Genomic DNA, 72,089 nt, shown 5'->3' with positions numbered 1-72,089 from the left:
TTTTGGATAAAACCCCTATATCTGCTGCTATCTGGACAAGTAAAATGATACCTCCTAAAGTGGTGGTTCTCTTATATTTAGTGCTGGGGTGGTGACAATTGTCCTTATTCAGGCCAGCAAAGTATCTTTCCAGTGATTGTTGCTGGTATTTCTCTTTAGATTGGTAGGCTCTTTAGGGCAGGGAACCACTTTCTCATACTTGTTGCTATGTAAACTGCTTTGAGAACTTTTTTGTTGAAAAGGAAAAAGTTTCAGCTAATCATTAATGAATAATAATATGAAGTGTCTATTACTGTAAATGTTGGAAAGTATGCAGCTCAAGGTAATATATGCATTCAAGTGTTTGCAAGCATATTTAAGATAAGAGAACTTGCTTAAACATATGCATATCAACAGGGGCGTAGAGAGCTTGACAAAGTCCTCAGGTGGCTCCTCCACCGCCTAGACATTACCATCATGCGCACTTCACACCATGGGTGCCCCAAGCCACAAACCCACATCTGGCATCATATGTAAGGGGGTGGGGCCAGTGCTGAGAACAGGACCCATCAACCACAGCAGAACATCCCTTCCCCAGTCAGCAGTTTGTGGACTGGGGCTCCTTTCCCTGTCTTCTCAAGAAGAACATCAAGGAAAGGAGCTCCCTTTCAGCGATGCCATGAACCACTGACTGGGGAAGGGAAGCTCTGCTAGGGCTGGTGGGCCCTGTCCTCATCATTGGCCCTGCCCCCTTGCATCTGACATCAGACACAGGGGTGGGGCCAATACCATTTGAACCCTCTCCCATCCCTCCCAAGTCAGTGTTACACTGAAATGCTGGCTGGCTGTGCTTCCCCACCCCCCGGCCACCCCAGCATAGCCAGCATTTCAGTGAAACAGTGGCTGGAGAGGAGAGGGGTGTGCCTCGTGCTCCCAGTCGGCAATTGCTTAATTCACCAGTTGGGTGTGGGAGGGAGCGAGGGGGCACCCTTGCTAAGGGTGAAGGGGAGCCTTGGTGGCTCCTCCGGACCGTGGCGGCCAGGGGACAATTGTCCCCCCTTGTTCCATGATCTCTACTGTCGTGTTTTTAGTTAATCCATTACTTGATCCAGGCCAGCTGTGCTTTAGTTACTTTTATTCAAGTCCTGGAATAGAGACGGGGCTAACAAACAGCCAACAGCAAGAGCACTGAAGGCAGACTGCACTTGCCTCTCTGTAAATAATATCTGTATCATTAAACCATTAATCTTTCTGGTTCAGCTCCATTGTCTTGTCCTTGCCTACCACAACTCTTTCTGCTGGATTCTACACCTATGCCACTGCATATCAATATACCTTCTTCTGATTCAGACCATTGGTCCATCCAGATAATATTATCCATATTAACTATCAATAGTTCTTCAGTGTTTCAAACAGGGGTATTTCTCCACCTTATCCGGAGATTCCAGGGACTGAACTAGGGACCTTCCGGACATAGAGAACATGCTCTATGATGACTGAGCTACAGGCCCTCCCCAAATATTTCACATTTGTTTCTTCACATTTGTTTGCAATCCATTGTCTTAGACGTCCAAAGGGACATCTATAAAAGAAAACATGATGCTTAGTCATCTTGCCTCAGATAATAAGGTTTGTATGTCTGCAGGACAATATACCTGTACCATCATACCATAAAGTTATAGTTGTGGGGCTGGAGAGGGAGAAGCCTGTAACTCAACAACAGCGCTGTATACCTAAAGCAACCAATTTTCCACAAATAGTGGTGGAGTTAGAAGTGCAAGCATAGAGCAAACATATACAACTATATTGATTATCCAGAACATTTTTGCATAAATTGGTAAAATATTTACTCTCGGTAAATAAAATTTACTCTCAATAAATATCTGCCTGAGTAATAACTGTATATATAGTTACTTGTAGATGTGTGTATTGGCATAATTAACTGTTCTGTTGCATTGCTTTACTCATTTCTCCATGTCCAATCTTTTGTTAGGGAGGGGAATGTTTTATCCAGGATAGCAGATGGTCCTGAGTAGCCTACTTCAATCTGTCATGGTACACACATTTTCTCCTGCATGCAAATGCTTAGCACCCACAAGCTACAATCGAAAATTGTAGGTAGCCATGGTCCATTATGGGGGAAGTCCAAAATCCAAAGTAGGATAATGCCTTTTTTATTATAACTAAAGACCCAGGGTGCGGATCTAAAGAAGGTGATTTCTTTGTAATATTTTAGTCTGTCCTAGTAAAGGTATTTCCTAATAGAAGTACTTCTGACTAAAATATCACAAAGTAGCCACCTTTTTTAGATCCCTGTCCTGGATTTTTAAATTAGGAAGCTACCTGGGAAGCTGCAGTCCAGTGGCTGGTGCTTGGTGTCTGCATCACAAGACATAACAGTGGAGTTTCCTAAAATGCCTTGTGCTTGTGTGTAATTATTAGTCACTATTTGTGTATATTAGTTATAGTTGTTATTCTGATTTTTATCTCTTGGTTGGCCAGCAGCTGTAATAAAAACTGACTGACTACAATGCCTTGTGCAATGCCACAAACAATTCTCCTTTCATTGGCTGGAAGAAGAAGACGTGAAATGTTCCCTATAAAAGAGCATGAGCATTATGATCCAAAGTGAACTTCATTCTTCTTCTCCAGACAAAGGAAGTGTACACCAGCAAGCTAGGAAGTCTAGAACTGCCTATTGCTCTACAACTCTGGATATTGACTCTGGGTGCCCCTGGTGCCCTGGAAATGAAGAGATCCTGAGAGAACAGCAGACACATTGCTGTGTTCTCCCTGTGGCCCAGCCTGCTGCTGCTTTCATTCTGCCACCTTATCTGCTCATGCTTTTTGCTTTGAGCTGTTACCTGGAGACACATCCGAAGCCACTCTCTGTCTGGCCCCATGGTGAAGTGATAATGGAATTGAGCTGCCTGTATGACCCAGCTGCAGGCTGGATGATTATTTAGATAGCACTGAGAGCTTTCATACTGTTGGGTTAAGTGTGCTGAAGCAAATAGCAACCTGTGGAGCAGAGTCTCCGTTTCCTTAATTAGGAACTGGGTGGCAAAACAGGGAAGTGAACCTAAATTCCTGGGTCAGGGTTGTTTGTTCTGCTAACAGTGCCGGTGCAGGAACAGATTATTTATTGGGAATGAACATAAAACCTACACAGATCATGCTGTTCAAATCTAGCAACATCTTTTCTGAATGAGTGGCTTAAGAGGTTAGCTCCCAATCAGTCCCACAAACTCAGGAAGTGGCATCGCTGTTCATAGCTCCCCGCGAGAGACATTTGCACAGATTGCTTGTTCGGCCATGAGAAGTGGTCTGTAGCTTGGAAAGTATCAGCACTCATGTGGCAGGGCGAATGGTGAACCTTGAGCATGTGGTTCCATGTGTACCCTGCCATAAGTTTTTTGTTTTGTTTTTTAAGAGAATGGGGTAGCTTTTGGTCAATGGTAGATTGAAGAAACTCCCTTCAACATAGGTCTCAGGACCAGTGTTCCCTATAACAGGGATTCCCAGATGGTGTTGACTACAATTCCCAGAATCCTCAGCCAGAGGACATTGCAGCTGGGGATTTTGGGAGCTATAGTCAGGGACGTATACGCTGATGGGCTCTGAGCTGTCAGTGACTGACCAGGAGAGGGATCTTGGGGTCGTGGTGGACAGCTCGTTGAAAGTGTCGACTCAATGTGCGGCAGCTGTAAAAAAGGCAAATTCCATGCTAGGGATCATTAGGAAGGGAATTGGCGGGAGGGGGATGGCTAATATTATAATGCCCTTATACCAAACTATGATGCAGCCACACCTGGAGTACTACATACAATTTTGGTCACCACATCTAAAAAAGGACATTGTAGAACTGGAAAAGGTGCAGAAGAGGGCAACCAAGATGATCAGGGGCCTAGAGCACCTTTCTTATGAGGCAAGGCTACAACACCTGGGGCTTTTTAGTTTAGAAAAAAGATAACTGTGGGGAGACATGATAGAGGTCTATAAAATCATGCATGGTGCGGAGAAAGTGGATAGAGAGAAATTATTCTCGCTCTCACATAACACTAGAACCGGGGTCATCCCATGAAATTGATTGCCAGGAAATCTAGGACCAACAAACGAAAGTACTTTTTCACACAGTGCATAATCCATTTGTGGAATTCTCTGCCACAAGATGTGGTGACAGCCAACAACCTGGATGGCTTTAAGAGGGGTTTGGATAACTTCATGGAGGAGAGGTCTATCATCAGCTACAAGTTGGAGGGCTATAGGCCACTTCCAGCCTCAGAGGCAGGATGCTTCTGAATACCAGTTACAGGGGAGTAACATCAGGAGAGAGGGCATGCCCTCAACTCCTGCCTGTAGGCTTCCAGCAGCACCTGGTGGGCCACTGTGTGAAACAGAATGCTGGACTAGATGGGCTTGATCCAGCAGGGCTGTTCTTATGTAGCAGTTCATTTCTTATCTGCACCATGCATTTGAGGGGCCTGTACTCAGGTTTGCTTTTAACATGAACACAGGTACAATCATTCAAATAAAAACATGTATGTGTTTACAGACATCTGTACACATATAACATCATGTCTGAACGAAGCTTCCGACGGTGCCAAAACCCAACTGTCAATTTTGTACAGTCTCCTTTAAATGGCCCTGCATGATCACCAACCTTATTCTGAGCACCTAAGATTATTCTGCAGCCTGTTACTCCACAAGCAGAGCCTTTTCATTTCCCACATTCCTGTTCCAGCCCCTCCCATTAAAGTTTTATTGTTTACATTCTTCATGTACACCTTACTTTACTCCTTGTGCTATGTGCTGGAGCTATGACTCACACTCAGCCCTGACTTCTCTGTCATTCCTGGCTCGGCCTTTGTTAGTCTCATGCTGCCTCCCTCCTTCCCAGCATCCTTCCTACTACATCATATGTTTTACAGAACCCTAAAGCCTAACATTGTAGTTCCCTTAAGCCAAACTCATAGGTGTGCCCCTACCTGCCTTCCCTGTCAGGAATCTCAACTGACAAGTAAGCTTCCTGCACTATTCAGCTTTGTATTTCTCTAGTGAGAGGAGACAAAGTTCCTGTGGTTGGGGGACATACTACCCCCACACACCCCAAATCATTTCCTAAAGCAGTTAGATGACCCTCCTGCTGTGTGCCTGAGGCTTCTTGCTTTTGAAACTACTTTGATTTCTGTTTCCGGCAAAGAAGCAATGCATGTGCTTTTTACAGTATATCTATTTCCACCATTAGCCGGTCTGTCCATCATTTAACTTGTTGGTCTTTATTATTTGCTTCAGCTCAGCATTTATCCATCTGTCTTGCAGACCATGGTAACTGTATGTCTGGCCATATGTTTGTCTTTGTGCTTCTAAACAGCATCCATCATCTTGTCAGTCCATTCCTATCTATCATATTACTGGGCTGGCTTCACTGTTCCTTAGCTTTTTCCCTTTGACATCTATCCATCTCACTTTCCATCTGCCTAGTGAGCTGTAGCTGGATGTCTCTCTCAGCACATACATTGCTTTCTTGCTCAAGTGCTTCAGTTCGCTGTTTTGCTGCCACCCAGTTCAAATTCTTTCTGGGGCTTTAGAAAAAAGTAACAACCATCTCCTGTGCAATTTCCCAGTGAAAGGAACAGAAGTTCTATTCCTTCCATTTATTTTAGTGAATTCTGCACAGGCTAAATTACCAATGGATTTTGCTCCAACTATAAGCACTTTCTGGCTGGCCTTGTGTGTGTGTGTGTGTGTGTGTGTGTGTGTGGTACTCAGCACCATTACTAATGCTACAAATATTTATATACCACTTTTCAAAAAGTTAAAATAATAATAATAAATAAGATGGTTCCCTGTCTGCAAAGTGCTCACAATCTAAAACAAAACATAAGGTAGACACCAGCAACAGTCACTGCAGAGATGTGGTGCTAGGGTTGGTAGGGACAGTTGCTTTCTCCCTACAAATACAAGAGAATCACCAAAAGTCATCATTGTAGACCTAAGTAGTTTAGGAGACATACCACCTGTCAAAATCCATGTGCTTTTGTGTACAAACAGAAGCACGTGGCTGAAGAATGACATCAAGGTGATCACATGAGTGGTGACATCATGGGAGCTGACAGGAAATGGTCAAAGGAGATATTTACATCATAGAAAATGGTCAGAACCAAGGGTACACCCTCACCCCCCGCCAAACTACTACGCCACCCTAAAATATGCCCAGGCATGTCCTGAAGGTGGGCATGTGAACCCTCTACAAACACGCCACACCTACCCTGGACCACAAGGAACAGGTTTAAGAGCCCAGAAAGGCCTGACTGCGCAGGCGCGATAATAAGCTGGTGGCCATTTTGTATAACATTATTGGTCAAAGCTGGGTCAAGTGACTCCTCTATGAACAAGTTCCACCACCCTGGGTCAGCAGGAAAAGCCCTGTCTCTCTGAGCCATCTTGTTTTTGCAGACTCACTGTTTGTGTGATCATGGGGTCCCCTGAGAGATCTTTGGAGTCAGTTGTACCACTGTCAGTTGTAAAACTTAGCCCAAGAAAGCGTTATATTAGCACAAGTTCTGACGATGAGAAGTCTCCACCAGCCAAATGCCCAGAAGAGGAAGATCAAGAAATTTATGAAATCTGGCAGGAAATCATACAAGCTATAGCAGCAGAACTTCCTGGAATGCAGGTAATTGTTGTCAACTGTGTCCATGAAAAGAGAGTACAAAAAATCTCTGAAAGTGGCATCAACAGTATAAATTCCCTCGCAAAATATAAATGTAGTATTGTACATTCCTACCATCTTGTGGTGTCTTTCCATCAATACATGCTATACATCTTTTCTTTACAGAAGGATTCCTAGGTTGCTTACTGATGAGATAATTTCAACTATCCTTGCAAAGGAAAATACTCTCTTCAGCATAAAAGTGAACCAAACTGTTTTTAAATATACAAAGGGATATTTTTTCCCCAGAAACACAGCTTCAAAATGCTTCTGTTTGTTCATGTGGTTTTTCTATTAAATGCCAATTTATTGTGTGTCTATCATTTCATTTTTAAAAAAATTCCTTCACTCCAAATAAAAGGACTCTATTTTATTTTTTGAGGGAAAGTGTATTTCTATCTTATTTAGAGTGAAGAGTGGGGTCGCCTAGAAGCTCAGACTAGAGGGTGATGAGTTCGCCACTGAATTCCATCAAGGTGTAGAAGAGGCTTCCATTAGCATAAAAAGTGACCATGCCGGTTCTTACCAGCAAGTATGACAACCGATCAGAAAACTTAAGCATGGCCATGTGGAGAATGAACTCAAAATGAGAACAGTGTAAGGCAGGAAGTCTTCCTCTTTCTACTTCTTGAGAGTTCCCCAGAAGTCAGCATTCAGCAGCCGCCACCTGGGCCTCTAACTATCAGCAAACCTCCTATTCTTAGTAACAATCCCTAAAGTATTAATTGAAAATTGTCCCCTTTTGTAGTTTAAATGAGATTTCTGGTGGGTGTGGGTTTAAAAATTAAGCCCCCTCCCCCTCCGCAGGGGTTGGGGAGGTTGAATCCTGTATTGAGATTTTCTGGTGGTACTGGGGATGGCTTTTGAAGACAGTAATGTGGTGTGTGTGTGTTTTGCTGTAAGGTGTTTTTTTTTTAAAAAATTCTGCTTTTTTTTCTTGCTGTAGAGATCTGGCCAAGTGTCTGGAGGATGGGGAGAATCAATCCTGTACTGAGATTTTTTTGGTGGTTGTTTGGATGTAATGTGTTTTTTCTTGCTGTAGGGGGCTTTTTTAGATTGTGTGTGTTCAAGGCCTGATGCTTTTTTAGATTCTATCTATGTATGTGTGTGAGGCCTGATCAATTTATTTTTTATATTTAATATTGTAGAATAAGGGTGAGAGGACTAGTTTGTTTAGACAGTAATTGTGTTTTCATGCTGTAAGAGGGTTTTTTAAGCGGTATTCTTTCAGTGGCTGTAAAAGGAAATTGGGCCATATGCTCGCTTTCTATGTAGAATTGTACTTTGCCACCATCTTGTGGGCTTGTGTGCAGCCATTTTGCAGGGAGTGGAGGGAAGGCCCTATTTTTCACATGAATCCAGTATTGAGGGTTTTTCCCCCTTTCTTTTCTTTCTCTCCCCCCCCCCGCCTTTTCTTTTTCTTTTTCTTTTTTGGTGCTTCCTGGGGAATGTGCTTAGACAGTAATCATGTTTTACTTGCTGTAAGAGGTTTTAAAAATAGGGATTCTTTAAAGAGGCATTCTGACCAGATGCTCTGTCTGTGTGTGTGTGTGTGTGTGTGTGTGTGTAAAGTAGAGAGGTAGTGTTGTATAATAGTGCCATTTTGTGGGCCTTTTTCTTTTTCTTTCTTTCTTTCTTTCTTTCTTTCTTTCTTTCTTTCTTTCTTTCTTTTCTTTTTAGTTGGAAGACATCTTGAGGGGTTTCTCCATTACACAGCTCTTGCTAGGTAATCAGGCAAGGGGAGCTGGGTGGATAAGGTGAAGGAGTGCTATTCCTTTGTGCTATACAGGCATGTGTTCAAACCATACTTGTCAGTCATTTAAAAATACTCAAGCATTTTTATTCTTAAAATACATATTTACACTGGAAATAGAAGGTAACACATTTTCAATTGTTGCTTGAAGATCTGCAGAATTCTAACCTTCATGGGATGAAGCCAGCTCTCTGCAATGCAGTCCTCCAATCAATCAATCAATCAATGTAGGATTTCTGTATGCACAGGTCACAATTATGTCTCTGTAAATTAAATAGATTTACCCAGCCCTCATGCTCAAGGATCCAATCAGCTGTAGTTCTCACATTGTTATCTGTAATAAAATGTGCTATTCTGCTCCTGTTTCCTTTGGTCACACGGGTCTGTAACGGTCTTGTAATCAGAGCCCCAAACAAAAATATTGTTAAGATCCTCCCTCTATTGATTTTTCCATCTTCAAATTTGGCTTTTAATCTAACCAGAGACCTGAAGATGGTAAGACCCATACCTAATATTAAAACAAGAGGTCAAGGCCACCCCACACCCCAGCCCCTCTGTGCAGGGTTGCATACAGGGTAATTTTAATAAAGTTGCAAGAAAAAGTCAGCGTGGAGGCTTGCTGGACAATCCTGAGAATTTCACGGTGAGTCATGAGCTGCAGACTTTGTCCAGTTGATCACTAGCAACATACATTTTAAGAATTGTACCCTGGTGACACAGAATAGCAAAGGATACGACGGAATCCTGATCCTCTGTGAAATTATAAAACAGAGGTTGGATGTTGAATTGATCACTCAGGGTGGAAAACTATTGTGTATCACAGTCAAAGACTTAAATATAAAATTTATAGATTCCCTCTCTCATTTGCCTATAGCCCTAGTGAAACTACCTAAAGCCTTGGGATTTCAAGGCTCCAAAGGGTATTTTCCCCATTCTTTAATACCAAAGAAAATGAGAATTATGTGGAGGAGATGCCTGGTGTAAAATACTGTTGTGCTGAAAATACTGTTGTGCTGTTTTGCTGGATGCCTTTTGAAAGATTAGAGTTCCTAAAGTGGTACAAAGAGAACAAGGCAAAACACTTTTTACATGCAGAAAGAACTGGAACATTATTGCATGCAAGATGTTTACATCTTGAAGCAAGCCTGTACAAGATATAGACATGAGATTCTTGAAATAACCTGGCAGATAGCTTCGGTGCCCAAGGGTGACAGGTTTGTCACAATGGCTGTTGGCATTGACCCTTTTCAATACCTCACACTGGCCAGTGTATGCTTAAAGATGTTTCATTACCAGTTTTTAAAGTGATGTCAGATTGCAATACCTGCTCCTGATAATTATCACAAACAGTGTAAAAGGTTCTCCACTTCTGCTATTCAGTGGTTGGCATACATAGAGCACAAAGAAAAGATCCATATTCAGCATGCCCTGAAAGGTGGTGAATTTAAGTTTGAGATTCCCACAGACTTACATGGGGTAGAATCGGAAGGCCAAGAATATTATCTGGACAGCTATTCTGTCATTGGTAAAAGGAAAATAGCCTTTGAATTCAATGGCTGTTTCTGGTACAGTTGTCCTAGGTGGTGTTCTTGGCATACATGCCATCCCACATTGGACAAAACAAATGAATTTCTTCACAATGCCCTCAAGAAAAAAGGAGCAGTTCTACCAAAAAACAACAACCTAGGCTATGCAGTAAAATCTATATTTGAGCATGAGCGGAGAGAAAAGGGAAAACTAAACCTGTTTCTACCATGGCCTGAGAAGACCTCTGGTGAAGTTACCCAAAATTCTGAGGCCCTCTTCCAAGAGGTCTTGGACAGTCTGGCTGTGCGATCTAAGAACTCTGCAAAGATTTTGTTAAACAAGTTGAAGCAGAATGCAGTGGTTTCATTGTGGGATGCAAAGAGCACCTTTGCATATAAGGGTGAGACTGTTGTTGGTTCCAACATGTTGGATCTGATCAAAGCAATCACCCACATTCACAGTCTACCACCCAACCACTTCTCTAAAGGCTAGGATGTGTTTATGAGGGCCCTGGCTGAACTAAAAGTTCCAACATCTGTAGCAGGGAATCATACCACCAGGGTTGCTTTAGAATATCTAAAAAAATCCAAGTGCTGTGTCTGTGTCCCCTGCTGCCTCTCGCAGGATTTCTAAAAAAACCAGAGGAAATAATCTATGTGGCTAAAATATTAAAGTCATTATGTTTTTCAGATGTAAAATAAAATTGATTGCATGAATTTACAGGCTGATAGTTGCTGCTTTGTGGGTAAGAAACACACACACACACACACACACACACACACACACACACACACACACTTTTAAAGCCCTCTAGGGGTACTTTATTGCTCTATGAAAATCATCAATATCCACATGCTTGTGTGTTTTGAAAACAATCTGGGTCATGTTTGGGCAACATTTCTTTCTTTTTTTTAACATACTGCTCAAACATTTGGTCATTTCTTTCTAAATCCTCAGAATACAATTCTTGAATCTGCTTAAATATTAACCCCCTACCCCTCTGCTGTAGTGAAAACATACAATGGTAGCCATAGGCCACAGAATCAAGAGCTTGTAGCTGGAGGGGTTGAAAGAGTGTCTTAGAAACATTTTTTCTTAAAGTCATTATAGTTTTAGGTAAATTCACATTATAGTGTGAATTTAACAAACCCACAATAAAGTCACAATAAAAATGAAGCAATATATTTAACGACCTTGAAATCCCTGGCTTTATAGCTGAGCCAGCCACACCCCCACTCCTCTCACCAGTAGGGCCCAGCTGGCGACAATGGCACACAGCCAGGGAAAAGAGCCACCTGCAGGCTTCAGGTAGGAAGGAGGTAGCAAGGCCTAAGAGGCTCAGCTTCTGCAGTCCCAGAAGGATTATTCAGTCCAAGTCTCTCAGGCCACACAGCAGGCAGGAGGGAGGCAGATCTTCAAAGCCCTCCAGCAGCTCCTACAACCTCCCCCAGATCTTCCTCATTTTCCTTATCATATCAGTTATCAAAGAAATACAACAAAAGCATTGGCAGAGAGAGAGAAACCAGAAACAAAAAACCATACAAGCCCAGGGCTGGCCTGTCTGCCCTTGACTGGAGAACTGCCCTCCAAACTCTTCGTGGCAAGACCTCCTGGGGTGCAGCTTGCAGGGGTCCTTTGGGCAGTCTGAGGCCATTGCCTTGAAACAGCCTTGAGGAGGTTCTTGCATTCCTCCTCCTCACCATGCTTGTGATGGGTGCCAAGCAGTAAGGCAGTAGTGGCTCATCCCAACAAGCCAGGGAGGCACCAAAGGAGGCAGCCTGGATCACCCAACTCCCGCTCTGTCTGAGAGCTGTGCTGCCTGAAGGCTGGCCACCCACCAGTCAAAGCCATGCAGTTAACCACACAGCAATACCTGATGAACGACCAGCCCGCAGGCAGCACAGAGCGGGAGAGAGAAGAGCAACCTGGACCGCCCTACCCCGCCCCCCGCCCCGGCGCCCCAGGATGAGCAGTGGCTGCAGCAAGGGCACTGCTTTCAATTGAGCTTCTGATCAGCCTCTCTGCTGGCAGAGTACAAGTAAGCTTTTCCCAGCACCAGTTGGTCTCACAGTAGCTTGAAGAAGGCGCAGGAGTTGCTGAAGAGGATGAAGGAGAGTGAGATGGTCTAGTGCCACTTCTCCGACACAACCAGTGAGTAGAGCTGATAGAAGATGACGGCTCCTTCGAGGAGGATCAGGATGTTCAAGATCCGCATGGACTTGCTGAAAAAGAAGTGGAAGTGGGAGCCATCCAAAGGAACAGCAACGTTGTAGTGGCCCATGGCTTTGTACACATTTTTGCTGTGCTTCACCAGCACCCCTTGTGGCCACATGCATTCCTCAGTCCACTGATGCTGCAGCACATTGGAGCAGAGGGCCAGGTCCACCTTTATATCCCACTTTTCCTCCAAGGAGCCCAGAGCAATGTACATGGTTATGTTTGTCCTCACAACAACCCTGTGAGGTAAGTTAGGCTGAGAGATAAGCGATTGGCCCAGAGTCACCCAGTGAGTTTCATGGCTGAATGGGGATTTTCATTATTTTAATACTACAGGGTAAAAAACATACAAAGTAAATAAATTAAAACACATACAACCTACCAGCCTGCCAGGCTCCTCAGTGGGGGATTCCTCTTCAGGTTTTGTAGGAATGCTGCCATCCATGGTTTCTGTCTCCTCCCCACTTTCAGATGATGACATGAAGCATATAGCCCTGCAGTAAGAGGATCTTGGGCTGCCTGTCAAGCAATCTTATGTCAGGCAATCACAAGATGACCAATCTTCACTAGACATGCAGCACTTATTCTCACACTGTAGGCGCCAGCAAAAAAGATTTGCAGCCACACTCCTCATCAGAATAGTTCCCATCTGAATTTTGGCAACAGTCATAATCACACCAATAAAACTGAGGCCTTTGCTGCACCCATTTTTCCTTCCTATGCAACTTTCATTTCATAGGAGCTTCTGTTTCAGAATCTTATGAACCCACGTTTCCCTTTTTGGAGCCAGTAGATGGAGGCTTTCTGGAGTCAGCTTCCATGACAGATGCAAGTTTGGTGTCACAGTGCCGAAAATCACGTTCTAGTTTATCATCATCATCCTTGTTTGCTGCGAAGTTAGTTTCTGGAACCAGAACCTCGCCAGCAATAAGGTCAGCCATCTGGTGGGTTTCCAGGCCTGTGGGAGGGTAGGACAGACTCTTCGGTGTCATAGGCCTAATGTCCAGTGGGGCAGGGGCTGTGACAATGATAGGTCCATAGGACGCAGTGGAGTCCTAGCATCAGCCATGGTCTCTGTACAACAGTAAAATGGACACCTCTACACACACAGCCACCAGAGCTGTTTGTAGAGGGGTCACTTGACCCCTGTTTTGTCCAATAATGTTACACAAAATGGCCACCAGCCCATTATCATGCCTGCACAGTCAGACATTTATGGGCTCTGAAACCTGTTCCTATTGGTCCAGGTTGGTGAGGTGTGTTCATAGAGGGGTCACATGCCCACCTTCAGGTCATGCCTGGACATATTCCAGAGTGGGGTGGAAGGTTGGGGGGCTGAACTTCCGGGGTGAGGGCCTACACCTGGTTCTGACCTTTAACAGTCATGTAGGGACCTCCTCTGGCCATTTCCTATGATGTAAGCACCTCCTTTGAACATTTCCAGTGATGTTTTGGCAGTTCCCATTACATGAGCACCCACGTGCTTGCCATGACATCATTCCTCAGCCACGTGCTTCTGTTTGTACACAAAAGTACATGGATTTTGACAGGCGGTATGTCTCCTAAACTACTGACCTAAGTCGTAGTATATTCTAAAAGGTGCCTCGTTGCTCTGTCAGCAGGGGTAATAATTCCTCATTTCTGGATCTTACATCAACTTCAGCCTTTCTCAGATGTGAATCTTGCATACAATGCGTGCATGTAAGTTCAGGTGATGGCATCAGAGCAGCAGAATCTCCCTCTGATTCAATAGCTTTGTGGGCTTGCTGGTGGCCCAGGGACAGCTTGCCACCCCCCACCACTGCACTTTCTTTCACTCACCCACATCAGCCACACCATTGTCAGATGCACACCAGCACAGGAGGCATGGTCCAGCACTGAATGGGGGGGGGGGCATATGATCCTTTGGTCCTTCCCAGCCAGCTGGAGCTTTGTTTGCCAGCTGGGTTTTCTCTCTCTCTCTTGTTCCTAAAGTGCCTACCACTGGGAGTAGGCGAGGGGCCGTATGTTGCATTCCCAGCTGGCAAGCCCATTGTTCGCTGACTGGGTGCGGGGCGGGGGGCAAGGGGGTGTGGTGGACGCCAAACCCAGGCAGCCCAGGAACATTTGTCCCCCTCACCCCTGTCCTTACTCTTGTGCTTATGTTGTATGTGCTATTCACATCTATAGAGCATTCTAGTCTAAAATTTGGCAAGTTCTTGCATTCTACGCCTTTGCATCATATGCCATCTTATAGTCCAGTCACACAAAAAGTAGAGGACTAATGTGAGCTCACTGGCTAGCCGTGTCCTCCATGCCAGCATGTGCCATGTCCACCCAACCCCATTATATGCAAGTACAGTGTTTGTCCACAGTGGCAAATGTACCCAGGGAGAATTTCCTTGTGATCAGGAATTCTACATACCCATCATTCCCAATCACAGAGAGAAATGATCTCAGACAAACACTATACTTGGGGAGAGTGGGGTGTGTAGAGGTGAGGGATGGATCTAGCCAGCATGCTCATGTTAGCCCTGTATTCACACTCCAAATGGCAAATTTGGAAAGCCCCTGTTCAGGAGCTTATGCATCATCCCAAAATAATCTCAGAGACTATACCACTATCAACCGTGCAGTACGTGGAGTAGTTAGTGGGTCCAGGGATCCTTAGGAGTGAGACTTGGGGAGAGAATATTCTTAACACATGCAGTACTTCATTTCAGATTTATTTCAGATTCCCTCTCTGCATACAGCAACAGACTGCTATTCTTCCTTCGAGAATTTCTCTTGCCCTTCCAGTCCAACCTAGGTCCCAGGATGGAATACCCTATGATTAACCCAGGGCATTCTAAAATACTGGCCCAGATCATGAATTGGATTTGTCACAAACAATATGGATAAGAATAGGATTTCTGGTCCATTAGGGTCTTGATCCAACTTGAGTTGTAAGTAATAAATAAATTCAGTCCCTTTGCTTTTAGTTAGACTTAGTCGCACTAATCTTTGCCTAGGTGTTTAGTTTAAACCACATAACTGATGGCAATTTAAGACAAAGGAAATTGCATAGGGTTTCAGTGTTATTCCTCTTATTCCTAGACGAATGGTCAAACTGAAATGCTTATAGAATTGCAAACTGAAACAAACTCATAAATCAATATTGTTCTGCGTGCTGAAAATGCAGCATCAAGGTTTTGATGCCTTTTGGCATCTTGGTTTATCTTCTGTACATGGAAAGACTAACAAAGAAGGAGGGAAAAGGAGGGCGGGCAGGCAACAAACTTTGGCAAACTTGTCACTAGGCATCTCATCAGCCTTACCAAATGACTACAATGAGCAGACTTACAGAATAGTGTATGCCAGACTAGATCAAACCACTGGCCTATCTTGGAAAAGTAACTTGCCTCCAGGACTTTTGCCTCTGGAATGTACAAATGTTGTTCATTTTGTGTTGCACAACTTCAGCTCTTCAAAGCTAAGAAGCCTAGGGAACAAACCAAAAGAAATGTAATTTATAGGAAATCCTGAAGAAAACAAACTGGATTCTCAGATAAATATTTGTATGTGTGACTTTTTAGCTGGATTGAAAATGAAAATAGTGTTTCCATAGAACAGATGCAGCATGGGCAGCATGTCATGGTACAGAGAATTACAATCTGTCTTAAACAGGAGGTGTTTGTTAAATAAGATGGAGACAAATGCTGTCAAACAAGCTTCCATGCAGCTTGGGCTTCAGTCTTGTCTTTTGTGTTCAGTAGGAAGGAACTACACCCAGAGGCGTATCTAGGGAAAATAGCGCCTAGGGCAAACACTGAAATTGCTCCCCCTGTCCAAGCATCTGACACCCATCTTTCAGATAACTTTACCATAATATCAGCTGAAAAATACAAGTCAGGCTCGTTAATCTTTTAATCTTTCAAAAACTATTTTAGCAGTGGACTTAGCCAGATCAAAAAATGCTGGAAAACTGCAAATTTCAGTATGCTGGGGCTCATGAAATACCCAAATACTATGTGGAGGTGTACTTGGAAAACTAAACAGACGTGCCTGTCTAATTCTCTACTATGTATTGTAGCATCACCATTACATAAGTTTTAAAAATCAATGGAGAATTTGACTTTTCCCAGATACTCTGTAAATAATTAAAGGATATGCAGAGTAAACTGTGTCACTGCTTGGAATATATTCTAGTCTTTCAGAAAGACAGTTAAAATGAGAGAAAGAGAGCAAGAAACTCCCAGTGGGCCTTAATATTAAGGATTTACAAAAGACAAATTCACCATTAATAGCCATTTTAGCAAGACATCACATTTAACTCACTTATCACAAGAAGCAAAGTAAGAGCAAATGAATACAATCCTAGCTCATAAGCATCAGCTCAGTATTCACAAGCCCTGATTCTCTGTACATAGTGCCAATCTGAATATGTGTACAGTGACTTATATTGTATATTATTATTTTTTTACCTGTAGCCCCTTCAGGGGGCTTCCTAAAGGCTGGGGGGTTTGCAAAGGTTCCTCCTCCCCCCACTGGCCTCTAGGGCCTCGCAGGGACCATTTGAGCATGTGCAGTGGCCATTTTTAAAAATCTTTTTTTAAAATGGCCACTGAAAACAAAATGGCCACCGCGCATGCTCAAATGGCCTCTGCAAGGCCTGGCATGACCTAGGGCCTCACAGAGGCCATTTGAGCATGCACGGTGGCCATTTTGTTTTTGGCAGCCATTTTAAAAAAATAATTAATTTTACAAAATAGCACCCCCCTTCAAGTGGCACCCAGGGCATGTGCCCTGCCTGCCCTACCCCTAGATACGCCCCTGACTACACCAGCCCAGGAAGTTTACAAACCATGCAGAACAAGAGACACAGAGAGAGAATATGTTGGAGTAGAACAAATTAATAAGGTATTAATGGGTAGCATTCACATTTCTGAGTACTGTGCCTTGGTTTCATGACACTGCAAGGCTACTGTAAAACAGCTCCTTGAAACCATCTGTCTGTCTCTTACTCACCTTGATTCTATCCTAGAGACATGCCAGAACTGCCTCTTCTGGTAACAACAAAGCATGGCTGTAAGGTCTGGCCTATCTCCCTGTCACATTTTGATTCTATCCACCACTTACAATTTGGTCTTCCTGTGGCCAGTTTTATCCAGCGTGTGTGTGTGTTTGTTCGTTTTCCCCATATAAGTTTCTAAAGCAATTGCATTAGCTGTTAAGGTAAATTTTTCAGGCATCATACTACATGGTTAAAGCCCACCTTCATAAAAGACTCAGTGGCTTCCCTGCAAGTTAATTAAAACAAGCAAGGAAAGCTTTCAAAACTTTTTAGCAGAATTACCCCCACCTCCACCCATACCCACCCCTACTCTACACACACACACACACACACACACACACACTTTACCTTCTTTTAAAAACATTTTGAAGTTTGCTGGTGGGTGTTGTTATTGTTGTTCCTTTTAACATAGCTTAGGAATGTTAAAAGAAATGCTATCCACAAATTACAAGTACTTTCAAGTCATGCTAACTGACCAGAAGGAGTGAGGAGCTAGTCTGGAATTGGTTTGGAGCTTTAGAGAAGTTTGTGTAAAGCAGATACGTTTGTTACATGCTCAAGGACAAGAATGCCCAAGATTAAATGTGCACACACTCAAAATCTAACACATTCACAGGTGTTGTGGTGTCGATACACAAATCATATATTTTTATTAATAATAATAAAATTACAATTAATAATAACAGCACCATTAACGTGCCTTTACAGAACAATCCAAAATTGTTGTTGATCTGAAATTTGACAGTGTGCGGTAATAAATTGGGAGTATTGGGAAGAGTCAATGGTTACAGCAGAAAATTTTTTAAGAGGGGACACAGAAGGGGCAAAATGCATACCTGGGAGGGCAAACTGTGTCCCACATGTTAAATTTTTGTAATATTTTTGAAATATTTCACATTAACACTCTCATCCTGGACATATTTTCACTGGTAAAAAATCCTGTTCCTAAATCATATCAAAAATCATTTTTAAAATCATAAATGGGAGGCAAAGGGCTTGTTGAGGGGAAGGGTTGCCCCCACATTCCCTCTGGAGCTGCCGTTTGATTCAGCCCTTAGACTCAGTTTCAATAGAGAATGAGGACAAAGGGGTTAAGCCAAAGGTTTCACAGAAGAAGTGGGTTTTTTTCTGAAGAAGGATTTGAGAGGAGAGAGACGGAAGCATATAATCTAGATGCTCTTTTTGACCAGGTCTTCTGTGTGAATTCAAAGTGGCAACACGCACCCCCCCCCCCCGCACACACACCAAAAAAAGTCTAAGGGGGATTATGATGATGATGATGATTCCTATAATGGTTTCAGTCCATTGCAGCAAAAACAACAGTCTTGTGACTCCTTTAAAAATAGCATATTTATTGTAGCCAAAGCTTTCATGGACTATAGTCCACTGCATCAGATGCTTGAAGTGTTATCTTGTGTTGGTGCACATACTCATGGGCTTACAGATACAGTATAGGGAAAATAAATGATTACCTAAATATGTAATTTAGCCTTACTGTCTTTATTCAAGTGTGTATTTTGAGATTCAAGTGTGCAAGTGTGGGAAAAAGCACAGAAATGGGTATCTAGCACACAATTCCCTGTTAAAGGTGTGTGGCCTTTGTTAAGAACAGAGGTGGCAGCTGAAGTCCACATCCTTTGTGAAACTGAAGGCTTTGACACCCATGGCTCATGATCTCCCACTACATGACCCCAATAACTCCCACTCTCTTAAAATAAAGGTTGTTACATTTCCCCCCTTTATGTCTTTAACAATTACATGGGCAGATATCCAGTAGGAGCAGCTTTTCTAGGCATCGTGATGCACAGGTAGAAAACGCTGTCAAGCAGTTGCTAAAGGAACAGAACCTCAGTGGGTTGGGGAGGTGGCAGTGGTGCTCTTATTCCTGGACTTCGGGGCCAAAGTCCAGGGCCTCCACATCCGCTGGGGCCCCCCAAATCCTCTTTAGTCTGTCCTGTGTGGCGTGGTTGCCGCTGACCTGCACTGCGCCAGGCAGCCAAGTGTGATTATGATCTGTGCTGGATGCTTTAGAGACAAAGGGGGGAAAGAAATATGTGGGAGGGGAATATGTTAAGTTGCGTGTTGCAATGTTTCTGCTAAAGCATATCTGCATAAATATACCTGTTTTATATTCTTACATTATTGTGAGTTCAGTTGCTGTTTGTGCCTCAAGTACCCACGTGTTGAAAATACTGTGTTTGACACTGTGTATGTGTTGGGAATTCTCTCTGGTAGAGAATTCCTTTTTCAATTATAGCAGAGTGCACAGAGGCACAACACAGCAGATTTAGTTAGGCATACGTGTATGCTGAGAGTAAAGTAACTTGGAGCCAGTTCATAGTTTCAAATCAATATATAAGGTATTTATTAGAGAACTCCATTTAAGGTATTTATTAGAGAACTCAATTCTAGATAGGAAAGTGAGGAGTTAGGATCTCTAATCTAGGTAGCTAGCTGGATACAGATGAATTCTGCATCTTCTCTGCACACATGGTGCAGGGAGAGGAGCTTGCTTGCATGTTGCAAGGTAGAAGAACGGACAGGAAGAGAAGGGAGGGAGGAAGATAGTCCCTAAGAGTAGCAATCTACATTCCAAAGGGATAGTGTCAGAGCAGTAGAGAAGGGATGACCAATGTCTTGACCCTCTAGCCCTCTGACTCACTAGTCTGTCCTCCACTGTCTTTGAGACAAGAGACAGCGCAAAGTCCTTAACTTCCAACAGTATGTAGGGGGATGATGCTTAACTTGCAGTGGGGGGCTCCAGCAAGTGGGGAGGTCCAGGCTCCAAAATTACCTAAGTGCACCTTTGGGAGGTGAGAAGGGAACTCTACTGGCCACTCTGACCACCTGAATAGAGTCACCTTTCCCCAGATTGAACTAGATCAGGCTTGCACAATTTAGGCCCCCTAGATGTTTTTGGACTGCAGCTCCCATAATCCCCAGCCCACAGTGGCCAATAGCCAGGGATTATGGGAGCTGTAGGCCAACATCTGCAGGAGAATCAAAGTTGAGCAACTCTGACCTAGATAATAGGCTTCATTCATAAGCTGGAAGAAACCAAAGCTATGAAAAAAGCCATTTTGAGGATAAGAAAATGCCACATAGTGGTGACAAGAGCATTGCTTCATCAGGCAACAGGTGTTCAGTCTGTTTGTTATACTGCCTCCCTTGCCCGTTTCCCCACCCCACTCTCTCAAAGGCTTATGGTGCATTATATAAAAATAGTGACAGTTTTACACTGGAATGAATTGCATGAGAATAATGACATTGTGACCAAGGCATTGTTGGGCAGCAACAAGTGCAGGCAGAATCATTCCATCAGCATTAGGAAAAAAGCTAGCCTGCATGCCCCTTAAGCGTTGCCAGATACCAAAGTCACAGCTACCTGTCCCAAGGTAAATTAAGCAGGTTAACAGAAGCTGGAGGCAAGAAGGGTGAATACAGAACTGGAATGCAAGTAAAACTGGACTTGTAGGAAGGACCTCAGGAACAGAAGAGAAAAGTATAGTAACGACAAGGTTGAAATGCTGAACAGATTTGTTGGAACATTCCAGTCTAACATTCTTCAAAATGGGTCTTTGCCTGGAGCAACTTAGCCCAGGATTTTGTTTTTGGTGCTGCAGTATCTGCAAAACCGTTCAGGGAAGTGAAAGAGAGAGAAGCAGCTCAGTATGAATAGGCATGAATTCCAACAACCTCCAAGATGGGTGCGGCTGTCTACAGCAGCTGCCACCACCTGATCCTTACAGGCTTTGGGAAAGAGTCTCTCTGTCTGTGCTTTGAACAATATGATTAGCATGAAGTGAGTTCACTGTAAGGAAGCAGATTGTGGCATGCATATGTTCTTGTCATGAATGCACATCAAGGGTCATTACTCAGCTCAAGTGTACAAAAAAGAAAAAAAACGATGCAACAAAATCAGAGTGAGCAGTTCGGGTCCTCTTTGTGCAAGCAATTGTTTCCTAAATAGTTCTGGACTCTTGGCATATATTTGTAGACATTTTCATAGTTATATATTTATAAGATTTGAATAACCTGAGGCTCTCTCATGGGTGGTACAAATTTGTGGGTGAGGGGCTTATTTCCATCAAAAGTACTTTAACTGAATTCCCTATTAAAATTATTTGCAGAAGCTTGAACGCTGAAAAGTTTGCTACTTTACTTACCATAAACAGGAGCTGGAGTTTGATTACATCATCTAGATATTCATTTCATGTGGTATATTTAAACTTCCTGTTTCTGACTCGTCATTCTTTGAACAAAACCAACGAATTGCAAAATATAAAGAAAGAAAAAGAAATGCAATGTTAAAAAGCCACCTAGCTAGAAAACTAGAAGTTTTCAAAGGAGCTGTAAATTTTTAACATGGTACAATATTTCAAACTAGCTTAACCTGCACAGAGCATCTGTGCCCTAGTACTTGATTACTCCCATCACCCCCTGTCACAGCCCCCCTCACCTCAATCTCTCCACCCTCACCTGAGCCACACTCCTGCTTCTCGTCCTCCACCCTATTGCTTCCATCCCCCTCACCCCTCTTGGTTGCGGCTGCAGCGTTGCTGGCACCTATTGGCCAAGCTGCAGCCCCCTATCTCCAGAGACCTCCCCACCCTCATCTGAGCCCACTCCTGCTCCTCTCTACAGGAGCAGCAGCAGCAGTGGTTGACCGGGCCCTTCCTCATGGCTGCCACCGCCATGGCCGCTCGTTCCCCTCAGGCCGCTGACAGGCCTGGACCCCTCCCTTGCCTACCTGCCTCCCTCTGCCAATGGCCTCAGTAACCCCAACCAGCAGCAGAGGCTTATTGGGCCCTTCCTTGCTGCCACCGCTTCCATGGCTGCTTGTTCCCCACAGGCCGGTGACAGACTCAGGCCTGTACCTCGCCCTTCCTTCTTTCTCTCTTTCCCTCCCTTCTTTTTCTCTCCTTCTCTCTCCTCCACTCGCACTTCCCCTCTGTCTTTCTTCCCCCTCCCTTCTTTTTTCTTTCTTTCTCTCTTTCTCTCTCTCTATCCCTTCCAGAATTAACAGATCTTGTTCATTTTGTATCCTCATCTAATTCATACAAGGGCAACCTCCTTCTCCTGAAGAGGCTCTTTCCTCCCTCACAACTCCTCTCTTCACAGACCCTGCCCTCTATCTTTTTGGATTCCTCTCCTCTACAATCAAGAACATCTTCCAACCAGTAACAGTTGCATGCCAACTGACCTTAACCATCACAGGCTCCTCCTTCCTATCTGCATGTGGAATCCCCACTGCCCAATCACCACTGTGCCACAGGCTCCTCCCTCCTATCTGCATATGGAATCTCCACTGCCCAATCAGGTGCTTCTGTTTGCGAACTCTCGCGAGAGCTGCCACACACAGGATTAGCCACAGGTATGCCTTAGAGAATGATATATATAGATTTCAAATGCAAACACAGTTTGCATTTGCACAATTGAGCGAATATTCAAAAGTGTTATTAGCAACTGATAAAAAGCACCAAAGCTGCTACAGAATCACCATTCATTTCAACGGGTCCTGCACACAAGCAGATGGAATTCCAGGTGGGCAAGTTGCCAGACTCCACACATTATAGAATTGCCTCATCTTTTAATTCTCATGAATTATTGACTGGTCTTAATTATATATTTACAGCACAGCCTAAAATGGTTCCAGGAAGCAGTTGCTGCATGCTTCTGTAAAGCCAGCAAGCCAGACTGTTCAGCTTAATTTCTAACCAACAGGGCACAGTGGGGTCACTTGATATCAAACAGTAGGGATAGTGGGCTTAGGAAACAGCCGCTTTACTGGAGTTAGACTGTTCTAATGCCGTGTAGATTTGAAGGCAACAGCACTCAGCAAGTTCAATCCTTTTTCATTTCAGTAAAACTGAGTTCACTTCATATTCTTCATTCCCTTCGTCTGAGGCCATATCCTCTGCTAACTGAGCATAGAGGCACCTTTTAAAAGTGGTGATTCTCTTTATTGAGCAGGGGGAGAGCAACTGGCCCTATCCACCCCCAGCACAGCATCCCTCCAATGGCTGTGGCTGGTGTCTATTTTATGTTTCTTTTTTAGACTGTGAGCTCTTTGGGGGCAGGGAGCCATTCAATTCAATTTAATTATTTAATTATTTAATTATTTAATATGTGAACTGCTTTGGAAACTTTTGTTGACAAGCTTATTTGCCATATTTGTTGTATTTAGCAACATCATGCTGCACAGCAGCAGCACGTTACAATTTGGTGCAGTGTTAAATCATAATTTGCATTTATCCCATCCTTCCCCCCTCTGATATTCTCATTTTATGAAGATATATTGGGAATACCTAAACTCCAGAAAAATGGCCAAGACCCATTGCTCGAAAGGAGGGAGAGAAGTCATGGTAAACTGAAGGGAGGTAGCCACCATAACAGCCAGACCACCTTTCGCCCTACGCCCTTTCTCACTCAGGGTGGCATGGTTACATACTACATGAAATCCCTCTAAAGCAATATCCTCAACTGCCCAAGTCTCTTGCAAAATAAGATATCCAACTTAGACATCATCAATTTTTTTACAGCCATTGGCCAGCAGAATCCAGCTTAGACAAAAAACCAACTAAGGCCCAGCTAGGTGACTTAATTTTGTTTTGTTTAATATTGTTTAATATTTATCTCCCTCCTCTTTGCAGGTACTCACAAACAAGAGCTCTTTGGGTAAAATTGCAATCGTATCTCAAGAGATATTTATATGAGTATCTTTCTGACCTGCATCCATCCAAAATCATCTTTTCAGGACATCCCAGAATGGTTAACCTTTGCCCATTGAACAATGGAATAAGAAAATAACAAAGTTAAAAATTGTTATAATTTCACAATTGTGACTTTGTGTTTGAAAACCTCTCAGTGCACATGTGTGACTCAGGCTACTGACAATACGATGCAAGAATTGGGACTGCAAGTGTATCCACATATAATACAGAAACAATAACGTTGGTACTACATTAGAGAGTAGTTGAAAAGATAGCTTCATATACATCTTTGGTGTGGCCACAAATACTTTGACCACCTGTGGGCACTCCATCTCAGAAAGGTTATTGTAGGATGCGAAAGGGACAAGGGTGCAGAAAAGGGTAATCGGAATAATCAAGGAATTGAGGAATTAAAGCACTTGGGACTGTTCAGTTTAGGAAATAAATGACTACATGGAGATATCACAGAAGACTATAAAGGTATGCATATTGTGGAGAAAGTGGAGGGGCAGCCCTTCCATGAGGCAGTGTGAGGTAGTTGCCTCAGGCACAGGTAGGGGCACAGAAGGTGGCAAGCGCCAGGTTCCAACCAACATAGATGCCACCCTGCCATCCACTACCACTGCTTCTCCTTGTAGGGGTGTGCACAGACTGTTTGGTGTGGTTTGGTCTGAATTTGGACCAAATTCAGACTGAATTTGGACCAAATTCAAACCTAATTTGCAAATTGAGCTAGGAATACCCCTGCCTGGCTCAGTGACATAGTCTGGGAGTGCTTGTGGGTCACTGCCTTGCCCACCCACAAATGGGTGTGTGTCATATTGACTTTCCCCAGCTAGCAAAATGTCTTGGGCCAGCCCTCAGAAAATGGGCAGAGGAATTTCCTTATAACACTAGAATTCAGAAACATCCAATGAAATTAACTGGCAATAGATTCAGGATGAACAAAGGGAAGTACTTCTTCACACAAACATAATTTGTTAATGAGATTCACTCCCAAAAGAGGTGGTGATGGCCATTAGTTTAGATCACTTTTTAAAACAGGATTAGATAATTCCGTAGAGGCTAGGCCTATCAACAGCTACATGGGACCTCCATATTACTGAGTCAGTATATGACTGAATACCAGTTGCTGGGGGCAATTGCAGGGAAATGTGATTGTCTTCATCATGTGGTTGTGGAATTTCTAGAAGCATCTGGTTGGTGTCAGGACCCAGCCAGACCCAGACCCTGAAGAAGCTTCCTCTGAGGAGGCAGAGGAGCTGACCCTGCAGTGACCACAATCCTTAACAGGAGCATACCTAGAACTGAACAAGGGGAGAAAGACAAATATCTCTGGGCCCCTAAAAGGATGTGGGGCTGCTGGATGAGTGACAGCTTGCTCGTTGCTCTCCCTCTCACACCTCTCTGAAGAGGAATTTGGGGGGAAGGGCTTATCTTCACTTGTTGTCCCATCCCAGAGCCTACTTCAACCTTGCTACACCCCTGGTCCTTGAAGAACAGCCAGAGCTAGTCTAACACAACAAGCCTGAGATCTTGAGGGTTCTGATGCCCTCCACCTAGACTCTTAGACCCACTTTGGACCCTCTCCAATCATTCCCAGGACCCCAAGAAGAACAGCAGTGCTAGATCAGGATCAACGTCCAGGACTGGTACAGTTGTGCTCGCCTGGCTGGCTGTGGTCTCATGACCTATTTAGGAGGAGTAGGAGGTGAGTGTTGGCACAGGCCACAGATCAGGACCAAGCTAGTTCCAGGTCCTATATCAGCCCTTCAGTTGCAGATACCTTTACTAGTATAGCAGCTCAGCTTGGGAATTTCTCTGGGAGGTATTCACACATGACTTCATGCTTCAGGGTAAATGTTGAGCGAAGCCACTTTGAACTACGCTCGCAGCATTGAGGGAAGCAGCCCCTCCCCTCTGCTCTCAGGTTTTGTTTTGAAATAAGTTCACATGGCATGTGTCCATGTTTTCCTTCTAGCCAATTGGAGCGGGGTGGGGAGCTTCCTAAGGAGCGATATCTGCATTTCTAAAGAGAGCATCCCTCTTATCATGCTAATGATTCTACATCAGTGCCTCTCCCTATTTGCTCGGTGTTTTCAGAAAAAGTAGCTTAAAACCAGCATTTTAGAAATACGGAAATACGTCGAGATACGCTAGAATTCTCATCACAAAGCCTGATTTGTGTGTAGAGTGGGTCCAAGAATCTCAAAGGGACTTTGGGGTAAGTTTGGCTGGTGTGTGAACGCACACACTCTCTTTGGAAGGAGATTCGGGTAGAAGCCCTGCGTGTAAAGCCTCCTGGAGAGCCTGCTGTTTCAGCTTTCCATCTGCTCCTGATTCCAGTCTTGCTCTCCAGTAACCTTATTCACTGCCTCATCTGCCTCTGCTGTAGCTTTAACAATAGCCCTGGTCACCACCAGCCCAGCATTTCTGCCTTATGCCCTCTATTTTTTAATTTTTATTTTTATTAACATTTATATCCCACACATCCTCCAAGGAGCCCAGAGCAGTGTACATGGTTATGTTTCTTCTCACAGCAACCCTGTGAGGGAGGTTAGGCTGAGAGATACATGACTGGCCCAGAGTCACCCAGTGAGCTTCATGGCTGAATGGGAAATTGAACTCAGGTCTTCCCGGTCCTAGTCCAACACTCTAACCACTACGCCGTGCTGGCTGTATGGCCTTTCTTGCCCAGGCTGTGGTCACTGACAGTTGGCCAGGTAACTACTGTGGGGAAACAGGATCTTGGATGAGATGTCCATTTGATCTGACTAAGCAGAGCTCTTCTTATGTTTCATGATTAAAAAGAAAAGGTATGTGGAAGACTTAGAAAAGGTACTATATAATATTACTACATATTATCCCATTATTATTAGCACCATCTTAGGTAATGCCAGACAACTTTTATTTATGGAGCATTTCTTCTCATCAGCCTTAAGATGTGTTGGTCCAGCCTTCTAAAGTATCTGTGTCCCCACAGACTTCCAAACTATTATTAGCAAGGTGCTAATGGTATACCTTTGATATCCTCAAAGAAACAAATTCACATACTATCCCATACAGTGAGACAAAGTGGGTTAAAGAGGTGACAAAATGTCACCTCTTTAACCCACTTAAGGGCAGGTACTGTTTGAGTGCTTCAATTTCAAGTGCTTCAGAGATTCTACTTGCTAGCTTGTTGTTTCCTGGGGCAATGGGGTTAATTTATTTTAGCACATTTATTTTAGGCAATATTTAATGCTCAGGCTTGCAAATATTTTTACTTCCTTCAAAACTAATAATAAACCCTTTACACTTAACTTTGGCAGCTTTAGCCCAAAAGTCTCTGAGAGCTTCAAGAAAATGCATTCATACTCACAATCTGATGTGACAAAGACAAGTATTTATGATGTGTGTGTATTTGCTTGGAATTTTTTTATTTTAAAAAATAGCTTCCCTCCCCCCCCCCCAAAAAAACCTGAAAACAAATTAATATATGGGCTTATTTGCACAGACAGTTATTCCCAGGTTGTCTGCGCCAGATCTCCCTCCCTGCTGTTTTGCATCACTCCAGGATAATTCAGCTTGATGTAAATTATGAACTCCAGCCAACTATGCCTGCTTAGGGAACTGATCTTGTAATCTATCTGATCACCTACCCTGAGGTCAAAAAGAAAGGCAAGAAAAATGGCAAGCCCACCAATGATCACAACTGATTAGGAGTGCCTCCAAAGGAAGAAGGCACTCCTAATCTGATTAGGAGTGCCTTCCAAAGGAAGCTTCCACAAGCTTCCTAATTTGCTGCTTCTGTCTAAAACCATAATCACGGGGGGTGGGGGAATGCTCCATTCCCTATAATAATCCCATGCTAATTTTTTGACTGATCAGGTCTTCCGGCATTTATTTTTTTACAAGCCCCCCACACACACCTTCCACCTGCCCAGATTTAGACAGCCCAGACAATGTAGCACAAAAGCCAAAACTTCATGAGAAAAATAGCTGTGTTGTTTAGCAAGGAAAGCAATAGAATTGGTTAAAAATAAACATTCAGATGAGACTAAAGTGAAATGAAGAGGAAGCATCCTTTAGTTATAAACATTGAGGGAGCCCACCAAATCTTCTCATATGTTGGTTTTTATATGTATTTGTCTACGATGCTCACTGCGAGCCCAACCTTCACCTGTGTTTAGACATTCAAGAATGAGATTCTTGTGCATCCTTTTTCACCTTTCCTCCTGACCTGACTCCTGGCCTAATCATGTAACTTTTGAGAACTTATGAGGATATAATCAATATAGACATGATCGCATGGAGGCAGATTCACCAAGCTTACTAAGTGGGGTTTAATTAACAGGGAAGTCCCCTTTCCCATCATAAGTATTACCTTTGATACTTATGATACAACAGACCTAAGTGGTTGACTAGTATCTTTCCAAGTCTAAATCTAGTATCTTTCCTAGTCTAAATTTGCCAGTATATTTAAGTTTCCTGAAATGGCAGACTATTTTTTATTGCCTAACCAGATTATATTGGGCACACATTTAGGATGGAGTTATTAGAGATAAGAAGTGGTTAGATGATATTTGGAGTCTTTTGAGCATATATACAATAATCACTGGTATGTTTTAATGAAGAACTGAGAATAATTGATTAATGATTATGTACATCATTAACTAATTAATTTGCACAACGTCAGCAGAGCTTGGAGGAGTGCTTCTGTGCCTAAGTCATTACCTGGTGGTGCTGCGGTCGTATCCGCAGCGATGTCATGGAGAGGGGAAGGGGTGAGATTTGTTTGTTCAGAGTTGCATGAGAATCACTTTGCTGTCAGACAATAGCTGTGTGAAAGCACATTACAAGGCTGCATGAGCATCTCTTTACGCAAAACATTGTGACGACTGATGAGCTGGCCTGTTTATTTTCATGGCTCAAAATAAGGACACAGAGCTGGATGGTCTGAGAGGTTCTCCAACTTCTGGTTTACAGAGCTTTTGTTTCCATAGACACAAATGCATTCTCACATTATTTAAAGCCCAACTGTTCTGCATCAGTTATTAGTAGGCAATGCCCAATGGTTGTTTTTTTAAAAAAATATTTCTAACCAAGGATGGTTTAACTATTAGGCTAAGGGTACTAGAGAGTAGGGCCTCAGGCAAACCAGGGTCCTTTAGTGATCCATACAGAATTGCTTAATGAAGAAAATCAGCAAACCCGGCTTGCTTTTTGCCTTGAATTTTCAAATTACCACAGGTCACATCAGACTTGACTACCCTTTTGTCAAAAGCAGGAGAGAAGTAGACAAATTTAACATACTGTTTTATGCCCTTTTCCTTTGATCAGGAGGAAGTTTGGAGCAAAGGAAGGATAAGCTTCCTTTGGAGGAATATGCAGTGGAGACTTATAGGCCAGATTCATACATGGCGCAGAACCTACTTGCAAAGTTGGTAACTGCCTTATCTGTGATTGTCTGAACCCACACCAAGGCAATCAGAGGTTCACTTGGGGCATCAAACCTAGATGTGTAACTAAGAACTGAAGTTGGTTTGCCACACCAACTGTTACTCACCCTGAGGTGTGCATTATGTCTGAACCCACAATCTCTGGTTCATTCCAGACAAGCCAGCCCCCTTTGCAATTGCAACCAATGTCTCTGAAGTGGCTGATGTAGGGAAGGCTTGGACAGTCCAAGGGCAGCATACGGCAGGCTGGGATAGCATCCAAGGCCTCACTGGCATGTGTGGACAGGAAACGTACTGCTGGCTCAACTCAGCTACTTCCAACAAACCAAGGTTGCAGCACAAATGGCAAGTTACTTCCATATCCTGGGCTGGAGAAACTTCAAGTTCTCTGCTATGTGTTAACCCGGCCCGTGTATCCCTGTAATAGTCCTTTTATGCAGGTTGAGTAGGAATTAGAGGAGCACAAAATCAGGCAGGCAGGCAGGGCTAGGTCCAAAGCAGCATCAGCAGTCTGCTATTACAAATACTCGCCTTCTTTTTAGAATGGTGTTTCATGTGCACATGACCAGGGTACAAGGTTTCAGTTCCCACCCTGGCAGATGGGTGTTACTTGCATGCCAGATATTTGGACATACGCCCAGCTGACCATTGTCCTGAGCCTCCATCAAGGACCAGGGCTGCAGAAAGAGCCCTTTCCCCTTAGCATAACAGAACAGCATACCTTACAAGACTCCTGATAGCATGGCCAGCAGGAGGAGCAGAATATTCTCTGAACCCTCTTTTGTGTGTGAATACCAGCAGATAGTACAATAGTTTAGAGTTCACAAATCATGGAGTTAGCACAGCTCCCACTCCCTTAATCCAGGGGTCAGCAACCCCTGGATTGTGTGCCCAAAGTGGCACACAAAATTATTTTGAGTGGCACTCACACTGACTCCTGAGAAGAGACTGTACCACTGAACGAGGAGGACGCGTAGGGAGGGCATGGGTGGTGTGTGTTCTCACGGGCAGCCCTCCTGTGCTGCTGCTGGTGGCACCAGTGGGCTCACTACCCTGGTAGTGGTGATGGCAAAGGTGTGACAGGCTGGCCTCCTACCCCACAGCAGTGGCAGAGGCATGCCAGTGCTGTAGCCAGCTCCAGCTCCCACACTCCAGCCATGCCAGTGGCTGGGAAGCAACAGGAGCACCACTCACCGCTGCAGATGGGCAGCGCCTCCTCCGCTGCTGCACACCGCCACAAGCTGACCCGTGGTGGGGAAGGGAGCAAGGCAGCCCCTGGAAGCGCAAGGTGGCTTCTGGAGGCAGGGCGGCACGGGTTCTTGGGGCCCATCCATCTTCTTGTAGTTCTGCCCCGCCACTGAATTGAGGAGGAGCCAGTTCTTCTGTGCTAGATCATCCTTTCCCCCATATCCAGAAAGAGAAACTAAAAATCTATCCACACCTATATCCAGAGGCAGGCATTACTAGTGGGGAATTTCTCTGAAACTCTGATAGTCCAGAAACAACAAAACCAGTAAGATCTGCATTTTAATTTATTTTAGAATTAAGCTAATTAAGCATTTTAAAAACATTATTATTTACTTGACATACAACAGTTTCATTATAGTTCATCATATAGTTTCATTATATGCAGAGACCTCTATGTTAAAATGTATTACTGGCACGCAAAACCTTAAATTAGACTGACTAAATAAAGACCTGGCACAGCACTTTTGAAAGGTTGTCGACCCCTGTCAGGGGCTCAGCTATTATCTATAATTGAACAGATGTCTCTGGGCCTTCCGAGAGAGGGTGGCGGGACTTGTCATCTGAACAGCAGCTTGCTCTTTACTTTCCTTGTCTTGTCTCTCTGAAGAAGGTGGGAAGTGGTGGGAAGGCAACTTAGAGGAGAGCTGGTCCTGTGGTAGCAAGCATGAGTTGTCCCCTTAGCTAAGCAGGGTCTGCCCTGGTTGCATATGAATGGGAGACTAGAAGTGTGAGCGCTGTAAGATATCCTCCTCAGGGGACGGAGCCACTCTGGAAGAGGAGAAGGTCCCACGTTCCCTCCCTGGCATATCCAAGATAGGGCTGAGAGAGATTCCTGCCTGCAACCTTGGAGAAGCCGCTGCCAGTCTGTGAAGACAATACTGAGCTTGATAGACCAATGGTCTGACTCAGTATATGCCAGCTTCCTATGTTCCTAAGGCAGGGGCCCATCTTCACTTTTGGTCCCAGGGCCCACTCCAACCTTGCAACGCCCCTGATTCCTGCCTCAATCAGTCCATGTTTCTACCTAAACAAATACATCATTTTATTAAGCACACTCACAGTATATTGAAATAACTTTGAAATTAAAAACCAAACAAAACAGCATGCTGAATTTCTGCTTTCCCCCCATGGGGCTTGTCATCTGTTGTTTAGTCTATCCTTAGAATTTAAGAAGTCATAGTCTACAAATAATCACAGTATATACGAGACATGTAACAAAGATATTAAATTAGTTGGCATTCTGTCTGATACCTCAGCCAGCCCAAACAGTGTGTCACTGCACAGCCATCAAAATTATTCCCAAGTGCACCTTTTACACTGTCGCTCTGATGCACAACACAAATCTATTTATTTTCATATCTTTTCACTGTGGCAGATTTAATGCAGTCATTTAAGATATTTTTTATCCAGCAGTGCTTATGAGTTTCACTTCATGGATTAAAGAGTAGGACAAATAAATACAGGGATTTCTTTCTTGCATTTTCAGGCTGAGACTTTAAGGTTCTGTACAGTACAGCACTTTGAATGCGATTAATCATGAATATTTAGCCAGCAGCACGGATAGTGCTCTGCTGCTCTAGATTGGAGAAAAGCAATTCCTTTGCTATCGCCTTGTAAGAGAGTGGATTCTCAGCTTGCTGCTTTTACCAATGCCATAATTTAGCTTCTGCTTGCACATGGAAACTGCCTAGTCATGAGCCTCAGGGGAAGCACGCACAGTACACACCCCACCACACCCTTTCCAAGAATATAACTCTTAGTGGAAAGCAGAAGTTGGTTCCTTCTCCATCAGTGTTGGATAAGATTTTCCAGTGTGCTGTATTGTTGCAAAACCAAACCTTAATTAGGCCACTCCCCCTGCAGTGGTTTGTTTTCACAGCAGCAGAAGTACCCACTGATTTGTTTGGAAGGGTAAGGACAGCTGGACACATTCTCCTCCCTAAGTCTTTCATGTCCTCATGGAGTTTCTCATCCACTGGTGTACTCGAGTGATCAGGATGGGGGGGGTCACCAACCCAGCACTTCTCTCAGGATGCTGCCGGGTCGCCCCCCCACTGCCCACACCCACTTGTGCCACCCACGCTCTAATTTTTTACGCTGCAGCGAGAGCAGCACACAATTTCGTCAAGAATTGGTGCGGCTTCCCCACTGGATGCTGCTCACTGCTGCCACTGCTTCTACCCAGCGCAGTGTGTGTGCCTCACCCTGGTCCAGTGTGCACCTTGGCCCAGCCCTGGTTGCCCTGCCCCCAGGGCTCAGATGGCGTCCGTGCACATGTGTAGGCCATTTGAGTGGTGACCACAGGAAGAAGCCAAGAGGAGGACGGCGGTGGCGGCAGCAGCAGCAGCAGCAGGGATTCAGCATGGGAGCACCGGCCAGGAATGGCTGAGACTTGGGCAGGCCGAGGCCAGTGACAGGCACAGGCCGGGATCCCTCTCATGCTGCCTGCCTGCCTGGTGGATGGCAGGGAGGCTGCTCCTCCACCCCACCCCCCCAGCTTCCACTGAATGCACCCCTTCCTATTCCTCCCCCCACTCCTCTGCCATATGTTTCTGGGCACCCTGTAGGACATGGATGCGGCAGGGGGGAAGGAGAGCTGCCTGGACCTTCTTTGTACTGTTGCCAGGCCAACAGGAGAAGGAAGAGGAGGGTAGAGAGAAGATGAAAGGGTGCTGGTCAGTTGGCTAGCTCTTCTCCCACTCACCCTTAGCCAGCCTAAAATTTGGGGGGTGGAATCACAAGAGTGTGGGGGGTCAGGATGCCCGCCTATTTTAAAAAATGTATTTATTTATTTATTTTATCATAGTTATATACCGCCTGATATGTACATCTCTAGGCACTGTACAAAATCTAAAATATTTACAAGTTACAAATTAAAATACATAATAAAAGCAATAGACTAAAACAGATATCAAAACAAGATTTAAAATTATTAAAATTAATTCTAATTAAATGCCTGAGAAAACAGGAGAGTCTTGATGTTCTTCCTGAAAACAAAAAGAGAAGGAGATGCTTTTATTTCAGTAAGGAGCATATTCCAAAGCCCTGGGGTAGCCCCAGAGAAAGCCTGTCCCCTTTGCAGAGTATCAACCATGCCTACGTACATTCTGTACATACAGAGGCTATTCTCACGATTGCCCAAAAGTGGACTAAGGGAGCCTAGCCCGCTTTTGGGTGATTGTGTGCTGCAACGGGAGCCGCACAGCTCCCAGCAGCAAAGCTCTCTAAGTACCCCTCCTCTTAGACGGGTTTAATGGAGTGAGTGCTCCATTAACCCCATCTTTGTGCTTGTGTGTCGCTGTGACGTGCAGCGACACATGAGTAGACCCCAAGCCAGGAGACTGCAAGCAGCCTCCTCGACTCAGGGGTGTCTCCAGGATGCCCCGCGCACTTGCGTGGGGGATCCTGGAACTATCCCTGCAGCCCCCGCCAGCTCCATGACAGAGCTGGCAGTCATGTGGGCGGCCGATCCATCCGCCCAGGGCTGCCTATAGATCATCTGCGGGGAGAGCAAGCTAAGCCCGCTCTCCCCATAAACCCCCTTACGGCTCTTCACACTGATCGTGTGAAGAGCCTCACAGTCTCTCTCTCTCTCTCTTGCAGAGCCCCAGACAAGAGTCACACATCCCATTCCCCTAGCCTCTCTTTTTGCTTTGCTAGCAGTAGCCTGCTGCCAGAATCCGGGGCAGGGGGAAGACAGACATAGGCACACACTGACACACACCTACTCATACTGCCTGCCTCAGCTGTAAACATTCCCTCACCCCGCATAATGACTTAATATCAATCAAGTCAAGAACACGGCCAGCCACTTGCCCGATAAACCCAGCTGAAGGGGAGGACTAGAGACTAGTCCTCTCTCCTCCTCCTCCGTGTTCTGCTGCTCTGAGATGCAGCTGCAGAGTCTGTCTCTCTCTCTCTGCAGCGGCCATCGCGTTGGTCATTTCCAGTCTCTCCCGCCTCTCTCTCAGCGCCTCGAGCCAGCCTCGCTCACTCTGGCTCTTTGAGCAGGCACTCGGGCGGGAGAAGACAAAAGCACAGCCTAGCAGCTGCTTGCTTGCTCACTCAGCGGGAACAGGAGGAGGAGGAGTGGCTGGAATGCCGGTGCAGCAGGCTGTGAGGTGAGCTATTCTTCTCCCTCCTCAGCTGAGCTCCTGGTGGCCACTGGGGAGGAAGAAGAATTTTGTGGGGGGGGAGGCAGGTGCACTCCATCCCACCATCTGGTTACGGGTCTGAAAAGGAGTGGAGTTTGGGGGCCGGAGTACATGTGGGAATAGGCCCCCTCTCCTTCCGCATACTGTGTGGGAGGCTGCTTTGTCTCCCCCTGTACCCCAAGTGTCAGAGTCATGGGGTTGAAAGGGCCAGCCCTGTGCTGGGCAAGGCAGAATTTCTTCCAGTCTCCTTCATTTAATATTGATAAAACTATGGTGGAAGGATGCACCATCTTCTCTTCAGGGTGAAGCTGAGAGGAAACTCTCTTCCTGCTGCTTCTGGTTCAGAGCAAAAGCTGGCCATCATGCAAGGTGTAGGTTGGCCAGTATCTAAGAGGTAACTTTCCTTCTCCTTTCCTGGAGCCATTTTTCAACTTTTAAAAACTTGATTGTGTTGGGGTGTTCGGGGTGGATTCAAATAGCAAATAAAGTACCAAATGATTGCACCCCTGGTAACTGAGCAGAGAGACACCTTTTAAAGTGGTGACTCTCTTATATTTATCAGGAGGAGAGCAACTGTCCCTATCCAGCCCCAGAATAGCATTTTCCCAGTGGCTGTTGCTGGTATCTCGGTGGTGGTAGTGGTGGTGGTGTTTTTGTTTTAGATTATGAGCCCTTTTGAGACAGGGAACTATCTTATTTCTTATCCTATGTAAGCCACTTTGTGAACTTTTCTTGTTGAAAAGAAATATGTGAATATTTGTAACAGTAATAACAACATAACAGCGTTCAGTGAACAAACATTTATTTTAAAAATGTTTTGAGATGGCATTCATCTCACTTTAAGTATGGGTGAAGAGGCAAGGTATATGCATCATTGTCTGAATAGCTGATAAACCAGTCTCTCTTTTGCCTTGTAAAGGCCAGAGAAAGAAAGCTAGGCTTCCTCTTGCAGAAGGTGGGGAGTGCACTAAAACCTTTGTTTGTAGGTACATCTGTGTGCACTCTCTGTTTGTAGTCACGATGCACCTATACAGAAGTGAGCATGAAAAGTCCCTTTACTAAGGATGTTCCACCTTGGCTTTTATTTGAACGGGTGACTATATGTGAGCTATTCCCCTTAGGGAACTGGGCAATAGCTCAGTATAAGAGCATCTGCATCCTTGCCCACAGAAGGTCCCAGATTCGATCCCTGGCATCTCCAGGTAGGGCTGGGAAAGGCCCCCACCTGAAAACTTGGCGTGCTGTTGCCAGTCGGTGTAGACCAGATATTAGCATCCTGCCTTTCACTAAACAACTACAGCCAGATAGAACTCATTAAATAAGGTTACAATAATGAATATTTAGGCATCCAGAAAAACCATTTTTAAAAGCTAAAATTGGGATGCAGCTTTGTGGAGCAAGAATTGGGGCATCCCCTCCACAAAGCAGGGTGAGGCAGTCACCTCAGGTGTTGGTGTGAAGAGGGGGTGGTGGTAAGTGCTCTCCCTCTGCCACCATAGGCACACCCTCTTATATACTGTGGGGTGGGGGTGCGGAATCATATTGTCTTTTGTCTCAGGCAGCAAGATGTCTTGGACCATCCTAGTTTTCTTGGAATCTGATGAGGATTTGCAGTTCTATTTCCTCTTTTTAGGAGCCTACTTGCTTCCAGCAGGTTCTGCTTGTATATGTGTTAATAAAATAAACATTACAAAGACATCCTAAGTCTCTCATTAAAAATACTAAACTCTCTACCTTTGCCCCTAGACCCCTCGCCACCTGAGGAAGTGGGGATTGTAACAAATGTGAATCTTTTGGGCAGAAGCTATTCGTATGGGGACGTTTGTGCTATAGTCCCTTGCACAGTTAGTGACAGACTGTAGTGACTCTAACGACTTGTTTTTTCACCCAAGTTTTTTAACTGAACTGTGGTTTTAAATTGTTTTAAGGTTTCTATTTTTAATCTGTTTTATGTTGTTGTAAACCACCCAGAGATGGAAGTTTGGGGTGGTATACAGATTTGAAAATAAATAATAATAAATCCCATTGAAGCCTATGGGCCTGAAGCAGCCTCACTTCCCAGGATAATGGATTACAGCCTTGCTCACCAGCAGGGGCGTATCTGGGGTAGGGCAGGCAGGGCACATGCCCTGGGCGCCACTTGAAGGGGGTCGCCATTTTGTAAAATTAATTATTTTTTTTAAATGGCTGCCAAAAACAAAATGGCCACCATGCATGCTCAAATGGCCTCTGTGAGGCCCTAGGTCATGCCAGGCCTTGCAGAGGCCATTTGAGCATGCGCGGTGGCCATTTTGTTTTCAGTGGCCATTAAAAAAAAAGATTTTTTAAAATGGCCACTGCACATGCTCAAATGGTCCCTGCGAGGCCCTAGAGGCCAGTGGGGGGAGGAGGAACCTTTGCAAACCCCCCAGCCTTTAGGAAGTCCCCTGAAGGGGCTACAGGTTAAAAATAATAATATATAATATAAGTCACTGTACACATATTCAGATTGGCACTATGTACAGAGAATCAGGGCTTGTGAATACTGAGCTGATGCTTATGAGCTAGGATTGTATTCATTTGCTCTTACTTTGCTTCTTGTGATAAGTGAGTTAAATGTGATGTCTTGCTAAAATGGCTATTAATGGTGAATTTGTCTTTTGTAAATCCTTAATATTAAGGCCCACTGGGAGTTTCTTGCGCTCTTTCTCTCATTTTAACTGTCTTTCTGAAAGACTAGAATATATTCCAAGCAGTGACACAGTTTACTCTGCATATCCTTTAATTATTTACAGAGTATCTGGGAAAAGTCAAATTCTCCATTGATTTTTAAAACTTATGTAATGGTGATGCTACAATACATAGTAGAGAATTAGACAGGCACGTCTGTTTAGTTTTCCAAGTACACCTCCACATAGTATTTGGGTATTTCATGAGCCCCAGCATACTGAAATTTGTAGTTTTCCAGCATTTTTTGATCTGGCTAAGTCCACTGCTAAAATAGTTTTTGAAAGATTAAAAGATTAACGAGCCTGACTTGTATTTTTCAGCTGATATTATGGTAAAGTTATCTGAAAGATGGGTGTCAGATGCTTGGACAGGGGGCGCAATTTCAGTGTTTGCCCTAGGCGCTATTTTCCCTAGATACGCCTCTGCTCACCAGACAATAATAATCCATGCACATAACTGTTTTTGCATCCAAAGGGCTTTCCATTTGATCTAAAGCTGTTCGTCTTGGATCTGATGGGCTCTTTGGGTATCTCCTTTAGTTTGTTTCACAGAAATGCAGCATTTTTTGAGATTCCCTTGTGTGAAGGATAGTGGTAACTAAGCTGGCTGAGGAGGAGGGAGAACTCCCACGACAGATCTTGCCAAACATGGCTGCAAGCCGGTGGAGGAGAGGAGTGCAACCCCTCTACGGGTCTATCCCACAAGCCTGCTGCTTATCAAGAATTCTTGGGGTCTGATGCCTGGTTGTTTTTAAAATTGTGCTTTGATAGGGCTGTCATTTGGGAAAGAGGATAGGGTCCTCTGAGTACCAGTTGCATGAGAGTAACAGCAGGAGGGCAGGCATGCTCTCAACTCTGGCCTGTGGGCTTCCAGCGGCATCTGGTGGGCCACTGTGTGAAACAGGATGCTGGACTAGATGGGCCTTGGGCCTGATCCAGCAGGGCTGTTCTTATGTTCTTATGTCCCTTGTACCTTCAAGAGAAGCACAGAAGAGGGAGAATTTCAGCAGGGGCAGTTTGTCACGCAGGGGGAAGAAAAGCTGCACCTGCCAAAAGTGCATCTTTTGGTGCATCTATTAAAGGTACAGGACACTTGTCTTCTTTTCCATATAGCAGCCCTATGCTTTGATACAGCCTCTTCATGTTCCAATATTCTATATTAATCTAACATATTAATTGCATACTTGACAATGTTCCTTTCTTGTGCGAGCTGCTTGGGTTGTGTTCAACACAATCGAAATCGAATAAATAATAAATTGAATCGAATAAATAACAACAACAAAATGAGGCAATAATCATAGTCCCTTGTTGTGTTTGGGGGATGAGCAAAGTGGGAGGGGGCTCAAAATCATTGCTGGGGGAGCATGGATAAGGCAATCCAAATGTGTGGTTGACAGGGAGATCTTTGTACAAAACCACCCATAGCTTTCTACCCATTTTCCTTTCCTTTCCTTAGTACCTGCTTCATAGTCTTCTTGCTTAGCACTACACTACATCACACAACCGGGTGCACAGAATGACAGTTGGTGTCTGGTCACCAGGGGTGTAGCTATAATTGAGTGGATGGGTTCAAAGAACCCCGGGGGCCCCAGCTCAACCCCTCCCCATTGTCTTCATTATCTCCTTCACTCCGAGGGGCCGCTGGGGAGAAGGGTGAACACAGGCTCCTCTCCCCTAGCTACACCCCTGCTGGTCACAACCTAACCCCCATAGTCTTTTTCATGGGCTGTTCAGCCTACTTCATCAGTTCCAAATCCCTGAAGGGTGAGGATCCCTTTACCAAGCAGCTCCTCTTAAAGTATAGCCCAGACTCCGCTAACAGCCCCCAACCCTTTTCTTCCTCCCCAACTCCTTTCTTTGTCACCATAACAGTGGCTTAATGATGGAGAAAAGAGTCTATTCTTTACACCCAATGACTGGATGAGGAGATCTGCAACCAATTTCTGGCTTCACAGAGCAGAACAATTTCTATTTAGCTCAGAAAAAGAGCACGCTGAAGACTCCGCTCTCCAAAGGTGAAGTTGAGATTGTACAGACCATCGTAGGCATTCCTTTCTTCACTTGGAGAGCTGTTAGCTTAATGCATTTGGAAGAGAGGGCCCAGTCCTTACCCAACATACATTAACACTGCCACTATCCAGGCTTTGTAAGGACTGCTCTCTTCCTCCTCCCATTACTAGCCCTTCTTCTGGAAGAGGAATGCTGTTCATGGGGAAAGAAACACAGCACACTGCACTTGTATGCCGGGAACGCAAGCACAGTCACAGGGAATAGGACATCTGCTTAACACATAGGAAGTCCCAGGTTCAATCCCTGGCATCACCAAATAGAGAGAGACCTGTCTGAAACCCTAGAGAGGTGCCGCCAATCAAAACAGACAATGCTGAGCTAGATGGACCAGTGGTCTGGCTCAGCATAAGGCAGCTTCCTATGTTACCAACATGCAGCAATACGAACTATTCATCTCTACATTTTTCTCATAGGCAGTTCTTACAAATCTGCTCAGGTAGTAATTATGAAGTGATTTAAAGTTAATTTGCTTGCCTGCTTTGGCAGGTACTGTGTTCATATAGAGCTATGGTATTGTTTTGGTATTGTTCTCAGCTATGAGAGCTGGTGTGGCATAACAGCAAAGAGGTGGAGGCATGAATCAGAAACTCCCCAAGTTGAATCTCACCCCTGCCGTGAACTCACAGGTGGCCATAGACAAGTTGCTCCCCAGCTGCAATATGGGGATCATAATACTTATTTGCCTTACAGGAAGGATTGTTGTAAAGATTTCAACAAAATAATTTGTGTGAAGTGCTTTGAATGCTTGAACACATTATACAAATGCTAAGTATTTTCTTCTCAGATTAAATAGGTATCATTGCATTCATGTTGTGAGTTACACTGTAAACAAAATAGTTTGATATTATTCTACACAGAAGGTATCTAAACCAGTTCAAAACTGGTTCAGTGTTACGCACCTTCCTCATGTGTGCTCAAATGCTCTGGGTGCCAGTTTATACCAGCAAGAAAGCCAACTTAATACCATAGGGGTGTACCATAGGGGTGTGCAAACCGGCTCGATGTCAAGCCAGTTCGACATCGAGCCGGTTCGTTGCTGCCGTCCGGGCAGTTGCTGCAGGAGGCAGGGGGGTCCACGGAGATTCCCCCTCACTCCACCGGCCTTCGATATGCCCCCCTCCAGCCAGTTTGGCTGGCTCTTTTCCCCTTTGAGCGCTCTTCGGCTGGTTTTCAGCCTTTACCCGGTGGCCATTTTGGAGGCTGCACACCTGCGCACTGTGACTCTCCATGGCCTGGGCCACGCAGAGGCGCAGTGCACAGGCGTGCGGCCTCCAAAATGGCCACCGTGCCGCCGGGTGGATGTTTAAATAAACTGCTTTCTCCCCAGCTCGGGTCTTTGGCCTTGGTGGGTAAACACGAATTGATCAGCAACTGTTACTTTCCTTCCTGACCCTTTGATCATCAAGCCTTCATTGGTCCTTCAAAAGTGGAGATTTAAGGACAGAGGGAAGAGGTAAGGTTACAATTGTGCTGATTTTAGGGATATGCACGAACTGAGGTTCATGCACTGGTAAAGGACCATGGGGAGGGGAGCAAGATTTTTTCTTTTAAAAAGGAGAGCAGGCCTTTACTTTCTCTCCACTGCTGCATGCAGCTTCCATGCATGCACAGGTGCCATTTGCATGTTCAGCAACACCATGCAGACTGTGTAAATGGTGCCTGTGCATGTGCAGACAGCGCCATGCATGTCCTCCTTGGGACGAGCGCTGCCACAGCAGGAAGCTGCATGTAGCAGAGGAGAGCAAGTAAAGACCTGCCATCCTTTCTTTTAAAGATCCCGCTCCCCACTCCCCTCCCATGGTGCCAAACTGGTACAGACCTTGTCTGAACTGGTTTGGAACCAAACCAGGGCACAAACCTCTGTTTGTGAACATCCCTAGCTGATTTTCCGTATGGAATATATATGCCTGGTCCCCAGAACATGACACAGTAAAATAAATGCCATGAGTACAAAAATTACATGTTTGAGCTCATTATTTTCTGAGCAATGCCTCTAATACATAAATGCAACTACCAGGAGGAGACCCGGGGCTCCACTTATCTAAATATTAATACCGTGGTTGCGATCAGCAAGGTCACTCATGAATCTTTCAGCAGGCTCCGTGTCCAGTATACCCGGTGCTGCTGCTTCTCCCGTAGCTGCTGACACAACAGTCCTGTATTCACGCTTAATACAAATGAATAAAGGATTACAACAGTAGAATCTCACAAGAATGGAATCAGCAGAAAGAGCAGGCAAGAGCAGAGGTGCAACACAGCAAAACACCTGTGAGGTCTGAGGGTGTGTAACAAGTGTCTGAACTGGTACCCAAACCATTTTTCAAAGTTAGTGTCTGAACCAGAGAGTTTAAAAAACATATTTTTTTAAAAGACTGATGAACCAGAGCTTCTGTGAGCACAAATGTAGCACACCAATCTGAAGACCAAAAGCAGAACGTATGGATCTTTGCAAAAGACGTAATATTTTTATGTGATTTGTTGTTGTTGTTGTTGTTGTTGTTGTTGTTGCCTCCATTTGTCAAGAACATGGTGCAGCACCGTGATGCAGCAAGCAGTCAGGGAGGCCCTTTCATGGGGCAAGGTGATGCAGTCACCTCCGGTGGCAGATTATTTGGGCAGCTGACAGAGCAGCAAGATTGCCATTGGAGCAGCTCTTTGGAACCAATCTGATCCTCGAAAGCTTTGCAAGGAGCACCTCTCCTTGCAAAGCTTGCAAGAAGCAGAAGAGGAGGCTGCCGATAACCTTCCTACCTGTCCCCCATCTACACCACTTTCCAAGCTTGCAAGAGCTGGTTTTGAAAGGGGGCTGGCCCCCACCAGATTCATGGGGCAAGGCAGAATTTGGTACCTTGCCTCAGGCACTGCCATACCTTGCCACTGCCCCCCCCCCCCCCGCAAGCAGTGTTTGTTTCATCCCAATCAATTTTGGAACGATGTAACTCAACACCTCTCTCTCCCATCTAGAATAGTGTGGCCCATTTCTTTCTCATTTCTGCACAACTCCTGCCTTGAATGACTAGTAGAAATTCAAAAGGAAAATGTTTCCCCAGCATGCAGCTACAAAGAATACTCTCCGACCAAAAAGGGCACATAATTGACATTAAGAAGTCTCTTGGACTGCCAGATTGCCACCCACTGATCCTGTTGCATATACCTTTAAACATGCTAAAGAAGTAAATAAGCAGCAGACAATGCATGTCAATTGTCGTTTTTTAACCTATTTATCCCACTCTCTTTCTCTGTTCCTCTCACAGCTACTGTGCAGAAAAACTGCTTGTTGTCACAACTGATAGGGAAAGATGAGAGATGGACCAGAGGATCAGGGGAGGGATGAGACAGGATGGGACACTACAACAGCAGCAGAGTCCCCTGCTTCTTCAGCACTTACACAGCATCTCACATTGTGATGTGGCAACCCTCGATGTTGCAACTCTGTATCATTTTCAGTGTGCTCTGCAGATCTAGGTCCCAAGAACTACCATTTTCAGACCACCTTAGTGCATACAGCTTTGCAGCTAGATTTATGAAAGAGAGAAATCCAGTGTTCTAAAAACAAGGTTGGACCATTGGGACACACTCTAGTACAGGGGTGGGCAAGCTTGGCTCTCCAGCTGCTGTTGAACTACAAGTCCCATCATTCCCAGCCACAATAAAATGTGGCTTGGGATGATGGGCATTGTAGTTCAACAACAGCTGGAGAGCCAAGGTTGCCCACCCCTGGACTGGTCTGATATTATTTGGGACACACCAGCAATGGACACATTGAAGGAGAACTCAGGGGCTGTTCTTGTTTAATGGGTGCAGTGGGAGGAGATGCACAGATAGCCTTATCAGTCATGTGAGCATCATCAGTTACACACTACACACCTTCTCAGCCACCCACACTCGTACCTAATGAGGCAAATGCAGAAACCAGCCACATATAATGCTGTTATTTTCCACATCATCGGCTCTGACACCTCCACATGCGACTGTGCCATCTGTTGACACTGTCACACACTCCTTTGTGTCAATGTGCCCTCACATACATGCCACCACACAACCTGTGCTCACCCACATATATGCAGAACCACATGGCATGGCTAATGATCTGTCTCTCACAATACATTCACACAAAGGCATATTCAGCAGCTTACACACACACACACACACACACACTTCTGTGATGCATGAATATGCTAGGGATGCTTGCTTCAGAGTCACTTGTGCCTACTCAGATTTTAAAGATCCAAAGACGAATGGGAGGAAAAATGAATGGACATATGTGACTTTGTAAAGTCGGAAACAGTCGTAAATTAGGACTTAGCATCCTGGTGCCTGATTTACATCTGATGCAGTAAGTCAGCCTCCCCATATCTACTCTGCTTTCCTAGAGATCCTTGCTGAGTGAAGGTCAATCTAGGCAAACATGCTTTTTCCAGCAGTGATGAGCCAGATGCCTAGAGAAAGCTTACAGAGAATGAAGGGAACAGCCCTCCCCTATTGTATGTCCCAAACATTTAATATTCAGAGATATATTGCCTCTAAACACGGAGGCTCCATTTAGCTTTCATTACTCCCCTGGGTGTATTTCAGACAGGGCTTTTAGTTCACATCTCCTCCGGAATGGAGGGTGTGCAAACACATAGTGGCCAGATTTATCCCAAATTCCCTACAAGCTATCGGGGAGCACTTCACACACGATTCAGATTTTTCATTGCACTTTTAAGAGTGTAGCTTGATTTATATCCAGGGTAAAAAAAAAATCCACTTTTTGCACACAGTAAAGCCTTGCAGTAAAGCCTGCTGTGTGAAAAACTCCCTGGTCTCCTTTACGGTAGTCAAACTCTCCCAGAAGTCAAACTCTCCTACTATCTTATTATTAGCATGCTCTGTCAATGGAGTTCTCTGTTTAAAGATGCTGCCTTACAGGTAACCTTTAAACACATTCCCCAAGCTACTCCAACGTGTCTAAATACCATGTTCAGTTGTCGCCAACTAGGTTAATTGAGGTTAGCTTCTTTGCAGTCCGAAGGCTATTTGTTAGACCAGAATGACCCAGCCACTACAGCCGAACCAGGAATCTTCCAAGCTTAGTTTGATCTACAATTCAAATTTAGAATTTAGCCTAAATAATGAGAAAGAAATCTTAGTCTACACTTACTTTTCAAATCCAACTCTTAAGTCTTCATCCTTTCAGAATGTAAAACTGTCTAAATGCTTTATCCCTGTATAGTTTTGCTGGGAAACTATGATACAATCCCGGTGTGATGTGGGGAATCTGTGATTGGATACCATGACATCTCTTTCTTTGGTTAAAAGACACAGCCATATTTGGGTTGGAGCCATGATGCTGAGAGAGAGAGTTTAACCCATCCCCCTGCATCATTTCCCTTACAGTACTTAAATCCCCTCCTACCAACTGCTGTTAGCTGCAGTGGAGGGGGTGGGGAATACAGGGACATGTAATAACACAGCTCTGAGGGGGCAATTAAGTCAGGGAAATAGCCCAGGGGGAGGGTTCAGCCCCTTGAACTTGTCTTAAAGTTTTGTTTATATCCGATTTTGAAGGAACACATCCTACAACTGCAGGCTAAATGTATAGCTCTCTTATAGGGAACTGAATGCATAGTTTTTAAACTAGCTTAATTTAAGCTTTAGCCTTCTGTCCTAATTGCATAATCCTTGACTTAGCTTATACCATAGGAAGACATTAGTATGGGCACGCAAACAGCATTTAGATTCTCTATCAGGAGTCAAATTCTTGCTCTTACCTTATTAGCACACTCATTGTGACCCTCACACTCCATCATCGGGAAGAGGAGCAGTGTGTGTCTTTAAGATGTGACCATGGAAAAGGGGCTTCCAAACAAGCCCCGGTCCTATGCAAACAAAAATCCAACACAAATCATGTGCATAGATTTGCAGTGCACATGTGCCTGTAACTCTCAGTGTGGCGTAGTGGTAAAAGTGTTGGACAAGGACCAGGGAGACCTGAGTTCAAATCCCCATTCAGCCAAGAAACTCCTTGGATGACTCTGGGCCAGTCACTTATCTCTCAGCCTAACCTACCTCGAGAACTGATCTTGTGGTAGCAAGCATGAATTTCCCCCTTTGCTAAGCAGAGTCTGCCCTGGTTCACATTTGAATGGGAGACATGCGTGAGCACTGTAAGATATAGGGCCACTCTGGGAAGAGCATCTGCATATTTGCATGCAGAAGGTTCCAAGTTCCCTTCCTAGCATCTCCAAGATAGGGCTGAGAGAGATTCCTGCCTGCAACCTTGAAGAAGCTGCTGCCGGTTTGTGTAAACAATACAGGGCTAGATGAACCAATGGTCTGACTCGGTATAAGACAGCTTCCTATGTTCCTAGGATTATGGTGAGGAGAAGCATATCCATGTACACTGCTCTGGGCTCCTTGAAGGAAGAGCAGAATATAAATATAGTAAATAAAATAAATGTCAGACATGAGCCACATTTGATGGGTGCACAACAGTGTCTGCTGAGTCCAATTGCTACAAATAGTGGATGGGCCAGAAAGCTCATTCATGATATTGTGCCCCTTCAGCTGAATGAAGAAGTGCAAGAGAACTGCCAGTGAGGCTCAGCCAGCTTTTCCAGCACATACACCCACCTGACTCCTTTTGACAGGTCCCTTTTGGCAACAGCAGGGGAAAAAACATGGCACCCCCAACTGAACAGGACATCTGCTTATGCCTTTATGCCTTGCAAAAAAAAAAAAAAGCAGGATCTGTCACAAGGAAGTCCAGAGACAGACTACGACAACTGTTTCCTCAGCACCTACAGGGACTACAGCTACAACAGACAAGACCAAAAAAAAAAGAACCATGAGACATAAGAGGACAAGGTCATTCCGTCAAGGTTAAGCAATCTTCTGAAAAGCAGAGAGGTTAAGCTAGAGGAATGGATTCACAAATTGAAAAGCTAGAGAGAGAGAATCGATGTTGGCAGTATGTCATAGTAAGGGTCTTTTAATAGCTACTTTATGAAGAGTAACACATTTTTATATGTGGAGCACTAACATCTCAATCGTTAGAGTCCAGTTATCAGTTCAGCAGGTTACCTGTAACCAGCCACAGCTCTTAGCACTCAGCTTCCTCCCAGGAAGCAAAGTTACTGATGGCTTCAGAATGCTCTAAAATGTACCCGGCAGATCTCCCACATTTGTACCATTGTTCAGAACCTAAGATGTTACAGTGCAAGATGTTGTGGGCAGGGGCGTATCTAGGGTAGGGCAGGCAGGGCACGTGCCCCGGGGGCCACTTGAAGGGGGGCACCAATTTTTAAAATTAAAAAAATGGCAGCCAAAAACAAAATGGCCACCGTGCATGCTCAGATGACCTCTGTGAGGCCCTAGGCCATGCCAGGCCTCACAGAGGTCATTTGAGCATGTGTGGTCACCTCGAAAATGGCCACCACACTGCTCTCTGCAGGCCCGAACAGACCCGAAAATCAGCCTGGGATGGGCTGCAGCGGTGAATTAAGAGGCCGGCAGTGGGAGGGGAAACCTTTGCAGAACCCATTCCATGGCCTTTAGGAAGCCCACCGAAGGGGCTACAGGTAAAAAATAATAATAATTTAATATAAGTCACTGTACACATATTCAGTTTGGCACTATGTAAAGAGAATCAGGGCTTGTGAATACTGAGCTGAATAGTGAGTTTGTCTTTGAATCAGTGTGAAATCCTTAGTATTAAGGCCCACTGGGAGTTTCTTGCTCTCTTTCTCTCATTTTAACTGTCTTTCTGAAATACTAGAATATATTCCAAGCAGTGATACAGTTTACTCTGCATATCCTTTAAATATTTTCAGAGTATCTGGGAAAAGTCAAATTCTCAATTTATTTTTAAAACTTATATAATAGTGATGCTACAATGCAAAGTAGAAAATTAGACAGGCACTACTGTTTGTTTTTCCAAGTACACTTCCATATACAGGTGAAACTCAGAAAATTAGAATATCGTGCAAAAGTCCATTAATTTCAGTAATGCAAATTAAAAGGTGAAACTGATATATGAGACAGACGCATTACATGCAAAGCGAGATAAGTCAAGCCTTAATTTGTTATAATTGTGATGATCATGGCGTACAGCTCATGAAAACCCCAAATCCACAATCCCAGAAAATTAGAATATTACATGGAACCAAGAAGACAAGGATTGTAGAATAGAACAATATCGGACCTCTGAAAAGTATACAGTGTACTGTACTTGATTGGCCAGCAAACTTGCCTGACCTGACCCCATAGAGAATCTATGGGGCATTGCCCAGAGAAGGATGAGAGACATGAGACCAAACAATGCAGAAGAGCTGAAGGCCGCTAATGAAGCATCCTGGTCTTCCATAATACCTCATCAGTGCCATAGGCTGATAGCATCCATGCCACGCCGCATTGAGGCAGTAATTGCTGCAAAAGGGGCCCAAACCAAGCACTGAATACATATGCATGCTTATACTTTTCAGAGGTCCGATATTGTTCTATTCTTCAATCCCTCCCTCGCATTGAAGCTCAGCTCATGAGGTAAAGGAATCTTAAATGAGGCTGAATAGTGGTAACAAAAAGCATAGCAAAATGTGTGTGTGTGTGTGTGTGTGTGTGTGTGTGTGTGTGTGTATCCTATGTGTCACAATAGAACATCATCCTAAATTATTTTTTAAAAGGTTTTGTAAATTCTGGACGATGCAAGTCATTTAATGGTACTGGAGAAAGACATGCTGTTCTGATAGCTCCAGGTCTTAACACTCACATCAGTTTCGGAGAATGAATACAACTGAAGGAAGCCCAAGCAAGTGCGTGGCTGGGGGAGTCAGTCATGTGACTTGCCTCTGGGGGGGGGGCCCAAGGCAGTGAGCCCCCAGACCACTGTCTCCGCTTGCCCTGTTATAGTTAGGCCCCTGTAAACAGCATAGGCAACTGCCTGAGTGGTGGGAAACTTATGCTGCAGTGGTTGCAGACTGGACTGGAGGGCTTCACCCTCTCAGGGGTGCAGACAGAGGCGTAACTAGGGAAAACGGCGCCCAGGGCAAGCACTGAAATTGCGCCCCCGCGCCCCCCCCCGCTGCCCCCCCAGCATACATCTGACTGACACACGTTTCAGAATACTTTTATTTTAAAATTTTAAAAAATACAAAAATTACCAAAAATATAAAAATGCAATAAATAACCAAAAATGTGAACTCTCCCTCCAAGTAGCCCAGAGTGGTGCACTACATACTTAGGTTTTTCCTCACAAGCAACAACCCTGTGGAGTTGGCTTGTATCTCAAACAACAGAATTATGATGCAATGATTGATGATACACACCACATTATACTTAGGATTTAGCAAGAGACAATCTCCAAAGGTCCTGGCATATAACCCCCTCCCCCATTTTTGTTGCCAAACTTTGTGTCTTTAGCAGGATACCACAGGCACTTGTTAAAGCTAACACTGCAGGTTTTTCTGAGATGGAGCTGTTATAGGAGCACTTCAGCGTAAACTGAGATCACAAGGCAAGCTTTCACAGTGCAAAAACGAGCATGCCAGCAAGCAGAACTCATGGTAAAACTCTCTTGAAACACCTTGTAACAATGCACAGGCAGCTATGTTATACTGCTTGAGTCAACTCACACTGCTGTACTACCCAGGCTGTGGGAATTGACTCTCAGTTCCATATACATGCATGCATTTAAGATTGAGTGCCAAAGAATCTTTATGATTGTTTTTCTTTCTTTTGGGGCAGAGAGAGGAGCGTATAATGCAAACATTAACACCTGTTAGGCACCTGAGACCATAGTTGGGCAGCTAAATAAAAGCCTGATCCTTTAATATATTTTTTTTCCACATGTGGCTTCTGTAGTTTTTGCAACTCATTCTCACCCTGACACTTGGTCTGCTGCTTCCACCCGCCCGCCGCCAAATCCTTTCTTCCATGCTGGGTGTCCGTGTGTGTCCTCTTCATCCTGCCTGCACATGCTGCAGTGCAACCCCAGCCCCAGCAACAACGCTTTCCTCCGTGACGGCGACCGCGCCACCACATGCAGGCGAACAGAGGAGGACGGACGCACCGCACACATGCGCAGCGCGACTCGGCACGCTGGCCGAGTCGCGCGTGCGTCACTGACTAGAGACCCTCTGGCTAGCAAGCCACTAGAGGGCCTCTTTCTGGCTGTTCCAGACTAAGCGAGCGACGGAGCGAGCGAGCCTCAGCCAAGGGCAGGCGCAGTGAGCAGCATGAAAGGCGCCCGCCACGGTGCCCGCTGCCAAGCCAGGCCACTGACTGGCCGCAAGCAAAGCAATGGGGGGGCGTGGGCGGGCAGGCGCAGTGAGCAGCATTAAAGGCGCCCACCGCGGCGCCCGCCACCACCAAGCCAGGCCACTGACTGGCCACCAGCAAAGCAATGGGGTGGGCGCGGGTGGTGTGGACGGGACCACCCGTGGGGGAAGGGGAGCCGATGCGCTCCCTTGACTGCTGCAGCACTGCTGCACTGAGCAGGAGAAATTTGTATTAAAAATTTAAAAAAAATTGTCATGGCGGCGCCCCCCATGTGACCTGAAAATATGGTGCCTGGGGCACGTGCCCCCCCTGCCCCCCTATAGTTACGCCTCTGGGTGCAGATCCCCCCACTAAGCAATTGAGGAGTTCCTCCCTCATTTTACTTAACTCCTCTCTCACTAGACCTAATAACCCATATCTTCAATCCTCAGATACAGGCCCCCTGACAATTGCCTTTTCTTTCCTTCCCCCGCAGACATTTAAGTGAAGAGTTGCTCCTCAAGCTCTCCCTCTGTCTGCAGCCCTGCTCCCACTGCTGTCATGAAGCACATTGTTCTCATGTGCACAGCAGAAAACACATAAAAAACAGAGGCCTTGATGGTATAGGAAGGACCAGATAACTGATGATTAGGGATGTGGTTTGGCACTGAATTGGTTCAGATGAGGTCTGAACCAGTTCAGTGCCATAGGAAGGGGGAGGGCAAGCAGGATCTTTTTAAAAAAGAAGAGCAGGTCCTTACCTGCCGCAGGGACACTTGTCCCAAGGACCCCCACATGGCACCAGCATAGACATAGCATCCGCACATGTGTGGGCTGTTGGGAATTCTCTCTGGTAGAGAAACCCTTTTTCAATTATAGCAGAGTGCACAGAGGCACAACACAGCGGATTTAGTTAGGCATGCATGTATGCTGAGAGTAAAGTAACTTGGAGCCAGTTCATAGTTTCAAATCAATATATAAGGCATTTATTAGAGAACTCCATTCTAGATAGGAAAGTGGGGAGTTAGGATCTCTAATCTATCTATCTAGCTGGATGCAGATGGATTCTGCATCTTCTCTGCACACATGGTGCAGTGAGTGGAGCTTGCTTGCATGTTGCAAGGTAGAAGGAACAGGAAGAGAAGAGAGAGAGGAAGGAAGTTAGTCCCTAAGAGTAGCAATCTACGTTCCAAAGGGATAGTGTCAGAGCAGTAGAGAAGGGATGACCAATGTCTTGACCCTCTAGCCCTCTGACTCACTAGTCTGTCCTCCACTGTCACTGAGACAAGAGACAGCGCAAAGTCCTTAACTTCCAACACGGGCACCATTTGCGTGGTCATCAGCATGGTGTTGCTGACCACACTAATGGCACCTATGCATGCGCCAATGCCATGTACGTGCTGGTGCTGTGGAGGGGTAATTGGGACAAGCACCACTGCAGCAGGAAGCTGCCTGTGGCAGCGACCTGCTCTCCTTTTTAAAAAAGATCCCACTCCCACTCCCACTCCCTGCAGTGCCAAACCAGTGCAAGGACCTTGGTTTTGGCATAAACCTCGGCCTTGCATAAATAAACCTTGGTTCGTGCACAGCCCTACTGATGACAGGTCCCAGCAGCAACTAGAAGGAGGGAAAGCAAGGAGACTAGGGCCAGGACAAAGTGCAAGTAGCAGCTCATTTGGATCTATGTCAGAATTAGGCACTATGGGTGGATGTCAGAGACCCCCAGCAAAGGTAAGGGACACTGGCTAAGATACAAATACGACGGATATTTTATACCGCTGTTCAAAAAAATGTTCCCAAAGCAGTTTACATCAATATCAATAAACAAATAAAGAAAACAGCTCCCTTTCCTTAAAGGGCTCACAGACTAAAAAAGAAACATAAGATAGACACCTGCAACAGCTACTGGAGAGATGCTGTGCTGGGGGTGGATAGGGCCAGTTGCTCTCCCCCTGCTCAGTAAAGAAAATCACCACTTTTAAAAGGTGCCTCTTTAATATAACTATGGGAGCTGAAGCAGGCCTGCTCAGGGCTCCAAAGTCCACAGTGCTATGTGGGATTAGTGAGGACCTGGCCCTGGGAAGGCAGAGGGGCTGGTCAGGCATGTTATCAGAAGCCTAGGACCAGTCAGCTACTGAATGCAGGCTTCCATGGCTACTCCCACCCCAAAAATATTATGGGAAGTGATGATTTCCCTGAACTCTGCCAGGAGACTCCTTTCCAATTCTGTGCTCTGCCAGAACACAGCAGACAACCCTCGCTATAATCAGCATCAGAGACAAGGCTATTTCTTCAGTGCTTCACAGACTCCGGCATGTGCATCACACTCTGTCATGACTCGCCTCTTTCTTGCTCAGGCTTCAATTTTTAAAGAGGCAGGAGCACTCCAGGACACAGAGCTTTTTAATACCTGTAATGACTTCCCACCAGTGCCTTTTAGCTTTTAAATAACAGGTGACAGAATATGGTAATATTCACACCATGAGCTAAGGAGAATAGCATCCATCCAAAGCAATCCACCCTTTTTTATTTTGGATTATGAGGCTTGTATTGTTCTTTCAGTGGGAGGTTTTTTAAGTACTTATAATTAGTTGTTCTTTTAAAAAAAATCAGCACCCACCATGGCATATACCTTTTGAACTATGTTAATCAACTGAGGCACCAATCCTATGCACACTTATCTGGAAGTAAGTTCCAATATTGAATACAATAGGGCTTATTTCTGAATTGACAAGCATAGGATGGGGTACATGGATGATTTGGTTGTTTCTTTGTTTCAACAAGACTGGGTAACCTGAAATCTGTTTTGCACTTCACATGATCACTAAATCTGCATAACACCACCTTACACTCCGTATCTTTAAATTCTATTTGTTTAGCCAGGCCTTTAGTGATTTTTAAATGGTTTTTAATGGTTTGGTTTTAATTTTTAATAGGTTATTTATTTTGTTTTTATTCATTTGAGCCACGTTTTGTTGGGTTATTTATTTTATTTTGATACATGTGAACTGCCTAGAACCAGGCCTCCTCAGTAGCTGTTCCTGGCCTGTGGAATGCACTCCCAGCACATATCCGTAATTTGGCTTGTTCTTGGCCTTCCAGAGAGCCCTAAAAACATGTTTGTTTGGTCTGGATTTCCAAGGTATTTAAATTGTTCTTAAATATTTTAAATTGGTTTTAAATGGTTTGGAACTGTTTTAAATTTGTTCTTATATTGTATTAAGCCATTTGTTTTGAATGGTGTTTGTTTTTGTTTTGTTTGCTGTTCACCACCCAGAGCCTTTAGATGGGGTGGTATATACATTAATGAGAGAGAGAGCAAGGGCAAGAGAGCATAACAAAAACTATTTTCACTTCTAAATCAATAAAATACATCAGTGTCTGATGTTTTTCTTTTTTCTTAGAAAAACTAGCTGGCCCTGCGCAGAACATCTGTGCCCTAATTCTCCATCTCTCACCCCTCCCTGGACAATCCAGCTCCCTGCCTTGCCTTCCCCCCTCCCCCTCCTTAATCTGCCCCCTGCCATCCAGGATGGCAGCTGAGGTGGTTAATCCTTCCCCACTCTCTCCTCAACTCTCGCTCTCCCCCTCACAACTCACTCACACTCTCCCCCCACAATGCTCTCGCTTTCCCCCTCTCTCTTGCACACTCTCCCCTACAATTCTCTCATGCATGCTTCCCACCAACTCTCTCTCTCCCCCCACACACAACTCTCTCTCTTGCTCCTCCACACAACTCTCTCTCTTGCGCGCACGCGCACACACACACACGCTCTCTCCCCCCACAATTCTCTCACTACTAGTCTGTGGGCCACCTCCAGCCTCAGAGGCAGGATGCCTCTCATTACGAGTTGCAGGGGAACAACAGCAGGAGAGAGGGCATGCCTTCAGCTCTTGCCAGTGGGCTTCTCAGAGGCATCTGGTGGGCCACTGTGTGAAACAGAATGCTGGACTAGATCAGCCTTGGGCCTGATCCAGCAGGGTTGTTCTTAGGTTCATGCGTGCTCCCCCTCAAAACTCTCTCAGTCCCCCAAACAACTCTCTCTCTCTCTCGCTTCCCCCAACTCTCTCTCTATTGCTTGCTCTCCCCCAATTATCTTTCTCGCTCCCCCCACAACTCTTTCTTTCTTGCTCCCCCCGCCACAATTCTCTCTTGCTGTCGCTCTCCCCCCATCCCTCAGCCTCCCCCTCCCCTTCCTAGGGAGAGCAGCATCACAGTGGCCTAGGTCAGCTCCTACCCCTGGTCTCCATCGTGTCACCCTGCCAAGTACCCTCAGGGAGGAAGATGGCCAATTTGGGCTGGAGAGCGCACCGAGGGCCAGCCTCCGTTGCCCTGCTGAATCGCCTTGTGAGGAGACCAACCGAGCCGGGGCTCCCTGTCTGGCCTCCACGGATGGCACCCAGTGCGCTCTTCTGCCCCAGCCATCCTCCTCATGTGGAGACCTGGAAGGGCAACAGAGGCCGCTGCTTAATGTCTCTTCTTCTTTCTTCCTTGTTGCCGTAGTACTGCCGCCTCAGCCCTCCCTCCTTCTCCTCCTCCTCCACAGCTGCCCCTCTGTCTGCTGCTCAGCTCTACTCCATGCCTTCTCTCTCCTCTGGGCAACTCTAGCAAGATGTACCACATACCCCGGGATGTGTGACCTATGTCCTGAGGCTTTTACATATATAGATAGTTACTTATAACAGTTAATGTTACAACTATATTGTCATATCAAGTAACAACACACAGTATTATTGGGGTCTGGATGTTGCTGGCAGTTTTACTGCATCCCTGAGCTGCTGGCTTTGAGGCTTTTTGCAGGCCAGACTCCCTCCTCTCCCAGACACACTGAGGCTATTCACACGATGGGAGGAAATAGGGCTAGTGGAGGCTAGCCCGATTTCCTCCCATCGTGAGAACCACCGGGCTCGGCTGCGATCCCAGTGGTTCTTAAGCGGGTCACCCACTTCAGTAGCCCTCCCCTAAGACCGGGTTAGTGGAGTGAGCACTCAGTTAACCTGGGCTTCCCAATCGTGAGTTGCCACAGTGCGGCTCTGCGGCCACTCACAAGGAGACCCCCAACCGGGAGGCTGAAAAGCACCCTCCCAGCTTGGGGGTCTCTCCAGCATGCCCTGCGCACTCACGCAGGGCATGCTGGAGCTTCCAGGGGCCACACAGCCCCAGAACTCCCCAGACCCCGCCGGCTCCGTGACGGAGCCGGCAGTCATGTGGGTGGCTGGTGCGGCTGCCCAGAGCAGACTTCTGCTCATGTGCTGGGAGAGCAGGCTAACCCCACTCTCCCCACTAACCCCCTAGAGGCTCTAGGAGTGAGGGTCTAGGCCCCCCACTAACCTCTAGGAGTGAGGGTCTAGGCCCCCACTAACCTCTAGGAGTAGAGGTCTAGGCCCCCACTAACACTCTAGGCCCCAATAACCTCCTAGAGGCCCCCCTAGACTAATTATGAGAAGAGCCTCTTTGTTTCCTTCCTTGCTTCCCTAACATTCATCTGGGGGAAATTGTCCTACTATTTTCTTTGTATTTTTTCTAAAAGGCCAGATTACCACCAGCAGTTATTCCTATACACAACACTCACCTCAGTGGAGTTGGTACCATGAGTGAATCTGGACAGTGTTGGAAACATGGCAGGATTCCTGTTGCACAGACCCCTTATCAATGGCTGCCTTCACGCATGATGGCAAACCGCGGGTCTAATGGACCTGCAGTTTGCCTCCATTTCCCACACACGCTTCCTGCCAATCCCGATCTGCAGTCTGGGAGATTGTAAAAGGGGAGGCACTGACTTCTCAGGCTTGCTTCAACACATGAAGGAAAGCACAGCAGCTAGTCGAGTAGGAGGGAAGGACATCAGATGACACGATGCCGCTTTTTTACCTGAGGTTTCAGCAGCAAATCGTAAAGGTAACTGAGGATTCCAACTTTGGGGGCTAAAACTGACCTGCGGTTCAGTGATGGAACCATGGGTTCACACATCTGGATGACCAAATTATTGAACTTTTGCCATGGTTGCCTCCAGTTTCACATTATGTCCAAAGCTGGCCACTTCTTCTACAGTTCCAGTCCTGATACTGGCTGGTAGCAATCTAATCATTAAACATGGCAGGGAGAGAAGCTGATAATTAATGAGACCTCAGATGTCTACAGCCAGATACAAATGTGTGGATTGAAGGAGGTAGTTTACTGTGCATGTTTAGAGCTATGTGGAGATGGCCCTGTAGACAGGAGAGGGGAGTTGCCCAATGGAGGCCAAAGGGGAGCTGTCATCAGCGCTATGCTCTCCAGAACAGGTGAGCATCATGGTGATGCTGACAGAACAGGTGATGGTGTCAGGATATTTCAAGGATGGTCTTTGCCATCCTCTGCAGTTTCATTATCTCTGCTGTGGCTGTAATTGCCTTTCCCAAGGAATTTAAGTAGAAACTAGAGACTCATCTTTGTCATTGATCTGAGTTTAGCAGGCAATTTATAATCAAGTATCAATGATGGAAGGAAAACTGACTAAGTTGGTTTGAGGAGTACAACTCATTCCATCATCTTGGGGACTTCTGCTGAGATGATCACCCAACTTTGCAGAGCCATTTAAGTGTTCCCCAAGCACACAACCAAGTAGTGTTGGAGAACTATTTTTAAAAAAATGAGCGTTAGTTTTACCAATCTGCAGTAGTTGCATGACTGTCATTTTGTTCTATCAATTTTTTGATAGAATAGGGGACAAGGGATTTAATTTTTAAAAAGAATGTGCCCTAAAATGATAAGAACATAAGAACACACCTGCCCAAGGCCTATCAGGTCCAGCATCCTGTTTCACACAGTGGCCTACCAGATGCCTCTGGAAAGTCCACAAGCAAGAGGTAAGGGCATTCCCTCTCTCTTGCTGTTGCTTGCCTACAACTGGTATTTAGAGGCATCGTGCCTCTGTGTCTGGAGGTGGCCTATAGCCACCAGACTAGTAGCTATTGATAGACCTGTCCTATCTTAGCATGATACTTAGCAATGTTACTCACAGTCCACATGTCGCTTTGCAGACTGTCTTTCTGGCTTAAATCCGTAGCACCCAGAAAGATTTCTCATACAAATGGGGAAATGCAAGAAGTGCCATCTCTGCATTAGAGATGGGACATGAGGAAGGAATACAGCTCGTTGCCATCCTTCAGTCACAGGATCAGCCTGGTTTCCTGCCCACTTCACAGCTGAAATGACAGACATGCATAGCAGTGGCTTGGCCATCAGTCTTCCCTCTTTGTATCCATGTTTTTATCTTCTTCTTTTTTTAATTGCCACATAAATATTCTTCTGTGGTTTTTGTTTGTTCATTCATTGCCTGATTAACTTTTTGAAAGGAAACTTTTGAAAAGTACAGAACTGCTCCAGGGATAAGGACGGGGCTCTTGGTGGTATCATAGGAGACCAGCCAGTCAGCACCATGCACAACCAGCTTCTGCTACAAATGTGGATGATTTGTGGCATTCTCTTCAAGCTTGCAGAGACTTGATCCTCCTGTTCCTTGAGCTTTGGTTGCATGGCTTTTTGAAATTGACATTACTGTACAGTATTCTCATTTCCCAGTCATTCATTCATTCATTCAGTCATTCATTTATTTGATTTCTATACAGGTTGAGTATCCCTAATCTGGACATGCAAAATCTGGAATGCTCCAAAATCTGGAAACCACCACGGCATGCGTCTACAGCACCAACTCGTTGTGGCTGAGCGCCTTGTAACAAAACAAAAAACAAAACACCACAGCTCACTTGCTCACTTTGGCACTAGAGACTAAGGCGAGCGGGGGAGAACAAGCAGGGGCATATCTAGGGTAGGGCAGGCAGGGCACGTGCCCCGGGCACCACTTGAAGGGGGGCGCAATTTCTTAAAATTAAAAAATGGCCGCCAAAAACAAAATGGCCACTGCGCATGCTCAAATGGTCTCTGTGAGGCCCTAGGCCATTTCAGGCCTTGCAGAGGCCATTTGAGCATGTGCGGTGGCCATTTTGTTTTCAGTGGCCATTTTTTAAAAAAACAATTATTTTAAAAAATGGCCACTGCACATGCTCAAATGGTCCCTGTGAGGCCCTAGAGGCCTGCGGAGGAAGGGGTAACCTTTGCAGACTCCCCCACCCACCCACGGCCTATAGGAAGCGCCCCGAAGGGGCTACAGGTAAAAATATTTTTAAAATTTAATATAAGTCACTGTACACATATTCAGTTTGGCACTATGTACAGAGAATCAGGGCTTGTGAATACTGAGCTGAAGCTTATGATCTAGGATTGTAGCAATAGCAATAGCAATAGCACTTACATTTATATACCGCTCTATAGCCGAAGCTCTCTAAGCGGTTTACAATGATTTAGCATATTGCCCCCAACATTCTGGGTACTCATTTTACCGACCTCGGAAGGATGGAAGGCTGAGTCAACCTTGAGCCCCTGGTCAGGATTGAACTTGTAACCTTCTGGTTACAGGGCGGCAGTTTTACCACTGCGCCACCAGGGGCTCTTGTATTCATTTGTTCTTACTTTGCTTCTTGTGATAAGTGTGTATGTATGTATTGGTTTATTTTGGCCCAAGGCCAGCATAAATACAAGAAAAAGAAGGGAAACAACAACAAACAACTTGTGATAAGTGAGTTAAATGTGATGTCTTAATAATATGGCTATTAATGGTGAGTTTGTCTTTGAATCAGTGTGAAATCCTTAGTATTAAGGCCCACTGGGAGTTTCTTGCTCTCATTTTAACTGTCTTTCTGAAATACTATAATATATTCCAAGCAGTGACACAGTTTACTCTGCATATCCTTTAATTATTTTCAGAGTATCTGGCAAAAGTCAAATTCTCCATTTATTTTTAAAATTTATGTAATAGTGATGCTACAATGCATAGTAGAGAATTAGACAGGCACTTCTGTTTAATTTTCCAAGTACACCTCCACATAGTATTTGGGTATTTCATGAGCCCCAGCATACTGAAATTTGTAGTTTTCCAGCATTTTTTGGTCTGGCTAAGTCCACTGCTAAATAGTTTTGAAATTTTAAAAGATTAACGAACTTGACTTGTATTTTTCAGCTGATATTATGGTAAAGTTATCTGAAAGGTGGGTGTCAAATGTTTGGACAGGGGGCGCAATTTCAGTGCTTGCCCTAGGCACTATTTTCCTTAGATACGCCTCTGAGAACAAGCCTCGCAGCTGGAGCAGCAGCCACTGCCGCTGCCGAAGTGTAAATCAAGGACGGGAAGGGAAAGGAGCAGAGGGGGGTGAGGGAGGGTGGGATGATAAGGGAAAGCCCCCCTCCTCCATCTCCACTCCCTGCTCAGCTTGGTGCCTGCTCTGTTGAATCTTAATTTTATCTCCACCTAAAATGCCATGTTTGAGTTCAACATGACCAGCAACATTATTGCATTGAAAATTTTCTCGTAATTAGTTTTCATTACATTTACAGCTACCTGTAGTTATCATAAATTAAATGCTTATTTGTTTTTATACTTTAAATAAAACTTAGATAGATAGATAGATAGATAGATAGATAGATAGATAGATAGATAGTGTACAGTAAAGTTTTGTGTTTAGACTTGGATCCCATGCCCAAGTTATCTCATTACAGTATGCAAATATTCCAAAATCTGGAAAAGTCCAAAATCCGGAACACTTCTGGTCCCAAGCAGTTCGGATAAGGGATACTCAACCTGTACCGCCCTTCCAAAAATGGCTCAGGGCAGTTTATACAGAGAAATAAATAAATAAGATAGACCCCTGTCCCCAAAGGGCTCACAATATAAAAAGAAATGTAAGATAGACACCAGCAACAGTCACTGGAGGTACCGTGCTGGGGGTGGATAGGGCCAGTTACTCTCCGCCTGCTAAATCAAGAGAATCACCACGTTAAAAGGTGCCTCTTTGCCAAGTTAGCAGGGGTTTGTTTTCTGTTTGTAAATAATTTTTAATAAGATGGTATAACAGTGATGAAATACACATTCTCTAAAGGAACACAAGCTTTCCCCCAAGACCTCTTTAATGCGCAAGTAAAATAAAACATAAAACAGATTGACTTTTATTAGAGAATGTTTAGCATATGGTTTACAAAAGCAACAGTGAATAGAATTTCCCAATAAAATGTTAAAAATAGCAAACGTTTTGATGTCACACATCAGCTTCAGTGCTACACTGTAGTGGCTGAGATGTGCTCTAAAATACAAAAACTCAACATCATGACTCAGCAAAACTGACAGCAATTAGCCAATCCTGTCAGAGTGTCAACCAGTCCTGCTACAAAACCCACAATGTCTCATAAGCAGAGGGAGAGAGTACAAATTCGCACCCTCACATAATAGGAAGCGAGAGTGATAATGGGGAGAAAAGAGTAAAAATTCACACCCTCACTCAGTAGCCAATTAATTTCATCCCTTTCCTCATTTCTTCTTTAACATTTTCCCTCATTTTCCTCTTTATAAGGTTATATGTTTATGGTGGGAGGCAGCTGTTCTATATACTTCCCTGGTTTCCCACTTCCTCACATCTGCCTCCACAGCCAAAGTGAATATCTTTGTATTCAATACTTTTTTAAAAAAACAACCCATTTAAAAGTGGGGGAAGGCTTGCAGAACACATAACTACAAAAGATAAATATATTCTCCCCACTTCTCCAAGTGGTAGGAACTCCCAGAGGTCAGCATTAACCAGATGCTGGCACCCTATGGAGGAGAGATTACTGGAGTCTTTGTAATATTGGGTTTATTTACAAATATACAGTTGAGCATGATCAGGTGGAGGCAACAAGCAGCATGCACAGACAGCGACACAACACATTATATTCCCTTCCCATCTTCCCACACAGAGACATGTGTATCAATATATTGGAAAAACTGACAGGGAGATTGTCTTGGGACCCCAGTCTCAAGGATCATGGTGGACCATTGCATATATCTTAATTGTATGTCATTGATACCTTTTAGGCACCAGGTGAAGTTTATCACACTTACCTGTGCTTTTTTAACACTGGGTGATATTAATGCAGATCCTGTTTTACTGGCTTTTTGGGTTATCTTTTATTTATCATTGATAAAATTGTAGGTGGTTCTTTATTTTTCTGTTTATAAGGTTATATGTTGCTTTTTTTCCTATTCAAATGTTGTTAGGTTTTTTCCTTATTATTACAGCAAATACAAAACAGTATAATGTCAAGGCTTTATTGCAGTACATTAACACTTAGGTGGTCCACCCCCATTCCATGTTTTTGTGCTCCCATGATCCACCCTCCCTCAACTATACCCTTCAGCCCAATGTCCGCACAGCCCCTGAATTCTGGGTGCACCAGAAAGAACCAACAGGTCAAGACAGAGCAACATATATCTTTAAAGCAAGGAAGAGAGAAGAAGTAGCAGGAAGAGGGGAGTGAGCAGGTGAGGAGAAATGCAGCACTCAGGGCCATGAGCTGCCTTGAGCACTACTTTAATAGAAAGGGTACACATTTGCCAAATAATAATCAATTAATTAATTAGGGGAAATACACTATAAGAAACCTAACATTCATGGAGAATATATGATAGTAATATGATTTCCTATTTATGTGTTGTTGTTGTTGTTGTTTAAAAAATCAAACTCTTTTTAGAACTGGAAGGGTGCAAAAGGCCATCCTATGCTGCTAACCAGGACCACCAATCCACTACCACAACCACCTCACCCACTCAATACATACATTACAGACCATGGCCAAAACATTGCATACATTACAGACCATTACCAAAATCTGCAGTCAGGCAGGCACATAGTAGTGCCTGCAAGAACAAATAGCTACAGATTACTAAAGCAAGGAAGCCAAACCACACACTAAAAACAGGCACAAAATAGTCTAAGCCACTGACTTAGAGGAAAATTCTTTCCCAACCCTAAATATAGTGATTAGTCAAAATTCTGAGCATGAGGGGAAAACCATCTACCAAATCTACCCATGGACATTTAATTGGATCCATTTCCACATCATTTAGTTCTGATCTCTAGTTGTAGCCAACTCTGATGCCCAAGAAGGAACTGGGAGGGGGAAAAGTCCAGTGAGAGGTAGGGAGTCTTCCCCAAGGGCTGTTGGGATGTTGCCATGGACATTGTCTTAGTTCCTTGTGTGGGGCATGCCTGTCTGTGTTTGAACATGTCTCTGTACTGGCTTGGGGGTGGAGTCACAGTTTGTCTGCTCCTCACTTGCTGACTTGAATTTCAAACTGAGAGGTTCTCTCTGCATAAGAGACTGGTAATCTGTTCATTGCTTTCTTAGCCAATCTTTTAGTAAGTAATAAATATCAAACTCTTGTTTCTCATTTAAAGTTGGCTTCCTATGTAAGCACTTATACAAGATAGGTAATTGCTCTGCAACAATGGCCACCACTTAAAAATTAGAAATCACAATATCGCCTTCCAAAATGTACCCTCCTTTCTCTTTACACTCACATCAAGTGCAGGAAGAATATACACTTCCAACAGTTTTTTTTTTAATTTTTTAAGCATAAATGTGTCTACTGTGTTACATTGCATATAAGATTAAATATTGAGTACTCCAATTGTTTTTCCAAAAAAAAACCCCAAAAACCTAATGGACAACACTTCCTAGATGTTATTCAATATAACATAGTACTGGAGAAAGCTTGGGCTGGGGTTCTTTTTGAACAGAGGGAATTCCTGCTGGTGCATCTTTTCCCACCTCTGCAGCATTGTGCCATGCTGCTAGATTAACAACATCTACCAAAATTCCTTTTTTAAAAAAACCCAAAACTATTAATGGTATCCTCTATTACATCTGGGTTTCTGGTCAAGGAATACAGCTTTTACATATTGCTTCATAGCTCTCTGTAGATACCAATGCTTCCTAGTCTGTTTGTCCTTTCTCATTCTTTCTGGTCTGTCTTCCCCAAATGAGTGAATACTGCAAACACAGTTTTTATGCATAGTAAGTAAATGTATGCAGAATGTCTTTATTTTCACCAAATACAAACAGTATCTTTCTTTACAGCATGATTTAATGAGGCTCTCCACAAACAGTGTGAAGAGCTGAGGAGGGTCTGGCAGGGAGAGCAGGCTCCCCGCACACAAGCACTCCGCCATCCCTTGGCAGCTGGATTGGCTGCCCACACGATTGCCAGCTCTGTCACAGAGCCAGTTGGGGCTGCAGGGATTGGGGCTGCCCAATCCCCAGAAGTCCTCGCATGCTGGGGGGACCCCCAACACCAAGAGGCTTGTTGTAGCGTCCCGGTCAGGGGTCTCCTTGTGTGTCGCTGCGGCGTGGAACCGCACTGCGGCGACACATGATGACCAAAATGGGGTTAGCGGAGTGCTTGCTCCACTAGCTTCATTTTAGGGGAGGGGTATTTAGGCAGGCCAGCCGCCGCTGAACCACCGGGCTCACCCATTGGTTCTTACGACCGCTGGAAAGCGGGCTGGGCTTCCTTAGCCCACTTTAGAGTGGTCGTGGGGAAAGCCTTATTATTGTTTGGTTGTTATTATTGGCTGACATTCAGAGCAAGGAAGCACTGGTTTCACAAGAGAGCAACTTCCCAACTAACTGCACCAATGCATTGAGGAAGTGGCCATTTTGGTCACCCTCTCCTTCACCAGAAAACAATCTATGCCACCTGAAAATATTTCCTGGGAGCTGCACAGCCCTCAGGGACATATTTTTGGGTGGCACAGAGAGCTTCCTGGGGAAGCTCATCCCCAGGTGTCATCCTGGGGAAGTAGGGTGCGGGGAAGGCCTTCCTTGGAAGTTTTGTTAGGCTGCTTTCTTGCTGCACCACCAGCACTTCCTTGTTCTCAATGTCAGCCATTATTTTTAGTAGTAATAGTATTGGCACAATAAATAGTATGTTTAGACACATCTGTGGTCTCATAAGGAAAGCATAGTGAGTAATGACTACTGTTCCCTTTCTTTTAAAATTCAGTCCCTGTTCTTAGGAGCACCTCTATTCAGAAGAGCACAGGGCCTTATCTTTCTGAGCTCTGGCTGTCTGTACTACAAGGTTGGCAGCTCTTCTTTATGACAGCTCTTCTGTCTGTCAGAGTGAGTCCATCTATGTGCAAATGGGGAGAGGGCAGGATTACTAAAGGGAGAAACCCTCCTCACGTTTTAGGAACTGACAGGCAAGTCACAAGTGTCATTGGCAGCCTCTGGGTCTGTGTTGATGCGTGATCTGCATGCAGCACGGCTGCCAAGTGGCGAAGAAAGGGGAGGCTGTCTTTTGTGAAGAGCAGGGCCCTTCCTTTCCATCTTCCTAGATGCAAGCCTTTCTTGCATTACCCTACAAGGAGCAGCTGGGCACACAAGCAGACGTTTGGTGGGCTGTAGCAACTAAACATGTTTTCCTCAGCGGGTGTGGTTGCAGCAACCCATTAGTCAAAGCGGGTGGTTTTTCAAGAGGACATGATCAGGCAGGAGCACTAGCGCTGGGACAAGAGTGAGGGAAAGGCTTGATCTGGAGTTCTGCTTAAGTTTGCTTTTGCTTTAATAGTGGTGCTATGTGTTTACACTATAATAGCAGGGGTGAGCAGCTGCTATTTGCTCTCTATGTTGGCTTTAACACATACTGTGGTGCACAGTGTAAATAGCTGTGTTGTTATTCTCCTAGAGTGTGATATAATAAACACTTCTGAATGTGCCAATATAGAAACACACTGTTCTCTAAATTTGTTTCTTTTCTTTCAGTGAACACAATGGATGGTTTGTGGCTTGCCGCCCTGAAAGAAGAGTTAACTGGGTCAGGAGGTTGAGTCCTTAATAACCCAGCAGCGTGGCATTCATTAGCAGCTTAGACAAATAATACTTCACACTTTCTGTGTCCATAATGCTGCTCTAATGTACCCAATCCTCTCAAAAATCCCTAGTCCCCCACCCAGCAGAGGATGGGTGTTTACTCACAACTGGCCTCATGTTTGGGAACCGTCAGCCAACGGTCTTACCAGAGTTCTCCAACACTTGCTAGGAGCACATCTGTGTACAGTAGGCACAGAGCAGTAAAACAAATGGAACACTTGCCTCCTTTTCAGAGCCAGGGTGGCCAGCTAATTTTCTTTACTCTGCCAGATCAAACATAAAAGCTGGATTGGTGGGATTAAGCAGCATTAGTAACTAAGAAAATAGTTCAAGTTAATTAATTCAGAATAAAATATAAGTGACAGATTAACACAGGATTATGAAGAGGGGCAGGGGCATAAGAAGGAGGCAGCCCTGGGGCAAGATTTAAGGATGGGTGGGAGTGGCAGGGGTAGCCCCCACTCAGCACTCACCTTCCTACTTTCCTCTTCTTCACTGCTGCCGCTGGGCCCCTGCCTGCCTTCTTTTCCACCAGCCGCCCAACTGGCAGCTTTCACCACCCCCACCGCTCAACTGGCCTCCTTCACTGCAGCCATGCTGGCACATCCTAGAGTGGAGAGAGGAGAGCTGGTCTTGTGATAGCAAGCATGACTTGTCCCTATAGCTAAGCAGGGTTTGTCCTGGTTGCATCTGAATGGGAGATTTGAGGTGTGAGCACTGCAAGATATTCCCCTCAAGGGACAGAGCTGTTCTGGGAAGAGCAGAAGGTTTCAAGTTCCCTCCCTGGCTTCTCCAAGATAGTGCTGAGAGAGATTCCTGCCTGCAACCTTGGAGAAGCCGCTGCCAGTCTGTGAAGACAATACTGAGCTAGATAGACCAATGGTCTGACTCAGTATATGGCAGTTTCCTATGTTCCTATCCTACTGATGTCACCAAGCCAGCACTGCTCCAGATGCCAATAAGAACACTACAGGCATGCCTTAAAGAGGCTTCCTGTTCTCGCTGGGATCACCGCATGGCTTAGTGACATTATTTTACTATTTATGTATTTATATTTTTATACTGCCCTTCATCTGAAGACCCCAGGGCAGTTAACAACAAGGTAAAAACAGTAATAACACTTCAATGCAAACATAAAATAACACAAAACACAGCTACGTTAAAAAGAACCAGGGGCTACCCGTTGGCCAAAAACCTGTATAGAAAGTTGCCAGTGGAGCTCCAGGTGTAAGGGGGGGGTGGGGGAGGCAACTGGCAGCCCCCTGGCGGCAGCAGCAGCAGGGTGGCAGTGGCCCCAGTGCAGCTGCTCTCCCTGTCTCCATTGTCCCTGCGCCCCTGAAAAAGCATCTTGTGAACTTGTATTCAAAGGCTAAAGAAATTCACCCCTTCGACATTTGTCAGCCACTCTGATTGCATGGACAGCCCATGGTTAAAGAGTATTAAGAATTCATAAAGCCATGCTGAGTGGTTTTGCAAACAAATCCTAGACTGTAATGTAGACTGGTAATTGTAGTCTGTGAGACCAGTAATGGTCTCTAAAGCATGTATGCCAAATACCAAGAAACAGCAAAAATGGATGTCAGAACAGACGGTGGAAATTGCCAAGCAGAAGAGAGAAGCCAAAATCAAGAAAGGTAAAGACTTCAGGAAGGAACTTAATAGGGAATTTCAGAAAGCTGTTAGAAGAGAGAAGGAGCAGTACTACAATGACATCTGTAAAGACCTCGAGGATAGAAATAGAAATGGAAAACCAAGGAAAGTTTTCCAAAAGACCTCTGAACTCAGGAGGAGGTTCCAGCCTCAAACTGGTATGTTATGGGATGCCAAAGGTCAGAGAGTAACTGATTCAGAGAAAATCAAACAGAAATGGAAAGAGTATACTGAAAATCTGTACAGCAGGGACATCAACATCCAAAATACTCTAGAAGATATTCCCTACTTGCAAGAACCTCTAGTACGGGAAGATGAAGTTAGATCAGCACTCCGGTCATTACCAAGTCAGAAGGCTACAGGAATTGATAGAATAGCTACAGAAATATGGCAAGCAACAGAAAAATAATCAGTCAAGGCTCTAACCAAACTATGCCAGCAAATCTGGAGAATGACACAGTGGCCAACAGATTGGAAGAGGTCAGTCTACATACCCATACCAAAGAAAGGAGACTTAACAGATTGCACAACCATTGCACAATATCCTTAATTTCACATACTAGCAAAATAATGCTCAGGATCATCCAACGCAGATCAGAGACCTACATGGAAAGGGAAATGCAGGATGTTCAAGCTAGTTTCAGAAAAGACCGAGGAACAAGAAACATTATTGCTGATGCACTCTGGATAATTGAGAAAGCCAAAGAATACCAAAAAGAAGTCAATATGTGCTTTATTGACTACAGAAAACCTTTCAATTGTGTCAACCATGTCAAGTTGTGGAATATCCTTAGGAAAATGGGTGTCCCAGAACATCTCTTGTTCTCATGAGAAACCTATACACAGAAGGAAGCTACAGTCCAGATAGAACATGGTGAAATAGACTGGTTCCAGATTGGCAAAGGAGTAAGACAAGGCTATATACTTTCTCTTTATTTATTCAACTTATATGCTGAACATACACTGAGAGAGAAGGTGGATTGGAAGAAGATGAGTGTGGTTTTAAAGTTGGAGGGAGAAATATCAATAACCTGCACTAAGCTGATGACAACACTCTGACAGCTGAGAATGTGGATGATCTGCAAGCTCTAGTAATGAAAGTCAAGGAGCACAGTGAAAAATGGGACTACAACTAAATGTAAAGAAGACTCAACTAATGGCAATGGGTACAGCAACCAGCTCAGAAATGATAATGAAGACATTGAAGTGGTGGATAACTTCTGCCTTTTAGGATAAACCATCAACAGGATGGTAAAGGATCCAGCAGTCAAGAAATACACCGCATTGCAGACTAGCACTTGGTAGGGTTGCAATGAAGGCCTTGGAAAGGATATTTAGATGCCATGACATGTTTATACCTACAAAGATTAGAATCATTCAGACAATAGTTTTCCCCGTGACACTCTATGGAAGCGAAAGCTGGACTTTGAAGAAGCAAAATATAAAAAGTATTGATGCTTTTGAACTTTGGTGCTGGAGAGGACTTTTGGAGGATACCATGGACAGCAAGACAAACTAGCAACTGGATCATAGAACAAACTAATCCAGAATTTTCACTCGAGGCACAAATGACCAGGCTCAAACTATCATACTTCGGACACATTATGTGAAAACCCAGCTCCCTTGAGAAGTCCATAATGCTGGGAAAGGTTGAAGGAAAGAGAAGAAGAGGACGACCAGCAGCAAGGTGGATGGACTCAATTACGACAGCAATGAATGCACCACTGAGAGACCTTAAAGGCCAAATTGAAGACAGATCATCCAGGAGAGAATCTAACTGTGTGGTCCCTAAGAGTCGACACCGACTTGACGGCACTTAATCAATCAATCAATCAAGTATGATCGGTTAACGCATGGGTTCACAAAACTGAATTCCCAGACATTGTTGGACTACAACTCTCATCAGACAAAGGCCATTGTGGCTGTGAATGTTGTTGTCTAACAATATCTGTTGTTGTCTAACAACATCTGGGGAACCTAGTTTGAGATCCCCTGGGTTAATTAAGCAAGACTGATTTTGTCACACAGACCCCATTCCCCCAGCATCCGACTACTTAGGTCTTGTGTTATTAACGTCCTGGATGGTCTTAGGAAGCTGTTTCTGCTTTCCTCTTATTCATTTTCTGCAGCTGCCTACAAAAGGAAAAAAATACTAAATGTAACTGGAATTAGACACCCACACATGCACAAATACATTCCACCCCCCACCTAATTGCTTATTCTGTGTGACCTGACCTTGTTGCTCCAACTGTGAAGCACCCTGCCTGCCATTTTCTAAAGAGACTCAATGCTTGAAATCTCTCTCATAAATCACGTATAGGCTAAAGAATAGCTAATAACAAAGCAGCAATTTCTGAAAAATGAGTTTGTTCTGCCTGCTGCAGATCTAGCCGGTAGCAGTCTCCTTGCTTTTAGTGTGGGTGTTATTCTTGGCGGATCCCTGTTGCGAAGAACTGCAGATGAAATTAATAATGAATAAATCTCACTTGTGGAAGAGATTTAGAAGTGTAAGAACCAGCCTCCACTACCTCATAAACATCACAGGCCCTGCCTGCTTCAAGAACAATATTAATTTATACATGTTAAGGGTCTACCTTGTGGTATAAAATTATCAGACGCCAACTCAAGGAGAGAGAAAGTCAAAATCTCTTTTAAGCCTTTAGCCTAATGATCTAGTGGTACTCATACACAGGAGATCTAGCAGTCTGGCACAGAATATGGTAGAACCAGCAGGCTTCTGGTACGGATGTGCATGAAACGGATTTTGTGTTTTGTTTTGAGCTCAAAACAAAACACAGGTGGCCAAACAGCAGCCAACAACAAATATTTATATACTGCTTTTCAATAAAAGTTTCCAAAGTGGTTTACATAGAAAAATAATAAAACAAACAAACAAATAAATAAGATTTATTTATTTGACCCAGTTGTTTCGACAGAACAAAACCTGAAATGTTTTGAGTGTTTTGGCCATAGGGAACAGTGGAGAAACTCAAAACACCCCATGTGAAGCTTCTAGGGGTACCAAAGTGGGTTGGGTGGTAGGGCATGATGAATGCTACCTGCCACCCAACCGACAAAAGAAATGGGCAAACAGGTGATTTTTAACAAATTGTTAACCATTCCCCCAAACCCCCATAGGATTGGAAACCAGTGCTGAAAAACCAATCAGCAAGGGAAAAACAGGACTCCAAAATGGTGCTCAGAATGTTGAAATGGTTTGTCTCAAGATGGGGTTGTTTTGCTCCAAGCTCGAAACAGGCCCTTTATTTAAAGGGTGTTTTGTTTCAGGTTTGAAACACTCGAAACGGCCTGTTTCAAGTCGAAACATTTCGATGTTGACAGGGGCGTAACTATAATAGGGTAAGGCAAGACAGTTGTCTGGGGGGCCACTGCCTTGGGGGCCCCCCAGAGGCAAGTCACATGACTGACTCCCCCAGCCACACACCCGCCCGGGCTTCCTTCAATTGTATTCATCCTCTGAAATTGATGTGAGTGTTAAGACCTGGAGCTACCAGAACAGCAAGTCTTTCTCTAGTACCATTAAATGACTTGCATCGTCCACAATTTACAAAACCTTTCAAAAAATAATTTAGGAAGATGTTCTATTGTGGCACAGAGGATACACACACACACACACACACACACACACACACAATTTTACTATACTTTTTGTTACCACTATTCAGCCTCATTTAAGATTTCTTTATTTCATGAGCTGAGCTTCAGTGAGGGGGGGCGCTTTTTAAAATGTTGTCTCTGAGCCCACTACAACCTTGCTATGCCCCTGGATGTTGGCACATTTTGCACATCCGTAGCTCCTGGGACTCTGAAGCTGTCTCTGCCTGCCTGCCATACAATACCCTTTTTCTTGTGTCTCAGTTTCTTTTTTCTGTTTCCTTGTTCTCTGACACACATTTCCTGGATCTTTTCTCCATCTTATATCCAGGTTGTGGCTAGGGTTGTCAACTCTGACTGAAATGATTTCTGGAGATATTTTCCCCAGGATTTCCCCTGCTGCCCCCCCACCCCCACCCCCGGCCACAAACATTTTCACAATATCAAGCCATTAAAATCTCCCGGATTGCTTTCCATAGTCACCTGGAGATCATGCTGATTCCTAGAGAGGAAGGGAGGGCAGGGAAAGACCCCACCCTTGTCAGAGAGCTGCTGCCAATCAACAAAGACAATACTGAACTAGATGGACCAATGGTTTTACTCAGTGCAAGGCAGCTTTTTCCTATTGGCAGCATCTGAGAGCTTCGCCAAGGTTACAAGCTAATCTCTTGATCAGGGTTAAAAATCTAGGAGCAGGCCACAGGACTGGATGCTTCCACCTCACAGCCTTTCCACACAGCAGATATATTCATTTATTTTAAAATATTTTCTATACCTCTTCTCATTCAAAATGTCATAGTAGCTAACAGATTTAAAAGGGACATCCACAATGACAACAATAAAAGATACTATACTATACTATACTATACTATACTATACTATACTATACTATACTATACTATACAAGATACTCTGCCCCGAGGCTTTGGAACATACTTCCTGATGAAATAAGAGCCTCCCCATCTCTTACAACTTTTAAAAGGGCAGTCAAGATGCATTTGTCCACCCAGGCTTTTAATTAGATATTGTTTTAATTGTGTTTTAATAGTTTTAACTTTTTAAATTTTAATTGTTGAAATATGTTAATCTTTTTATTGGTTGTTTTTCTTGTCTTGTAAACTGCCCAGAGAACTTGTGTTTTGGGTGGTATAGAAATATGCTCAATAAATAATAAAATAAATAACAAGATAGAGGGATGTATGCTTTCCCCCCTCACTACCCAAATTCAGGAGGGCAGAGAAGACTATACTGTGTGGGCAAGCTTTTTAAAACCAGGGGTTCTCAAATGTGGGTACCCAGAAGTTGTTGAGTTACAACTCTCATCATCCCAGCCACAATGGCTTCATCCCAACACAACTGCTGAAGGCATTGTGGCTGGGGATGATGGGAGTTGTAGTCTAATGTCTAGGGACCCAAGTTTGAAAATCCTCCCTAGTTTAAACATTTTAAATACGGCTTCATAAAATGTGCTTTTATTCTATTGTGGTTTTGTTATGAAATTGTTTTTTATTGTCATTTAATTTTAGTGCAAGCTGCCTTGAGTGCAATTTTGTATAGAACAATAGACTATAAATTAATAAACTAAACCACAGCCATAAAAACAATAAAATAGCGGCAGTTCCTAAAAACCTGACAGAGCAAGGTGAAGCTCTGGTTACGACATGGGACCAGACTCTCATGTCCTGCTAAGGGATCTTTGGATCAAGAGCTAACCTGTGCATTGGCACAGGAGCAATACAAATGGGGGAGATAGACTTTCAATGCAAAAAATTCAAGATTTATTAGAAGAGAATCAAAACACACACTCTGATTAGGGAATTAGCAAAATAAATCATTTCCATAGTAGAACAATAAACATGTTGGTACAACAGACTGGCTTGCAAGAATCGTTAGCTCACAAGAACAATTCATTCAAAGACTTGACTTTTGTAATGCGCTCTACGTGGGGCTGCCTTTGTACGTAGTCCAAAAACTTCAGTTGGTTCAGAATGCGGCAGCCAGGTTGGTCTCCAGGTCATCTCAGAGAGACCACATTACTCCCTTGTTGATGGAGCTACAGTGGCTGCCAATAGGTTTCCAGGCAAAATACAAAGTGCTAGTTATAACTTATAAAGCCCTAAATGGCTTAGGCACTGAGTATTTAAGAGAATGTCTTCTTCATTATGTGCCCTAACACCCATTGAGGTCACTTGAGAAGGTCCATCTCCAATTACCGCCAGCTCGTCTGGTGGCCACACGGAGACGGGTCT

General features: G+C 44.6%; 2 long non-coding RNA genes across 3 annotated transcripts; both read right to left on the bottom strand.

The window, feature by feature from the left end:
- Positions 1–10,769: 10,769 nt before the first annotated feature.
- Positions 10,770–22,392, bottom strand: LOC128324577 (uncharacterized). The gene is made up of 5 exons (XR_008306950.1): positions 22,285–22,392; positions 21,390–21,475; positions 15,568–15,651; positions 12,574–12,706; positions 10,770–12,196 (listed from the first exon to the last, which is right to left on the bottom strand). It is a non-coding gene; the product is annotated as an uncharacterized LOC128324577 (long non-coding RNA).
- Positions 22,393–33,436: 11,044 nt separating this feature from the next.
- Positions 33,437–65,207, bottom strand: LOC128322248 (uncharacterized). Of its 2 annotated transcripts, none has more exons than XR_008305623.1 (3): positions 65,049–65,207; positions 41,613–41,724; positions 33,437–33,612 (listed from the first exon to the last, which is right to left on the bottom strand). It is a non-coding gene; the product is annotated as an uncharacterized LOC128322248 (long non-coding RNA). The 2 variants fall into 2 exon arrangements; XR_008305624.1 differs by lacking the exon at positions 65,049–65,207 and adding an exon at positions 45,311–45,424.
- Between the last annotated feature and the right edge of the window lie 6,882 nt (positions 65,208–72,089).

Source organism: Hemicordylus capensis, chromosome 4 (assembly GCF_027244095.1).
Source record: "Hemicordylus capensis ecotype Gifberg chromosome 4, rHemCap1.1.pri, whole genome shotgun sequence".
Lineage (NCBI taxonomy): Eukaryota > Metazoa > Chordata > Lepidosauria > Squamata > Cordylidae > Hemicordylus > Hemicordylus capensis.
The sequence above is the reverse complement of the archived record's forward strand: the minus strand, read 5'-3'. Positions and strand labels throughout refer to the sequence as shown.